The sequence below is a fragment of the Pongo abelii genome, chromosome 4 (assembly GCF_028885655.2).
Source record: "Pongo abelii isolate AG06213 chromosome 4, NHGRI_mPonAbe1-v2.0_pri, whole genome shotgun sequence".
NCBI lineage: Eukaryota > Metazoa > Chordata > Mammalia > Primates > Hominidae > Pongo > Pongo abelii.
The window spans coordinates 94,821,656-94,892,774 of record NC_071989.2 but is presented as its reverse complement, the minus strand read 5'-3'; the positions used below and the strand labels follow the sequence as shown (position 1 = coordinate 94,892,774).

The following is a 71,119-nucleotide window of genomic DNA, read 5'->3' as shown; positions in this document are numbered from 1 at the left end:
TCCTGGGCCCGCCCCTGGCTGCCCATGGACCAATCAGCATGCACTTCCCCCCTCTGAGGCCTATAAAAGCCCTGGGCTCAGTCAGCGCAGGACAGAGGACCAGATGATCAGCTGCGTAGACCAGCTATGGTCGTCAGGAGTTCGAGACCAGCCTGGCCAATATGGGGAAACCCTGCCTCTACTAAAAATATAAAAATTAGCTGGGCGTGATGGCAGGCACCTATAATCCCAGCTACTCGGGAGGCTCAGGCGTGAGAATTGAGAATCCCTTGAACCCTGGAGGTGGAGGTTGCAGTGAGCCGAGATGGGCCACTGCACTCCAGCATGGGTGAAAGAGCGAGACTCAGTCTCGGAAAAAAAAAAAGAGACGACCTACCCTCTCTGCCGTTAGAGTGGACAAGACGACCAGCTGCAGGGGAACTACCCTCTTCAGGGCCTCCTCTGAGCTGTTTTAACACTCAGTAAAGCTCCTCTTGGTCTTGTTCACCCCACTGACTGCGAACCTCATTCTTCCTGGATGCAGGACAAGAACTCAGGCAAAGGTGCCACCAACCACAGAGGTTTCTGGCAAGAAAAGTGACACCGCAAAGCTCCTGTAACAGAAGTAGTAAAAGTAAGTATTGAAAAGGGGAAGAGCCCACACTGGGGCCTGCGTGGGGGGACGGGGGGTGGCACGGGGGGTGGGGGGGGATGGCAGGAGACCATTAGGATAAATAACTAATGCATATGGGGCTTAATACCTGGGTGATGGGTTCATAGGTGGAGCCAACCGCCATGGCACACATTTACCTATGTAACAAACCTGTATGTCCTGCACATATATCCCGGAACCTAAAATAAAATAAAATTTTAAAAAGAAAATAATAATCTAATGATAATAATAAAAGAAAAGCGGAACTAAAGGGGATAATTTGTAAAAAGAAGTAGTGGAAAGGAGGGAAAAGCAAATTGAGGAAGGCCCTCAATTTGTTAAATTTGTGACAATTTGTTATATAGCAAAAGAAAATTAGCACAGCACCTATAACTTTATTATAATCTGCAATCTTTATCTTATATATTAAATATATAAGAATTTTTAGACACTGATACCCTCAATCAATTTATATATTTTTTGGCCTTAATTATCTAAGTCTTAGGTTTAATGGCCTCTGGTATGGATTCGTTGATAAATTGCATTTGGGTTATCATTTTAATTTTTTAGAATAACTTATTAGAAGATTAATTATCACTGACAGACCATAACCTTTTCCTCAATCTTAGTTAATCATATAATTCAGTTGAGAATGCTTTTGGTTACATGTTGAAAATGCAAATTGATGTTCGGATATTAATTATGAATAATCATCTTTGGTACTGCACATAAAGGTATGAAACCATGGTGTGTGTGGGCATGTGTGTGTATGTGTGTGTGTGTGTGTGTATGTGTGAGACAGAGAGATCTATAAGTTATAATTTGCATGCTTTTAAATTTCAAATGGGTATTTAATACTCTTATTTTTTCCTGAAGTGCAAATTGATGTTTGGATATTAATTATGAATAATCATTTTTGGTACTACACATAAAGGTATGAAACCATGGGGGGGTGTGTGTGTGTGTGTATGTATGTGTGAGACACCTAACTCTATAGGTTATAATTTGCATGCTTTTAAATTTCAAATCAGTATTTAATACTCTTATTTTTTCCTGAAGTTTTAGCAATAGGTTTAACAACCTTTTAAATGTTAATTTTCAGTTAATCAACATTTTAGATAATGACAAATTAATTAAGTGGTTTTTTTTGGTGGTGGGATGCATGGTGCTTTAGTTTTACTTTTGAATACAATTTTGTTGATATATGCACAGAAGTATACAAATCATAATGTACTGCTCAATTGATTTTCATAAAAGAAGTGCTCCCAAGAAATCAGCACCAGGTCAATAAATAAAACAATGACAGAATCTCAGAAACTTCTTTCCAGTTCCTACCTCACTTACCCCAATGGTAATCACTAACCTGACTTCCAACAACAGAGATTAGCTTTGCTTACTTCTGAACTTCATATAAATGGACTCATACCAAATATTCTCCTTTGTGTCTGTATTCTTTATCTCAGTACTATGTTTGTGAAATTGATTTCTGTTGTCGTAGCTCATTCATTTTATTGCTATATTGTAGTTTATTGTATAAATAAACAAGAGTCTCTTCTGCGGTAGATGTTTGGCTTGTTTCCAGTTTCTGGCTATTACAAATACTGCTGCTATAAACATTCTTACCCATGTTCTTTGTGGAACATATATATATGTTTTTGTTGGGTATTTAGTTAGGGTTAACATTTCTTGGTCTGGGTGTGGTGGCTCACACTTGTAATCCGAACACTTTGGGAAGCCAAGGCAGGAGGATTGCTTGAGCCCAAGAATTTGAGATCAGCCTGGGCAACATGACAAGACTCCATCTCTAAAAAAAAAAAAAAAAAAAAAAAAAATCTAGCCAGGTGTGGTAGCATGCACCTGTGGTCTCAGCTACTCAGGAGTCTGAGGTGGGAGAATTGCTTGAGCCCAGCAGGTCAAGGCTGCAGTGAGCCATGTTTGTGTACTGCACTCCACCCAGGGTGACAGAGTGAGACCCTGTCTCAAAAAATTTTTTTAATTAAGAAATTGCTTGAATTTATGTTATACATATTCAGCTTTACTAGATATTGCCAAATAGTTTTCTAAAGTGTTGTTTCAATTTACAGGCTCAGCAACAAACATGAGTTCCAGTTTCTCCACATCTTCTCCAGCACTTGACATTGTCTCATATTTATTTTATTAAATTTTTTTTTAGAGTTGGAGTTTTGCTGTGTTGCTCAGGCTGGTCTCAAACTCCTGGGCTCAAGCAATCCTTTTTTTTTTTTTTTTGTGGAAAATACAAGAGGTCATGAGAGTTGCCAGATCAAAGGGAAATTGTAAGACCATGGATAATTTTTGTTTAATATTCTTTAAATAGTAATCTTCTTACTGACAGCATATGTAGCCCAAGCCCAATTTAATGTTCAATTAAATAACAACTATTTTAGACATTAAAATTAACATTTTGGCTTCTTCTTTTTATCATTTTATTTTTTTATTTGTGTTTATTCAACTTTGTGAATGATTTATGTTAAGTCACCTCAAATCCTTTTTGAAAAGCAATGATGTATAAGTAAATACTGTTAAGACCATCAAGCATCTTCTATACACTACAGAAGCCAAAGTATTTAAAAAGCACGACACATTATTTTTTTTACTGTTCCTTCTGGTTCCTATAACCTTACTTTCTATGTAACATCATGACATCCATGCTGATTTTTCTTCCTAACCATTTAGTCAAACTTTAATTGGTGAATTTCTGAAATCTTATACACTGATTTCTGAGAACACTGATTGTATATTTATTTGAATCTTTTCCAATTTTATACACCATATTTAAAAGGAAGATAGGGTAAAGTTCCGAAGTATTAATTGCAAGTCCAACCATAAATTTAATAGTATAGCTATTCTAAGTGAAGTAAATTATGTTTCATGAACTAAAAATGTAAGTATAAATGATATTCTTCCTACATTCAAAATAAATTTGAGGTGAGTTTGTAGACTAATTTACTCTAAGCTTCTTTCATTTAAATGTAAAATATTGATGCAAATTATATATAATATACATTACACATGCCTTTTTCATGTATTATTAATATTTTTATTTTAGTATTTTTTATTTAAAGATGACATACTAATGTCACATGAATGTATATAAATAATACAAGATATGTGGTTATTAAAACTATCCAGAACTTAATTCTAAAATCACTAGTTTCATATTTTGCCTTACTTATAATTATCTTACCTTTACCATGTAACATATCAAAATTTCATTCATTCATTCATTCATTCCACATATATTTATTAAATGCCTACTATAGGACAGGATATCAGTTTTGTTTTTTTTTGTTTTGTTTTTTTTTGAGACGGAGTCTCACTCTGTCACCCAGGATGGAGTATGGTGGTGCAATCTCGGCTCACTGCAACCTCCGCCTCCTGGGTTCAATTGATTCTCCTGCCTCAGCCTCCCGAGTAGTTGGGATTACAGGTGTGTGCCACCATGCCCGGCTAATTTTTGTATTTTTAGTAGAGATGGGGTTTTGCCATGTTGGCCAGGCTGGTCTCGAACGTCTGACCTTGTGATCTGCCTGCCTCAGCCCCGCAAAGTGCTGGGATTACAGGCATGACCCACCACGCCAGGCACAGGATATCAGTTTTCTATTGCTGCATTGCAAATTATCACAAACTTAGCAACTTAAAACAACACAAATTTACAAACTCACAGTTCTCTAGGTCAGAATTCCAGACGCAACATGACTGGATTCTCTCCTCAGGGTCTCATCAGGCTGAAATCCAGGTGTTGGCTGGGGCTGCATTTCTCACTCTGGGCTCAGGTTTCTGTCCAGGCTCGTCCAGGTTGTTGGCAGAATTCAGTTTCTGGGATAGTAGGACTGAAGTCTCTGATGTCTTGCTGGCTGTCAGCTGGGGGCTGCTCTTAGCTTCTAGAGGCTGCCCACCATTCCCTGCCATGTGACCTTGTCCACAATATGGCAGTTCCTTTCTTCTGAACGTGTCATATGCTTCTCTCTGACTTCTGAAATCAGCAGAGAAAAACTGAGTTTTTAAAGACTCATGGGATTAGGTCAGGCCCACCAGGATGATCTCCCTTCCTTAAGGTCAATGATTTGGAACATTAATTACACCCCTAAAATCTCTTCACAGCAATTCTTAGATTAGTGTTTGAATAAGTAGGAGAATACATCAGAGGCTGGGAATCTTGGAGGGCCATCTTAGAATTCTGCCTAAAACAGCCAGATATTTAACTATGTGTCCTGTTACTTAGGACCCATTAGTGAAAAAACAGATAAAAACTCTAGTCCACGTGGAGCATACATTCTAAGAGAGTTTAAGGGGAAAAGTGTCTATACTGTTTATTTGTATTGTCTTATCACTTCAGGAGTTTTAGGAGATAGCCAGATATAAATAGTCATCAGAATAAGCAAATACACCTGTTTTACATTTTTTATCCTCAGCTAGTATTCAGTTAACTATTTTTAACAGATGGCATTTTTTCTCTGTATGTGCTTATAAATGTGTATATAATGAAAATGTCCGAATTGTGTTGAGCACTTCTTTTTTTTTATTTTGGTCTCATGGAATTTCCAAATGGGGGAAGGGACCTCAAAGATCATGCTATATTTTGTTAGCATTTAAGAGTAAGGCAGTCAAAAAGAGACTTTTCTTGTTTATATTTAACGAAATGCCAAGGTGCTATTAGATGTTTCTTGAATATGTATACTTCTTTTCAAATGATCACAGATGTGACCGTCCCTAATGAGTGCATTTCTTGAAATGGAGCAGAAACTGAAATAACAAGAATGGGCAGAATACCAAGGAAACAGACTAATCAGGCAGATGGTGACTATTTCGTAGGGAAAGTCTGAGTAAGCCAATAGCTCAACAACAGGGATCTGGAAATAAAGGAACATTAGTGAGCATAAAAAAATGTTTTTTTCATATTTTTTCATTACCTTATGAAAATCATTAGATTTACATACATATTTTTACCTATTACCACAGATTATATGATGAAACTTAGTTTTTCTTTCATTATAATGTTTTCTCTTCATATTAGCAAAAGTTTGTCAAAAAACAACTTTTTCATAATTAAGATGCAGTAATGGATTTCCTTTTTTTTGCTATACCTTCTGAGTTCTTGCAATACTTTTTGAAACCTATTGGTCTTTTAAAATTTCTTAATCATTTTGAAATGAATTGATTTTTAAATTTAATAAAATAGATTTATATTTTGTGTAAAATATAAACATCACAATAAACTGAAATACATTTGCCAAAGAACAACGTTTTTTTGTAAAAAACAGAAGTAAAAAAACATCCTAGCAGGAAACCAGGAACGGAATAAAAACACAAAAAGGTATCTCGGGCACAATGCCCTGAAGGTCAACAACCATGGCCAAGAGCATGAGGTAATGTCAGGAATAAGAAAACACCCTGGGTTGGAACCGTGACACTCTGATCCTAAGATCATTAGTGATTGTGCAAAAATGTAATGTGTGAAGTGACTTATAAAGTTGTCAGGTGAAAGTTGCTTCTCATTTCTACTTGACAAAACCCTGGTGAGGCAAAGCAGTTCTTATTCCCATTTTACAGATGAAGATATACATATAGAAAAATTAGTTTGCTGAAATTCGTAGTTGCCAGAGTGGCAGAGCAATAACTAAAACTGAGTCTTCTAATTCTGAATTCAGTGCACCTTGGGATTTAAGAATGGAATGATCAGGAGACAGAGAGGCTGTCAGTTGAAGAAACATTCCACTTAGCATCTTAATATAGATATAGCCTGTATTTGACTTTATTCTTACTATAGCATACTGCATTTAGTGTATAAAGATAATGCTTTGGGGTTAGCATTATATAAAAAAAATCCCTGTCCTTAGTTTCTTTCTAAAATTTGTGAAGGGTTTGAATTGTTTCATGGACATTTCATGGCACAAATTTGTTTCTCTTCATATGAACTGTAAGAAATCAAAAAGAGTGGCTGGATGCAGTGCTCAAGCCTGTAATCCTAGCACTTTTGGAGGCCGAGGAGAGTGTATCACTTGAGGTCAGGAGTTCAAGACCAGCCTGGCCAACATGGTGAGACCCCATCTCTACTAAAAATACAAAAAAAAATAGCTGGGTATGGTGTCGTATGCCTGTAATCCCAGCTACTCGGGTGGCCAAGGTGAGAGGATCGCTTAAACCTGGGAGGCAGAGGTTGCAGTGAGCTGAGATTGCAACACTGCACTCCAGCCTGGGTGACAGAATGAAACTGTCTCAAAAAAAAAAAAGAAAAGAAAGAAAAGAGAAAGAAAAATCAAAAAGAGCAACCACACGCACACAGACAAACACACACACACACAAAGGAAAATCTGATGGGCTGGACAGGGGTGAATCCCTCACACTGATTTCATGATGCTAAAGATACTTTCTACAAACATCCAAGGTCATTGCAGTAGGGTAGGAAAGGTGAATTTAAAAAAAGCAGTGAAGAGGAACCAGGTTTTTAGGGGCCTGCAATCTGATGAAAGCACAAACACTCTCTGGTGATGTGCTCTTCTCTTAAAAGAGAACCACTCTCTTAAGAGGCACAGTTGTTCTATATGAGTCTGCTCCCCTCCCCTATTACAAAGTAAAAATAATACCTTAAGAAGAGTAGGAGTAAATAGACTACTTCCACCTCCTCCCAACATCTATAATCCATAGTAACCTGTAGCCTTCTAGAGAGCAAAGACTGTTGTGTATACTCTTAAATTTTTCCTCGAGTATAGGCAGAAACACTAAAAATATTATTGTTTGCAAGCATGTATATATGGAAGTTTTTGGCACAGGCTAACCACTGTTTACTAGACCCTTTCCCTTTTATTCTTGGATGAACCACTAAACATTACCTTGCAGTTAGGTATGAATTCCTTGCAGTTAGATATACCCGTAAGATGAAATCCAGCCAGTGGAATATTAGAGAAAGTACTGTGTGTCATTTTTAGACCAGGCCCATGGCATCCTACATGCTCCTTCCTTTTTTCGCTTGTTGGATGTTGATGCCCAGTGTGTTCTTGGAAGATGTGTATGCAAGTCAGCAGTCTCCTTTAGTCCTGGTCCCTAGATGACTGTGGTGGACCAAAAAACAAACAAACAAACAAACAATGCTACATGAACACCTTCAGCTGCCTTGGTCTGCTTATGTATAAGAGAAATAATTTTCATTATATTTGAATCATTATTTTGGGTCAACTTCTTATAGCTGTTAGGCAGTTAGCTTACCTTAACTAATTTGTCAAATGCCCTAGACAAAGTGCCCCATGAGAGAATACACTTGTGATTTCCTTCTTTCTTTGTGACTGAGAACAGTTGCCAACTTCCTCCCTGTGGCCTTGTCTTTCGGCCTGAGAGTCTTCACTATTGCCTAACTTCTGAGCTTGTTGTATCATTTCTGGAGAAAACAATGTGTTGCCATATCATTTTGTGTTCAGAATTGCTAGCCACTCTAACCCTAATCTCAAGTGTTTCATGTCTGTTAAGTCGAAGTACCCTAGCCAGTTCAGTTGAAATTTCCATTTATTCAATATAATCCTGGATGATAAGCGGTCAAAATTTGATAATCCTTAAGTGGCACGGTTGGTCCACATTTGAACCTGAGGCACCAGAGAGGCCAGGATATCACCAACTTCCATGCTTTGCTATGACTCACCAGCACTGTGAATGTTACTCTGCTGTAGTCAAAGCAAAGCTGGACTGAAATTCTCTGTCTTTCCCGACACTAATGGATCTAAAGGGAATATTAGAAGCATAACTGGAATTGTTATGAAAGAAGTTAGATTTGTAATCTGGATGCCTGACATAGCAGAAAGTGGGTTAAACATTTACACTCTGAAGTGTATTAGTTACACTCCAAAAAGGGTAGGAGACATCCTAGTTATAAATAAATTCATTCAGATGTGGCTAATATGATACTTTAGGCATAGAACGAAGAACAGGAAGGATAGTGGCACCTATTAAGTGGACTTCACAATCTTTTTTATTTCCGGTAACAGCTTTTCATGTACATGGGAACATAATGGGACTTTATTTGCTTATTCATTTCTTTAAAAAACTTTTCATTTTGAAAAAAGTTCAAGATTAGAAGAAAGTTACTAAGTATGACACAGAATTCCTGTATTTACTTCGTCAAACTAGTCTTAGCATCTTACCACACTGCAAGTATCAAGCAGGAAATATTGAGAAAATATTAACTAATTTATAGATCTTATTCAAATTTCATTATTTATTTCCCTAATGTTTTTATCTGATCCACACATTGCATTTAGGTGTCGTGTCTCCTTGGTCTCTTCCAATCTATGAGAGTTCCTCAGTCTTTCCTTGACTTTCAGTTCCCTGTCTTCCATAACTTTGATACTTTTAAAGATAACTGGCCAGGTTCGTTTTTGTTTTTTCCTGCACTCACTGAAAGCAGATGGTCAGGTGTTTTGAAGAATGTTCCTCAGTATGTGTTTGATGTTTCCACATAATCACATTCGGGTTAGGCATTTTTTGCAAGACTAGGACAGCAGTCTTTCTGTCTTTCTCAGTGTGTCATAGTAGAAGACACATGATTGATACATCTCAGTACTGATTATGTTACCCTTGAGACACATTGATATCATCTGCCCCTTGATATTATTCACTGAGAAAAGGCACAACATGTTCAGACATGCTCTTCTCCTTTTTATTGGCTGAATGTTTTTGTTTAGAGTGACCCTGGAAGTTATCTGTGGTAGATAAAACCTCCTTCAGATTGGGTCCCTGAATGATTGTGTGGAGCAGAATCACCTCCAGCTTCACCCACTAACTTACAGTTATGTTGGTCTGTTTATGTGTAAGAAAAACAAACTTTTATTGTATTTGAGACATTGTACATTTTGGTTCTTTTCACCCGCTTCAGCTTCCCAAAGTGCTGGGATTACAGGCAAGAGCCTGTAGAAGAGTCATTTGCCTACTTCATTACATTACCTAGGATTAGTTAGATTCACTTCCCTGCTGGGGAAAGCACTTCATCCGAAAATATTTCTGTGATTTTCTTCTCCTTTATAGATAGTTGCTAACTCTGTCTCTGTAGCACACATCTCCCATCAATATTTCTATCCAGTTCGTTTCAAACTCAAGTACCCTGAAATATTTTAAGTTTAACATCCCACTCCTATCTTTAATTGTACCATATTTCAAGTCGTCGTTAAGAACCCCCAAATTCATCTTTTTTTACAGTATTTAATCAGATTTATCAACATGTTCACCAAGTATTATTTTTTACAGACATTGCTTTTTGCATTCCGCATACTTCAGCAGTTATTTTAAAGAGGGTCTGCAAGTGGTACATTCTGTCTTATTCTGAGAAATGTTTATTTCACAATACATCTTGAATGATAGTTTTGCTCTTTGAAAATAACTGTTTTCTAGTATCAAACTTGTAAAACTGAAAGTGGATTAAATTCACCTGAAAAATACAGAGATTCTCAGATTGGATTAAAAAAACTAAGTTTAGGCTATATGCTTTTTTAAAGAATCACACCCAAAATATAATAATCTCAAGAGGCTGAGCGCAGTGGCTCTTGCCTGTAATTGCAGCAGTTTGGGAGGCTGAAGCGGGTGAATAGTTTGAGCTCAATAGTTCGAGACCAGCCTGGCTAACATGGTGAAACCACATCTCTACTAAAAATACAAAAATTAGCCAAGCATGGTGGCACACACCTGTAATCCCAGCTACTCTGGAGGCTGAGGCATGAGAATCACTTGAACCCAGAGATGAAAGTTGCCGTGAGCCGAGGTTGCACCACTGCATTCTACCCAGGGCTACAAAGTGAGATTTTGTCTCATAATAATAATAATCTCAAAAGACTGAAATTATATCAGGTACTCAGATAATGTTACTTTGTTATAATGTTGATGGGAAAAATAATTAATTCGTGGTTGAGGCTAATGTCTTTGTGAAATTTGCACCTTTTCCCCATGTCTGTGTGGATTTTCTCCAGGCACTCCAGTTTCTTCCCACATCCTGAAGATGTGTATTTTAGGTGAGTGGGCATGTGTCAGCAATCTCAGTCAAGGTGAGTGTGGGTATATGTATGAGTGTGCCCTGTGATGGGATGGTGTCATGGCCAGGGTTGCTTCCCACCTTGTATCCTGAACTGCTGAATGGGATTTGGCCTCTTGTAACCTGAACTGGAGTAAGTGGGTTGCAAAATGAATGAATAAATGAATACAAATTATTATAAGGTAAAATATAAAGTATTTGATGATCATACAAAAGCAAAATAATAAGCAATGTTGTATGAAAGTGCTTAGAGAGTCTGCCTTATTGAATATTGTTTGTTTTTGAACTGTGTGTTGGTAGGAGGTACCCCTGACAATTTTCACTTAGCAAACATTTATTTCTTGATTTAACCTACCGCAAGGATGACTGCTGTCACTCACTGATTCACCAAAAATTGGGCAAATAGCTTACTTATTTTTGTTGATTTTTCTTAAATGTATGTGTAGCTTACATTTATATCAATATTTAACATTAGAAGTGTTTCAAGTCTTCACTTAGAAATTTGGTGATGTTTTTGTGATACAAATATGCCATAGGAACTAATTCTTGTTTATATTAATTAGCCTATGGTAAAACTGGTTTTGTTACATGGCATCTCAATTGAAGTTGAAGTTTCCAAGACCCTATCAACAACGTTGAGAACTTACTGTCATAGGTTGAAAAAATGTACACCAGAAACCTGACCAAAATAGATCTGACAGTAATATTGATATTAGAAAACAACCTTAAGTCTAATAATGATTTTTCTCTAAAGAGCTTGATTACTTCGTGATGGAAGGATCATGTCACCATGATGACACAGACTGTTAGTGCACATCAATATCCATTTTGTCCTCTTCTTTTTTGGCATACAACCAAAACTTACATAGGCTTTTTATAATTTTATGGTGCCTATGTAACTGAGTTTTAGCCAGTGGAATATGTCCAAGTGACATTTGCCACTTCTAGGTCTGGCACATTAACACTTGATGTATTACATTTCAGACTCTCTTATCATTCTGCAGTGTGTTTGGCAATCTGTTGTTTAAGATCTATATGCACTGGGTACTGTCGCTTGCCTTCCATTCCTACCCTTACTAATCAGATTCCTATTATAGCTACTTCTGTCCTTGATTCATTTTGTATATTAGATGTGTGTGTGTTCATGTGCATGCATGCACCCTCACATGAAGGTGTATATGGGAGTGGTGGTAAAGAAAGATAGGATGTTTCTTCAGTTCATGGGATTTTATTTCAGGAGAATTCAAACATTCATGTATTGGAGAAGATGACACATTTCTTGAATGTCTTTGGCTTTGAGCTGAATGCACTAACTAGAAGGGACTTCAGATTGTCCTCCTTAGGGGGAGGTAACTATATTCTTCATATACAGGTAAGAGTGAAATGATAGAAGAATGTTCCTCCTCTCCTTTTCTTCCTGGACAACAGATCAAATATTTCTCAGATCTTTTACAGTTGAATTGGAGTCACATGGACAGGTATGATCTTAAAATATAAAAAATTATTTTAAAATTACATGCTAAAATTTTATAAAAATAAATGCTAAAACTAACTCAAATGGAAGCATTTGATTAAAAAATTTATCCAAAAAAGTTTGAATTTTATATGAAACAGGATAGAAGATGAAAAAGCTAAAGAAACAAAATACAAAGAAATTATGGCTGGGGACAGTGGCTCACACCTGTAATCCCAGCACTTTGGGAGGCTGAGGTGGGAGGATTGATTGAGGCTACGAGTTTGAGACCTGTTATTTGGAGGCACATGGGAAGGAAAGTTTTCTTTGAGATATTCCACATTTTATAATATTCTTCAAGAGATTTACAGAGTCCCTTGAGTGAATTGTTGGTTTGTTCTTAGTACTGAATTTCCTATTCAAATTTATTTAGAAGTTCATTTCTTACAGTGATCTCATCTCCTATTAAGATATTCTTCAAGGTAGGTTCTTGGCCAGTTTCTCAATGACAGATTTTTAAAAATATTGTTAATCTTTTTATTAATATGAGAACATAATTGTTCCAGATCTGGAGGCCATCCTTTAAGCTTCTTGCAACAGTCTGGGAGCAAAGAGTCTACTCGCCACTGGGTAGTGGGCCATGGACACCCCAGTCTCCACCAGAAGTTCGGGATTGCAAAATGGGACTCTGGCAGCAAATTTCAAACTGTATGCCAGACCTGGCCCTTTGCAGGTGGGCATCGCTAAAAATTTAAATTACCAAAATTGACTCAAGAGTAAACCTATGTCTGAGGAGAAAGCCTTTGGAAAAATTGAATTAGTAAGCAAAAACCTACCCAAAATAAATAACAGTAAGTCTAGACAATTTTACACAGGTATTACCAACAAACATTCAAAGCACAGAAAAATCTCTTTAGCACAAAATGCTACAAAATACAGAAAAAGAAGAAAATTCTGTAGTTTCTCTCATGAAGTTAATATATTCTAGTTAGCTGAACTAGAAAAATAAGAGAAAGAAAAATTATAGGTTAATCTTCCTTATGAGTACATGGCTTATGAGTACATGCAAGTATCATAAGATGTTGACAAATTGAATCAAGCATTTTAAAAAATGCATTATGATCAAATATGATTTATCCTAGAAATAATGTAAGAGAGTTATAAAATTCCCATTAACATTAGGAACAAGCATTAATACTTATTATCTCCGCCAATAATCATCATTGCTCTGGAGTTCCTAACCAATGAAATAAGAAAGAAATAACCAGTTATATGGATTAGGGAAGATCAAATATTGATTATTTGAATATTCTTTTTTATAGAAAATCCAATAATTGTACAGCTGAAAAACTGGAATAGGAGAGTTAAGCAAAGTTTCTACATACAAGAGCAAAGTAGTCAAATCAATAGGTTATCTGTAGGCCAGTGCTAATTACATTGACATGGTGGCCTTAAAATTTTTACATGCAATTCATAAATCAATTTCACTGATATTACTCTACCAGATATTGATATTCTAAAGTTGTAATTATACGACTGTATTATTGTGTCAGAAATAAAATTAATAGACCAATAAAACAAAACTCAGAACAGATTCACATATTTGATAACTTGGTGTATGACAAGTGTGACATTAAATTTCAGGAGTAAAATAAAGAAATAACAAATAATGCTGGGATAATTGGTTAGTCACATGGGAAAAAGTCAGAAAGATCTCTGCCTCACTCTATTTACATGGAATATACTTCAGATGAAAGAAACTTAAATATAAAGAGCAAAACTTTAAGACTTTTAGAAAAAGATAGGAGAATTTATGGCTTCCAGTAAGGAAAGCTTTCTTAAGCTAGATGCAATGGCATAAACGATAAAATGCATTGATTTTTTTTATAACATTAAATAAAACATGTGTTCCATAAAAGACACCAAAATACAATTAAAAGATAAGTTACAGTGCCTTAGTCCATTCTGGCTGTATAAAAAAATACCATAGACTGAGTGGCTTAAACAACATTTATTTCTCATAGTTTCTGAAGGCTGAGCAGTCCTAGTCAAAGTGAGCCCACTTTCTAGTTTATAGACCACCATCTTCTCACTATGTCCTCACATGGCAGAAAAACAAGATGGCTCTCTGGAGTACTTTTAACAAGGGCACTAATCCTATTTATGAGGGATTCACCCTCATGATATAATCACTTTCCAATGGCCTCAGATCCAAATACTATCACATTGGAAGGCAGGACGGAGGTGGGAGGGTTGGATTTCAACATAGGAGTTTTTGGGGGACACAAACATTCAGTCCATAGCACACAGACTGGGAGAAAATGTCTGTAATGCATACATCTTACAAAATAATTCATATCTAGACTATAAAGAGCTCCTCAGGTAGATAAGAAATATCAAAAGAGAACAAAAACACAAACATAGTTCACAGAAGAGGAGACTCAGATGGCCATAAATATATGGAAAAAATGCTTAACCATTTATCATGAAAATGCGAATGTGAACCAGAGTTTACCTATAACATACAACAAACTTCCAAAATGACTGAAAAAAAAAACCCTTATATTAGCAAGTAAAACACATACACACACAAACACACACACTTCCACAGGAGCAGGAATTTATACAACCACTGTGGCAGTCACTATTGGTTGCCCATAACATATCTATCCACCTTTCTTCCTAAAGAGCAGAAGCACAGTTTTATAAGTATGTGATTTCTAGGTTCTCTATGTCTATGCGTCTATTTTTATGCAATATCATGCCATGTAGTTACCATAGCTTTGTTGTATATTTTGAAGTCAGGTAGTGTGATGCTGCCAGCTTTGTTTTTGTTTTTGTTTTGTTTTGTTTTTGTTTTTGCTTAGGATTGCTTTGGCTGTTTGGATTTTAGGTGTTTTTTTTTCTATTTTTGTGAAGAACGTTATTGGTATTTTGATAGGGATTGGATTGAATATGTAGATTACATCGGATGGCATGGTAATTTTAAAAATATTAATTCTTGCAATCCATAAATATAGGATGACTTTTCATTTTTTTGTGTCCTCTTAATTTTTTTTCATCAGTGTTTTGTAGTTTTCATTTTAGAGATATTTCACCCCCTTTATTAAATTTATTCCTAGACTTTTTTGGGTAGGTATAATTATAAATGGAAATGCTACTGATTTTTGTATGCTGATTTTGTATCTTGCAGCTTTACCGAATTTATCACCTCTAAGAGTTTTTTGGTAATCTTTAGCATTATCTATATATAAGATCATGTCATCTACAAACAGGGACAATTTGACTTCTTCCTTTCCAATCTGAATGGCTTTTATTTCTTTCTCTTGCCTAACTGATCTAATTAGGACTTCAATACTGTGTTGAATAAGAGTAGTGAAAGTGGGCATCCTTGTCTTATTCCAGTTTTCAAAGGAAAAGCTCCCATCTTTTCCCCATTCAGTATGTTAGCTGTGGGTTTGTCATATACGGCTTTTATTGTGTTGAGGTGCTTTCCTTCTATGCCTAATTTGTTGAAAGTTTTTATCATTAAGTGATATTGAATATTATGAAATGCTTTTTCTGCATCTATTGAAATGATCATTTTTTTAAATTCTTCGTTCTGTTGATGTGATATATCACGATTATTGACTTGCATGTTTTGAACCATCCTTGCATCCTTGGGATAAATCCCACTTGAACTTGAAGCCAGGCTCAGTGGCACATGCCTGTAGATGCAATATGTTTAGTTGCAACAATCCCCCCACTCCTGAGGTGGGAGGATTGCTTGAGCCCAGGAGTTTGAGACCAACTTAGGGAACATAATAAGAGACCAACTTGGGGAACATATTAAGACCCCATCTAAAAAAAAATGACAATAAAAATCCAACTTGATCATGTATAATCTTTTTGATATGTTGGTAGATTCAGTTTTCTAATATATTGTTGAGATTTTTTGCATCTATGTTCATCAGGGATATTAGCCTGTAGTTTTCTTTTTTGTTGTGTTTTTGTGTAGAATTATAAAAAAAGGTCTACACAATATATCTTCTAATTGGAGATTGTGGTTGAAATGTGATCTTTTTATATACAATTGTTTCAAATTAGACATTGAAGTTTTTAATACACTTATTTATAACTGGCATTTAAATTATAACCTCAAACAACAGTATTTACTTAAACTATGATTTTTGACTATTAGCCAATATGTAGCGGTTAGAATTTTGGCTGTTTCCTCAAAGAAACTTCCCCAAATATCTGTGAAAAGTATTATGAATTAAAGATATATTAATTCTACTGTTTTAAAAATATATTTTATACATACTTAAGGAAATTAAAATTTGTGCAATAACAGTCCTACTTTTTGTAAAATAGAAAACTTCAGTTTAAATGCTAAAATGGAAATGATTTAGGTTGGAGATAACTCATATCTGTTGCAGGAAGTATAATTTTTAAATTTTATCTCAATAGGTTTTGGGGGAACAGGTGGTGTTTGGTTCCATGAACAAGTTCTTTAGTGGTGATTTCTGAGATTTTGGTGCACCCATCACCTGAGCAGTGTACACTGTATCCAATGTGTAGTCTCCTCACTCGCCTGCCACTCTTTCCCCTGAGTCCCCAAATTCCATTGTATCATTCTTACACCTTTGCATAGAGTAAGTAAAATTTAAATAGATCTCTGATAAAAATATGTATAGTGCTAAATATTTTGAATTAAAGCTTATGATTAATAGCTATACTTAAAAGATAAAATTAGTGGTAGATGATACCCAGGTCATTTGATAGAACAATTTATTTCAAAATGAACAATTTATACCTAAATGCTGAATAAGAAATTAACACATACTGTGAGAGAGGGGTCTCTGCTTCAAAAAGCTTTGCACTCTATCTTCCTAGGAGGTGATTAAAATTAGTTCTCTAAATTTATATTATTTTCCCCATCTATTGGGCTATAACTATCTCCTTCGTGTAGGACATTGATGTCTCATGACTTCACCACTACTACGGAGAGAATTGTTGCCATATAGGCATTGACTGTGAAGCTTCTAGAACACTTGTCTCCAAAATGGGGATGTATACTCCCAAGAAGACATGCAAGTCAATTCTAAATATAGTTAGGTAGAGAGACAGAGATATTAAGCTTTACTTGTGTTTAATATATTAATTGATACTGACAAAATCAGGCTTCTTTGTCTGATGGTCCCATTTTATATATAATATGTAAGGTATGCCTAAGAAACGAATCTCACACAGGATTTACACCGGAAGATTTTACACTGGCACCACATTTATGTAAAATTATGTTACCGCATGTTGCAATTAAATGTACTTGGTTAAATGGATCAGATGATTATAGTACGTCCTCACTAACGTCGTCAGCAGGTTCTTGGAAACTGACTTGAACCAAAACAGTGTACAACAAAACCAATTTTATCATAGGATAATTAATATAAACCAAAGTTAAGTTTCTGTAGCATATTTCTGGTCACAAAACCCACCAAACTTTTAAATAAAGACCAAACCACTTCTAATAATAAACACTGAAATAAATGTGAGCTACACATACATTTAAAGATTAATAAAAACAAGTAAGATAATTATTTACCTGCTTATTCCAGTTCAGGGTTGCTGGTAGCTGGAGCCTTTCCTGGCAGCTCAGGGCTCTAGGCAGGAACCAGCCCTGGAGAAGACACCATCCCATTGCAGAGCACATTCACATCCACGCTCACTCAGACCAGGACAATTTAGATGTGCCAATTAACCTAATGTGCACATCACTGGGATGTGGGAAGAAACCAGAGTACCCAGAGAAAACCCACACAGACATGAGGAGAACACGCAGGCAGACTCTACACAGATAGTGACCTCAGCCAGGAATACATTTTTTTTCTCATCAACATTGTAACAAAATGACATTGAATCATATACCAGGAGGACCTGCTGTATATCTCCTATGTTACCCGAAATACTTTGTAATTTGAGGAGGTGTTACCATGAGCATATTTTATACAATAAAGGGTTCATTCTTTACCTCAGGAAAAAGTATTTCTATGAACTTGGGTTTAGAGACTGAGGGGAAGGATTATGTGTTATATCCTCATCTGTAATGCAATCCTTAGGCCCAGGATGAAGCAAAACAAGAATGTGGCAAGAAACGAGAGAGAGAGCCAATACAAAGCTGCATTAACCAGAATGCCGCTACTAGTGTCAAATACCATGGCTCAGTCTCATGTGGCCATCTTCTTAGAGGCTTTATAAATGACTTCATCTTCCCAGGAGAGTCCCTTGGGAGGAGAAATGGGGAAGTAATAATCTTCTGGCCTTCTTCTCTTGGCCAAAGCTTGTGATTATTAATTTTATGTGTCAATCTAACTGGGATACTGGATGTCCAGATATATGGTAAAACATTATTAGAGGTGTCTGTGAAGTTATTTCTAGAAGAGATTAGCATTTAAATCAGTACATCAAGTAAGGCAGATTGTTCTCCCCAATGTGGATGGGCATCATGCAGTCTGTTGAGGGCCTGAATAGAATAAAAAGGTAGAGGAAGGTTGAATTTGCTCTTTGTGTGATTGCTTGAGCTGAGGCATCAATCTTTACCCTGAGTGCTCCTGGTTCTCAGGTCTTCAGACCTACACTGAAATCGGCACCATCAGCTTTCCAGAACTACATTTCTGGCTACAATACATGGGAAAAACAAACCTAAATGTTTTTCAGACTCTCTACTAACATACTCAATACAACACTTCAGAGGCCAGATGTGTGAGGTTATCTCTCCACACACCAAGCAAGCACTCCTCCAGCAGACACAAGCTGGGTGTCCCGTAGTTCAATTCAATCCTAACACTGTCTACCTGGAGATAACATCAGACCCCACAGGTTGAGTCCTCAGTCCCCCAAGAGTGTCCTCCACTTCAGATGCCAACTGCAAGCCCCAGGTTGTGGCCTGTGCTTCCGACAGAGCAGCCATAAATTGGGGTTCCCATGACCCCCCTTCTCAGTTTCTGTTAATTTACTAGAGGTTCTCACATAACTCAGGGAGACACTTACATTTACCCACTTATTATGAAGGACATTATAAAAAATACAGATGAACAACCAGATGGAAAAGTACATAGATTAAAGTATGGAAGAAGGGACATGGAGCTTTCATGCTCTCACTGGCACATTACTTTCCAGAAACTTTCACATGTTCAGCTATCCAGAAGCTGTTCCAAACTCTGTCTTTTTGAGTTTTTATGGTGGCTTCATTGCATAGGCATGATTGATTATATCATTGGCCATTGTTAATGGCCAACTCAATCTTCAGCCCCTCTCCCTTCTCCATAGGTTAGGGCTGAAAGTCTCAACCCTCTAATTACGTCTTGGTCTTTCTGGCAAGCAGCTCCCATCCTGAAGCTATCTAGGGTTCCACACCTACTGGTTATCTCATTAATATACAAAAGATAATCCATCATTTCTGAAATTCTAAGGGTTTTAGTATCTGTATGCCAGGAAACAGGGAAGAAGACCAGATATATATTTCACAATACCACAATGGCTTTCCTGGGTCTCCAGGTAAATGGCAGAACATAGGACATCTTAGCATAATCTCATGAGCTAATTTCTTAATAATTTTTTATAATACATCTCTCTTTATGTGTACACACACACACACACACACACACCCCTATTATAGGTTGGTGCAAAAGTAATTGTGGTTTTACCACTAAAAGTAATGGCAAAAACCGCAATTACTTTTGCACCAACCTAATAGTCCTGTTTCTCTGGAAAACCCTAACTAATACAAAGTTTGACCCCATGGAGCTTTGATTCTCCCACATTTTGGACTTGTACATATGTGACTGCCAAGGAATCATGTGGTGGCATCTTATGCCTTAGCATCAAAAGAGAATCCCAGGATGGGAGGACAGGTGCTGGTAGTTTGTACCTTGTGAAGTCACACAGGTCACACATACCTGTATGCTGCTGCAATGGCTGCTGGAATAAGTACACAGAGTCCCCAAAGACTAGTGAGGCCAGGATGTGTGAGTCATTTTCCATTACACACAAAAAACCCAATTGTTCTAAGTATGTATTTTACCAAGCAGCTTTATAGAAAGAAAAACAAACAAACAAACCAAACAACAACAACAACAAAAAAACCTTGGCCAGGCACAGTGGCTTACACCTGTAATCCCAGCATTTCGGGAGATTCAGGCGGGTGGATCCTTTGAGCTTGGGAGTTTGAGATCAGCCTGGGCAATGTGGCGAAACCTCATCTCTACCAAAAATATAAAAACTAGCCGGGTGTGGTGGTGCACACCTGTAGTCCCAGCTACTTAGGAAACTGAGGTGGGAGGACTGCCTGAGCCCAAGAAGTAGAGGTTTCAGTGAGCCAAGATTGTATCACTGCACAACTGTTGCCTGGGCAACAGAGCCAGATCCTGTCTCAAACAACAAAAACAGTCCTTATATTTAATCTCTTACAGATTAAAAAAAATAGTATTTTAGCAATTATTAAAAAGTATCTTGTTTTTGAAAGAAATTTGTGTTATGAAAAGGGCATTTTGAATATAAACTGAAAAATTTTCCATTTTTAAGTGATACAGCTAAAAATTATTACAGCTTCTATAAAATCCTCTTATCAACATGCCTAACAAGATTTTTCTAATTTATTCTAAATCTTTCACATAAAGAATTCAGTGAGTTTTAAATTCATTTATTACATAAGAATATTATAACTTTTTATTAGTTTATAGAAAAATTTAGTGACATCAGGATAAATTGATATTTATTATATAAAAGTTATGAAAACTTTTGTATAGTTGCTAAGTAGGATTAAAAAATGAGTATCAGAATTTGGTAAACATAGCCAGAGATATATTTCATTTGGACACAAATGTTTTTGTGCGGTTTCTTTTTCAGTTAGGAAGATCATTAAAATCATGTACTGATATAAACTAAACTTAGTACCAGACTTTCAAATCACTTGATTCCAAAGTTTAAATCAAGGTTTTTAAAAATAAAGTATTTTCAATTATAAAATGATTAATAATTTGCTAGTGAGAGTAAAGATGTTTGTATTATTAATAAATAAAATGAAATATTAGGCTTAGTTTAGTTGATGTATATATTTAATCCTATAAAATTTCTTTTGTAATAACTGTGTCTGCAGAGTAGCATATTTATGATTTATAAATATTATATGCTCAGAATCCTTGATTGATAAGAGCATATGATTAAAAAATGAAAACACTTATTGTAGAGTTATTCATAGTTACATACGTATGTAACATATGTATGTAACTATGACTATATATGATATATGTAATATAAATATATATAAAATATATATTTATATATAAATATGTATTATATATAAATATATATAAAATATATATTTATATATAAATATGTATTATATATAAATATATATAAAATATATATTTATATATAAATATGTATTATATATAAATATATATAAAATATATATTTATATATAAATATGTATTATATATAAATATATATAAAATATATATTTATATATAAATATGTATTATATATAAATATATATAAAATATATATTTATATATAAATATGTATTATATATAAATATATATCATATATTATATATAAATATAAACAAATATATATATATATATAAAAAGAACCATGCTACATTGTCTTTAGGACAATGTCCTTCAATCTTAGCTGATCAAGTACTCTGTGTTTTCCTATCCGGTTTTACTACCCATGACTTCTTGGCAGTAATTCCTATCTACCTTCCTAATCATTTCTCTTCATTCACTTAACACTTCAACTACTGACTCACTGCCTTCCTGTACATCTTCATTCCTGTCATTGTTCTTAGTGATTCCAAGAACCACGTAGAAGAAACACTCTGAACTTTAGCTCCTCTATTCCTTGACCTCTCCTCTTTCAATGTTTTCCTCTACCCCACCTTTGCCACCTATCACAAGACCACTGGAACTTATCACCACTAATGAAACCACCTGCTAATTCTTTATTTGAAACATCCTACTTTATGACCATCACCTCCTGTTCTTCTAATTCATTTACCTGAGTCTTCCATTGCTGCAGTTCTTTAGCCCTATTGTAATCTCCAAACTACTGTTTTCCTTGTTTGAACTTCAGTAGCTTAACATTGGTAGAAAACACTAGGGTGACTGATAACACTTGAAATTCATCACAAAAACTTCAACTAGCCATTCAATACTGCCTACCATCCTTGTATGTTTTTCTAGCAAATTTGCTTTTGACTTTCTCAGATGACAGTTGAAAACCTGCACTTCACCCTTCACACACCTTCGCTGCTTAACTGAGAAAATAGAAGGTATCTGCTGGGCACAGTGGCTCAAGCCTGGGTTCCCAGCACTTTGGGAGGCTAAAGTGGGAAGACTGCTTGAGCCTAGGAGTTCCAGACCTGACTGGTCAACACAGCATGATCATGTCCCTATTAAAAAAAAAAAAAATTAGCCAGGCATGGTGAAGCATGCCTGTAGTCCCAGCTACTCTGGAGGCTGAGGCAGGAGGATTGCCTGAACCCAGGAGTTCAAATGACTAGGTTTATGAAGGCTGCAGTGAGCCATGACTGAACCACTGTACTTCAGCCTGTGCAGCAAAGTGATACCTTGTCTCAAAAAAAAAAAAAAAAAAAAAAAAAAGAAGAAGAAGAAGAAAAAAAAGAAAGAAAAGGGAAAAGAAAATAGAAAACATTGAAGGTAAACTCCCTCATCTTCCCACACGAAATCTAACCAAACGGAAACTTTGCCCTCTTTGTTACGGTGAAGGAAATATCCCTGCCATTATCAAATGCAAATCTTCCTACTTTTCTCTGGATTTAATCCCCTCTTGCTTGTCATGGACTAGGAGTATTTGCTCCTCTGCTCCTCTATCTAGCAGCATCACTCTCACCCTTTCTGTTAGATCATACCTATTAACATATCTGACATGCCCCATGTTAAAAAAAAAAAAAGTAAACACACTTCTGTTGATTCCATCTTATTTTCTAGATACTGCCCTGTTACTTTTAATTCTTCTATTTAACATCTTAAACATGTTATCAATGTTCACTATCACCACTTTCTTTCTTGCAATTAATTATTCACCCCATTCTAATCTAGCTTCTGTTTCCACCTCTGCAGTGAAACTGCCTTTGTCAAGGTCTCCCACAGTCTCTGCATTGCCAAACCCAACTCCTCTCTTCTTACCTCATTTGATGCCTTGGCAGCATTAGACCCAGCAAAACACTCTCCTTAAAGCCTTTCTTTCCTTGGCTCTGTGACATCATCGTCCTGGTTTTCCTCTTACCTCACTGTTACTCCTTCTCTCTTTGCCAAGGCTCATAGCTAGTCTCTTTTCAATTCTATCAGAGCTTTCTCTCTAAGTGATCTTATTTAGTCTCATGGATTTAAGTAAGTTGTACTGTATACACTCATGATTTTCAAAATTAATTTCTAGCCCAATGACCCAAACTGAGCTTTTGACTTTCTTCACAAACCTAGTTATTTGCAACTCTCTCTCATCTCAGTATATGGCACCATTATTCATCCATTTTCTAAAATAACACTCAGGTATCAGCTTTAATTTTTCTCTTTCTGCAATTCCCTACATCCAATTCATCATCTAGTTCATTTTTTTCTACCACCAAAAAATATCTCAGGTTTTACCACTTCCCTCTATCTACGTACCACCATTCAAAATTAAGTCACGACAATCTCTTTCTGTACTATGTGAAATAGATTTCTTTGCTTCTTCTCTTGCCCTTCTCCAAAAAAAATTTGTCTTCACATAGCAATCAGTAATCACTTAGAAACATGAATCAGGAATCATTTTTTTCTTAGATTAATTCAGTGGTTTCTCATTGTCCTTAGAATATGTCCATTCTTCTTATAATGGCCTGTCTGGATGATGTGGCTCCTGTATACCTATACAATGTTACCTTCTACCCTTTATATTCTCCCTTAATTATTTTATGGCAATCCAATTGGCCTCTCTTCTGTTTTTCAAATTCCCAAGGTGCTTTCTGATGCCAAGGCATTTGCTCTTCCTGTTCTCTTTGTCTGCAAAGCTCTTACCTCAGCATTTTTGCATAGCTAGCTCATTTTCATCCTTCAGGTCTCAGCCTAAATGCTATCTCCTCAGAGTTCTTAATTGACTGCTCAAGACACACCTGCCCTGAATATAATTATTCTTTATTTCGTCTTCCTTCTTTCGTCTTACTTTATACCACTTCTCATGATCTATATTTGGCTTTTCTATTATTTCTTGTTTGTGACATGCCAAAAATGTAAGTTCTATGCAGGTAGAGATTGTATCATGTTCATTATCCTAACCTTGGGATCTAGTATAATGTCTGGTACAAGATAAATTTTCAATAATATTTATGAACAAACAAAAGGTGGCTTCTTTTTCCTTGTCTTACTTTATGCTCTCACTATTTACATTTTTTCAGTTTACTCTCTGGTAACCATCTGTATTAGGCAGTCAGAATGCAAAAACAAAATACCACAGGCTGGGTGGCTTAAACAACATAAATTAATTTTCTCTCAGTCCGGAGGCTGGAAATTCCAAGATGAAGGTTCTGGCCAATTTGGTGTCTGGGGAGGTCTCCCTTCCTGGCTACATTCTCCATATACCCTCATGGCCTTTTTTCTTGGTGTGTGTACCTTGCAGCGAGGGAAGGGGAAGGAGGGTTTCTGGTGTCTCTTCTTATGAAGACACTAATCTTAGAAGATTATGACTCCATACTCCTTACTTTATCTAACTTTAATTACTTCCTTGGAGGCCCATCTCCAGATACAGCCATATTGGGAATTAAGGCCTCAGCATATGAATTTTGGGGGGACACATCATCATCTTTTCATTACTGATTTCACTCACACAGACAAAGTGTGCATGGAGGAGCCTCTGTCTACTGAACTCTTAGCTAGTTCTTATTTAAGCACACTCACAGTTTTTTGTTATTTTTATATAGACATATGCCTTGATTTGCATTTTAGTATACATTTCCTTTCCTTCCTCCACACAGAGCTCTTTAAGTAGTGGTTCCATATATATTTACTGATTGACTAAATCTACATCCATATTTCCATTTACAAACATTCACCCAACATCCAATTCTTTATCACCAACTGCTGATTATGTTTACACTTGGATTATCCATTTTTGTCTCAAATTTGTTGTGTCCCAAACTTATTTGCTCAACCACCAGCAAGCTTTCTCTTTGTCACTGCATTACATTCTCCTGACAATAGAGGCCTAAAACTTTGGCATAATCTATGACTCATTCATTAGTTTTCATCTGCTTTATCTAATTAATCGCTAACCCAGTTATTATTTCCTTTAACATCTTGCATAAAATGTTTTTTCCTCTAGAATCTTTCTGTCATTTTAAAAATAGACTTTTTTATTTAAGGGATTTATATTTACAGAAAATTGCAAAGAGAATAGAGAAATCTCTTTTATCCTTCATGCAGTTTTTCCTATTATTAGCATCTTAACATTAGTATGGTATATCTGGCAGAACTAATCAAACAACACTGATGCATTATTATTAACTAAAGTTCATACTTCATTCATACCTCCTTGGTTTTTACCTAATTTCTTTTCTATTTCATAATCTTACCCAGGATATTGCATTGCATTTAGTTGTAATGTCTTCTTAAGCTTCTTTTGGCTGTGATATTTTCCCAGATTTTCTTTGTTATAGATGACCTTTAGAGTTTTAAGGAGTACTGGTTAGGTATTTTTTAGAATGTCTCTCAGTGGGTTTGTATGTAGTTTTTCTTATGACTATACTGGGGTTATAAGTTTTGGGGAGAAAGACTACAAAGTGCCATTCTCATCATATATCAGGAGTGCATGCTGTCAACATGATTATTGTTGCTAATGTTAACCTTGATCACCTGACTGAGGTGGTGTTTGTTAGATTTCTTCATTGTAAAGTTATTCTCTTTCTCCCTTTCTGTACTGTATTCTTTGGAAGGAAGCTATTATATGCAGCCCACACTTAAGAAGTGGGTAGTTATGCTCCCCTCTTTGAGAACAGAGTTTCTTTAGGAATTACTTGAATTTCTACACAGAAATTGGTCTATTCTTGCCTATTTATTCAATTATTTATTTATATCAGTGTGAACTCAGGGATATTTATATTATACTTTGAGTTATAATACAATGCTGTTATTTACTTCATTCCTCAAATTGTTCCAGCTCTAGCCATTGGAAGCTCTTTCACTCAGCTCCTATGTTCCTTTGACATACCTCATTTTTTTTTTCTTTTTAACATTTCCTTACATCCTGGCACTATAAGATGCTCTAGGGTCATCTTGTATATTTCTTGTCTGTATTGGTTTCCTATTGTTATTGTAACAAGTTACCATAAACTTAGTAGATTAAAACAACACAAATTCATTATCTTGTTATTCTCATGGTAAGAATTCCAAAATGGGTCTCACTGGGCTAAAATTGAGGTGTACGAAGGGCTGCATTCTTTCTGAAGGCTGAAAGGGAAATTTTGTTTTTCACCTTTTCCATCTTCTAGAGCCTTCTAACATCCTTGGATCATGGTCCCATTCCTCCATTTTCCTTTATTTCTCCTTTCCTTTCTTTTTTTTTTTTCCCCCCCCCCAGAGTCTTGCTCTGTCACCCAGGCTGGAGTGCAGTGGTGCAATCTCGGCCCACTGCAGCCGTGACTTCCTGGGCTCAAACTATCCTCCCCCCTCAGCCTCCCGAGTAGCTGGGAATACAGGCGTGTGCCACCATGCCTAGCTAGTTTTTTGTTTTGTTTTGTTTTGTTTTGTTTGATTTCACCATGTTGCCTAGATTGTTCTTGAACTCCTGGGCTCAAGCAATCCTCCCACTTTGGCTTCCCAAAGTGCTGGGATTACAGGTGTGAGCCACCGAACATGGCCTCCATTCTTCCATTTTCAAAGCCAGCAAGATCAAGTTGATTCTTTCTCATGCTGCCATCTCTCTGGTTCTCCTTTTCTGCCTCCCTCTTCTACACTTAAGGACTCTTGTGATTATATGGACCCACCTAAAAAAATCCACAATAATTTCCCTCTATTAGAGCTAGCCGATTAGCAATTTACAATCCATCTGCTAGAGCTGGGTGTGTTGGCTCACACCTGTAATCCTAACACTTTGGGAGGCCAAGGCAGGAGGATTATATGAAGCCAGGAATTTGAGACAAGCCTGAGCATCAAAGTGAGACCCTTTCTCTAAATAAATAAATAAATAAATAAATAAATAATAATAATCTATCTGCTATCTTAATTCCTCTTTGCCATTTAACATGACATATTCAGAGTTTCTGAGGATTAGAATGTGGACCTCTTGAGGAGGAAGGACATTATTCTACCATATTGCCACAGTTTTGACTCAATTATTTCTCCAAGGATTGCTGTTTCCTTTTATTGGAGAACTGTCTCTGCAATCAAGATTTGGGCACTGGGTGTGCCCACTGGTATTGGGGTATAGTTTCTTTTAGGCCCTCTCAACTGAAAAAGGAAATATATATATATGTACACTATTCCATGGATACATACAGAAATCCCTATTTCTACATGTACCCATTTGTATTTATATTAAGCTAAATATGAGTTCATATTGATATCTTCACCTCTAATATAGTATCTGTCATTAAAAAAAAATGTAGGGTGGGTGAAGTGGCTCACGCCTGTAATCCCAGGACTTTGGGAGGCTGAGGCAGGTGGATCACCTGAGGTCAGGAGTTCGACACCAGCCTGGCCAACATGGTGAAACCCTGTCTCTACTAAAAATACAAAAAATTAACCAGGCGTGGTGGCATGTGCCTGTAATCCCAGCTACTCGGGAGGCTGAGAGAGGAGAATCATGTGAGCCTGGGTGGCAGAGGTTGCAGTGAGCTGAGATCATGCCACTGCACTCCAGCCTGGGTGGCAAGCGAGACTCCGTCTAAAAAAAAAAAATCTAGCCCTAGGCACTGTAAGCATAAGTTACCCTAAAGCATCCTGACTAAGTGGTCACCTTAGTTCATTCCTTTATTTATTGTACATAGTACCACAAGATCAATTTTTCTTAAAGACTGCTTTTTTATCAGGTAACCATGTTTAAAAACACCCAACAGTATTCTATTCAATAACAATTTGTCCATAGTTTAAGCAAAAATCTTTGCCTTATAAAGCTTTCTATAATCAGTGTCCATGCTAACCATCTAACTTTACTTTCCAGAATTTCCTAGGATAGCCACTGACTTCTCATAGCTCCTCATGGCCTCTCATGTTAATCAGGTTAGCTTTATGGTCCTTTGAAAATGCACCATTTTAGGTTTTAAATGGTATCTTTGCTTTTGTAAATATTTCTTCGCTAAAATTTCATTTGTGTTCAATTCCACTTACCATTGAAAATCCACTTATTCCAACTATCATTAATGTATTCCAGCCAACATTAATTTTTCGCTCTTTTAGATCCTATAGCACTTGAATAAAGAATCTATATCTTATACTGAAACATTTAATAATCATTGTAAGGAGTGTTCAGTGTTCAGTATACATCACTGAACAAGTTAACTTATTTAACTATTTCTTAACTTTCCCAGCTTTGTAGGTCTTCCAAACAGAAGCCTATCTCATCCCTCTTTTTTTTTTTTTTTTGCCTACATTATAAAGGTAAGAAATTTATCTTTCCTTTAAAATATCTTCAATTTGTTTTTTAAACCCCTCAAGACCAGTTGCTTTCCAATGTTACAGTACAAAAGATTCACCTGGGAAATTGATAAGAAGGCACATTCCTTGATCTTATATTCAGAGACTTTGATTTGCTGCATATTTTTAGTTTCTTATTGCTGTTTTAATGAATTACCACAAACTTAGTGGCTTAAATAACACAAATTTATTACCTTACATTTCTGTAGTTAGAAGTTCGAACGGGTCTCATTGGGTTAAAATCACGCTGTCAGGAATGCTGTGTTCCTTTCTGAAGGCTCTAGAGGAGAACCGCTTTTCTTGCTTCCAGAGGGCACCCACATTCTTTGACTCATGGGTCTCGTTCTCCTTGAAAGCCACCACATGGCATCTCTGTGCCTTTCTTCTGTAGCCACACTTTCCGCTGACTGTTTCTCCTCTTCTGCCTCCTATTCTACTTTAAGGACCCTTCTGATTACATTGGATCCATCTGGATAACCTAGGTGAATCTCCTTAATTTATTTAGTTATTTTTTTAGAGGGGTCTCACAATGTTGCCCATGCTGGTCTCTAACTCCTAGGCTCCAGTGATCTTCCTGCCTCGGCCTCCCAAAGTGTTGGGATTACAGGTGTGAGCCACTGTGCCCAGCTTTAATCTTCCTGTTTTAAGGCCAGCTGATTAGCAACCTTTATTCCATCCACAACTTTAATTCTCCTTTGCCAGGTAACACAACATAGGCTGTGGTTTTGGGGATTAGGATGTGGACATATTTGAGGGTCATTATTCTATTACAGTAGCACTGGGGTGGTGGAGCCCAGGAAATTACCCTTTTAACAGTCATTCCAGCTGATTCTGATGAAAACAATCAGGACAACACAATTTGAGAAACACTCCTTTGGTTATTTATGCATAACAGCTATATTTATTCAACTTTGGAATTCAAACAAACACAGAGGTGATTTAAAACTTAATTTAAACAGAAGATTTAGTGCAAAGAGAAAAGTAAAATCAGACTCTGATAAACATGGTTATCTAGAAAGAGCTGTTTACACAGAAAGAAAAGACACTGGCCGGTTTCTTGATCTTTCCGTGTTTTATTCTGAGGTGTTGCGGAGTGGTAACATAGTTTTACAATGTAAAGAAACATTTTACAGCCTGAAAACCAAATATTAGGAACAACACCTATAATATAACTTAAGTTATGACATTAAATTTTACTTGGTTTTAAGAGTATACTTGGCTAAAGATTCTTTATTGCTTGGTCCATTTTATACACACACACACACACACACACACACACGGTCCATTTTATACACATACACACACACACACTATATATATGTATGTATATAACATTCAAACAACATCCTAATCCTAAAGCACTCCTTTCTTTTTCCTTTTTTTTTTTTTTTTTGAGATGGAGTCTCGCCCTGTCCCAGGCTGTAGTGCAGTGGCTTGATCTCGGCTCACTGCAACCTCCACCTCCTGGGTTCAAGCTATTCTCCTGCCTCAGCCTCCTAAGTGGCTGGGATTACAGGTACCTGCTACCACACCCAGCTAATTTTTGTATTTTTAGTAGAGATGGGGTTTCACCATGTTGGCCAGGCTGGTCTCAAACTCCTGACCTCATGATCCACCCGCGTCAGCCTCCCAAAGTTCTGGGATTACAGGTGTGAGCCACCCTGCCCGGCCTAAAGCACTCTTTTCTATCTCTCCAAACCAGCAACTAAGCTGAACTATGCTAGGAATAGTCTATAGTTCCTTTACTTATCTTATTGAAAAGATTCAGTTTGATGAGATTTATATTATATATAAGAATAAATTCAGCTATTTTATTAAGTACTTTAGTCTAGCTTAATAGTATTTTGAAACATCATCTACTTTTGCATAGCCTTTTTATTGGTTTATTGCTCATAAATCATATTTTCTCAAAGCTCAAGAAAAATTACTTTAAAAAATCTGGATGCTGGGCATGGTGGCTCATGCCTATAATCCCAGCACTTTGGGAGGCCGAGGCTGGCAGATCACTTGAGGTCAGGAGTTCGAGAGCAGCTTGGCCAACATGGTGAAACTTCGTCTCTTCTAAAAATACAACAATTAGGCCAGGCGCGGTGGCTCACACCTATAATCCCAGCACTTTGGGAGGCCGAGGTCGGTGGATCATGAGGTCAGGAGTTTGAGACCAGCCTGGCCAAGATGGTGAAACCCCATCTCTACTAAAAATACAAAAATTATCCAGGCGCGATGGCGGGCACCTGTAACCCCACCTACAGGGAGAATGAGGCAGGAGAATCACTTGAACCCGGGAGGCAGAGGTTGCAGTGAGCCGAGATCATGCCACTGCATTCTAGCCTGAACGACAGAGCAAGACTCTGTCTCAAAAAAACAAAAACAAAAAAACACAAATTTAGCCAGGCATTGTGGTGGGTACCTGTAATCCCAGCTACTCGGGAGGCTGAGGCAAGAGAATCGCTTGAACCCGGGAGGTGAAGGTTGCAGTGAGCCGAGATTGCGCCACTGCACTCCAACCTGGGTGACAGGGCAAGACTCCGTCTCAAAAAAAAAAATTGAAAAATGGGTTTCATCTGTTTAGTTCCTCTTGTTCTTTAAATCATAAAATATTTAAACCTAATTATATGCTTTATTTTTTAAAAGTACTTTTTAGAGCTCAAGTTCAGCAGAGCTGTTTACAGTATTATTGTGAGAGAATAGAGAAGAAAGAACTTTAGAGAATGATTAAAATTTTAATCAACGAACAAGTGAATTAAACCAATATTTAGTCAAATCCAACTAAACTGAAATGTTAACTCAATTGAACTCTCATAACAATGCATAAATAAAGTATAATTATCCCTTATTTCTTAGAGAGGAAACAGGCTATGTTGAGTGATTTCACCCAGCCTTCATAGCTGTTAAACAGTGAAGTAACTATTCAAACTTGAGTCTCTGACTCAAAGGTAAATGCTCTTCATAGTATAATCAGGCTTCTATATGCTTAACTTATTTGGCTTATTATTATTTTTTTCTTGGTAGGGAGACACTCACTAACCCACAAGGGTAGAAGGCAGACATGAGGTGGGGAAAGGTTGGCCAGTGTTGGCCCTGGAGGTAGAAGGCGATGTCTTCCAGGGTTGGCTTGATTACATGTTGAACCAAAGAGCTGATTTCTGGAATTTAGTAATCAGTCAAGGGTTAGTATTAGAGTGTGTCTTTGTTTTGTGTTACTATAACATAATACTGGAAACAATAATTTACAAAGAATAGAGATTTAATTCTCACTGTTCTAGAGGCTAGGAAGTTCATGATTAAGGCACTGGTATCTAGTGAAGGTCTTCTTTCTGTATCTTGACATCGTAGAAGGCTTAAGGGCACAAGAAGGATGAATTTCCACCATCAAACCCCTTTATAATGGCATTCATCCATTCATAACGGTGAAACCCTTATGACATAAATACTTCCCCCAAAGCCCCACCTCCTAATACTGCTAGATCGGGGATTAAGTTTCCAACATGAATTTAGAGGGATATATTCAGACCATAGCAGGGTGTCTAGTCCATAATTTCAAATAATTCAGTATCCTTCAAGTCACTGAAATAAAATGTCCTCTATATGTAGTAATTATTTTTCCATATGAAATTATTTTGGGTTATCAGATATTTCAGTTGTTGAGATAGATTTTTATTCTGTCTCATCACTGAACAGCTTTCACTACTCTCAGCTGTACCGTACAACATGGAGCCAAGCAGAGGCCAGAGCCTGAGAGCACAGAGTGTGAATATTTTTCTCTACCAGATCATAGCCTGGTCAGTAATCATCACCCCACCACAATGAGACCCCTGGACATGGGCCACCCATGCTAGATGCTTTGAAAGACAAAAATCAATTAATATAAGATCTAACTCCTAACAAAAGATATGGATAATCACAAGTCAGATGGCTTTGATTCCTAAATTCATCTCGGGTTGTAATTAAAAGACTTTTAAATTAGCACTAAATTATTCAAATCAAGTAATTAATCTGGTTTTTTAGACTTGAAATGTAATCAGCATTTCCTATGAAATTTAAAATTAAAAACTTTTTTTTTTTGAGGTGGAGTCTCGCTCTGTCACCCAGTTGGAGTGCAGTGGCGTGATCTCGGCTCACTGCATGCTCAGCCTCCTGGGTTCACGCCATTCTCCTGCCTCAGCCTCCCAAGTAGCTGGGACTACAAGGTGCCCGCCACCATGCCCGGCTAATTTTTTTTTTTTGTATTTTTAATAGAGACAGGGTTTCACCGTGTTAGCCAAGATGGTCTTGATCTCCTGACTTCGTGATCCGCCTGCCTGGGCCTCCCAAAGTGCTGGGATTACATGCATGAGCCACTGTGCCCGGCCAAAAACATTTTTAATAGATATTTAAATATAACTACCAGTAAAATGTTGTATGACTCAGTTTACTACTCCATGTGATACCACTGAGCAGTGTTTCCAGAAATGTATCACCACTGGCAATACCTGAGATAACATTAGGAAGCATGAGACATGATTTCATGTTCATGGATATGGCATTAATTAGCATTGAATCACATAACGACAAAGTTATTTCCTCCTAAACAACATTTAATCTTTGTGATTATCTCAAGGAGGACATCTCAGTTTGGTGTTGTCTCTAAATTTCTCTAATTTTTCATTTTGCCAAGGTAGAGCAGACCCCTGTAAAAAGTTTTCATCAGGTAATATACTAGCTAGAATATATTACCATCTTTTATTATTTTTACTCTGTTGTGTTTATATTCACTGTTACTTTCCATTCATGGCAAATAATTTGGTTTTTCTATTTGCGATAGCGATATAAAATTTTTCTTGAGGTGTCTGGAAAGATGGCTGAATAGGAACAGCTCCGCTCTGCAGCTCCCAGCGAGATCAACGCAGAAGGAGATAATTTCTGCATTTCCAACTAAGGTACCCAGCTCATCTCATTGGGACTGGTTAGACAGTGGGTGCAGCCCACAGAAGGCAAGCAGAAGCAGGGTGGGGTGTCACCTCACCCGGGAAGCACAAGGGGTCAGAGAACTCCCTCCCCTAGCCAAGGGAAGCCGTGAGGGACTGTGCCGTGAGGAACGGGGCATTCCGGCACAGATACTATGCTTTCCCCATGGTCTTTGCAACCCACAGACCAGGAGATTCCCTTGGGTGCCTACACCACCAGGGCCCTGGGTTTTAAGCAAAAAACTGGGCTGCCATTTGGGTAGACACTGAGCTAGCAGCAGGAGTTTTTTTCATACCCTAGTAGCCCCTAGAATGCCAGCGAGACAGAACTGTTCACTCCCCTGGAAAGGGGCACTGAAGCCAGGAAGCCAAGTGTTCTAGCTCAGTAGATCCCACCCCTACGGAGCCCAGCAAGCTGAGACCCACTGGGTTGAAATTCTCGCTGCCAGCACAGCAGTCTGATGTCCACCTGGAATGCTTGAGCTTGGTGCAGGGAGGGGCGTCTGCCATTACTGAGGCTTGATTAGGCAGTTTCCCCCTCACAGTGTAAACAAAGCTATTGGGAAGTTTGAACTGGGTGGAGCCCACTGCAGCTCAGCAAAGTTGCTGTAGCAAGAGTGTCTCTCTAGATTCCTCCTCTCTGAGCAGGACATCTCTGAAACAAAGACAGCAGCCCCAGTCAGGGACTTATAGATAAAACTCCCATCTCCCTGGGACAGAGCACCTGAGGGAAGGGGCAGCTGTGGGCACAGCTTCAGGACACTTAAACGTTCCTGCCTGCTGGCTCTGAAGAAAGCAGCAGATCTCCCAGCACAGTGATCGAGTTCTGCTAAGGGACAGACTGCCTCCACAAGTGGGTCCCTGACCCCTGTGCCTCCGGAGTGGGAGAGACCTTCCAGCAGGGGTCGACAGACATCTGGTTGGTGCCCCTCTGAGATGAAGCTTCCAGAGGAAGGAACAGGCAGCAATCTGTGCTGTTCTGTGGCCTGCGCTGGTGATACCCAGGTAAACAGGATCTGGAGTGGATCTCCAGCAAACTCCAGCAGACCTGCAGCAGAGGGGCCTGACTGTTAGAAGGAAAACTAACACACAGAAAGGAATAGCATCAACATCAACAAAAAGGACATCCACACAAAAACCCCATCTGAAGGTCACCAGCATCAAAGACCAAAGGTGGATAAATCCACGAAGATGAGGAAAAACCAGCGCAAAAAGGCTGAAAATTCCAAAAACCAGAACACCTTTTCTCCTGCAAAGGATCACAACTCCTTGCCAGCAGGAGAACAAAACCAGATGGAGAATGAGTTTGACGAATTTACAGAAGGAGGCTTCAGAAGGTGGGTAATAACAAACTCCTCTGAGCTAAAGGAGCATGTTCTAGCCCAATGCAAGGAAGCTAAAAATGAAAAAAGGCTGTAGGAATTGCTAACTAGAATAACCACTTTAGAGAAGAACATAAATGATCTGATGGAGCTGAAAAACACAGCACGAGAACTTCGTGAAGCATACAGAAGTATCAATAGCTGAATCGATCAAGCAGAAGAAAGGATATCAGAGATTGAAGATCAACTTAATGACATAAAGTGTGAAGTCAAGATTAGAGAAAAAAAGAATGAAAAGGAACGAACAAAGCCTCCAAGAAAATGGGACTATGTGAAAAGACCAAACCTATGTTTAATTGGTGTACCTGAAAGTGCTGGGGAGAATAGAACCAAGTTTGAAAACACTCTTAGGATATTACCCAGGAGAACTTCCCCAACCTAGCAAGACAGGCCAATATTCAAATCAGTAAATACAGAGAACACCACAAAGATACTCCTTGAGAAGAGCAACCCCAAGACACATAATCATCAGATTCACCAAGGATGAAATGAAGAAAAAAATGTTAAGAGCAGCCAGAGAGAAAGGTCGGCTTACTCACAAAGGGAAGCCCATCAAACTAATAGCAGATTTCTCTGCTGAAACCCTACAAGCCAGAATAGAGTGGGGGCCAATATTTAACATTCTTAAAGAAAAGAATTTTCAGCCCAGAATTTCATATCCAGCCAAACTAAGCTTCATAAGCAAAGGAGAAATAAAATCCTGAGAGACAAGCAAATGCTGAGCGATTTTGTCACCACCAGGCCTGCCTTGCAAGAGCTCCAGAAGGCAGCACTAAACACATAAAGGAAAAACCAGTACCAGCCACTGCAAAAACATAACAAACTGTAAAGACCACTGACACTATGAAGAAACTGCATCAACTAACAGGCAAAATAACCAACTAGCATCATAATGACAGGATCAGATTAACACATAACAATATTAACCTTAAATGTAAATGGGCTAAATGCCACAATTAAAAGATAGAGACTGGCAAATTGGATAAAGAGTCAAAACCCATCATTGTGCTGTATTCAGGAGACCCATCTCACGCGTAAAGACACACATAGGCTCAAAATAAAGGGATGGAGGAATATTTACCAAGCAAATGGAAAAGAAAGAAAAAAAGCAGGGGTTGCAGTCCCAGTCTCTTATAAAACAGACTTTAAACCAACAAAGATAAAAAAAAGACAAAGAAGGGCATTATATAATGGTAAAGGGATGAATGCAACAAGAAGAGCTAACTATTCTACATATATATGCACCCAATACAGGAGCACCCAGATTCATAAAGCAAGTTCTTAGAGACCTACAAAGAGACTTAGAGTCTCACACAATAATAATGGGAGACTTTGACACTCCACTGTCAATATTAGACAGAACAATGAGACAGAAAATTAACAAGGATATTCAGGACTTAAACTCAGCTCTGGACCAAGCAGACCTACAGAACTCAGAACTTGAACTCAGCTCTGGACCAAGCAGACATCTACACAACTCTCCACCTCAAATCAACAGAATATACATTCTTAGCAGCACCACATCGCACTTATTCTAAAATTGACCACATAACTGGAAGTAAAACACTCCACACCAAATGCAAAAGAACGGAAATCACAACAGTCTCTCAGACTACAGTGCAATCAAATTAGAACTCAGGATTAAGAAACTTACTCAAAACCGCACAACTACATGGGAACTGAACAACCTGCTCCTGAATGACTACTGGGTAAATAACGAAATTAAGGCAGAAATTAATAAGTTCTTTGAAACCAATGAGAACAAAGACACAATGTACCAGAATCTCTGGGACACAGCTAAAGCAATGTTTGGAGAGAAATGTATAGCACTAAATGCCCACAGGAGAAAGCAGGAAAGATCTAAAGTCAATACCCTAACATCACAATTAAAATAACTAGAGAAGCAAGAGCAAACAAATTCAAAAGCTAGCAGAAGACAAGAAATAACTAAGATCAGAGCAGAACTGAAGGAGATAGAGACATGAAAAACCCTTCAAAAAAATCAATGAATCCAGGACCTGGTTTTTTGAAGAAATTAACAAAATAGATAGATCACTAGACAGAATAATAAAAAAGAAAAGAGAGAAGAATCAAATAGACACAATAAAAAACGATAAAGAGGATATCACCATTGATCCCACAGAAAAACAACCTACCATCAGAGAATACTATAAACATCTCTATGCAAATAAACTAGAAAATCTAGAAGAAATGGATAAATTCCTGGACACATACACCCTTCCAAGGCTAAACCAGGAAGAAGTCGAATCCCTGACTAGAACAATAATAAGTTCTGAAATTGAGGCACAAAAAAATAAAATTTCAGGCCAATATCCCTAATGAAGATCAATGCAAAAATTTCATTAAAATACTGGCAAACAGAAGCCAGCAGCACATCAAAAAGCTTATCCACCACGATCAAGTTGACTTCATCCCTGGGATGCAAGGCTGGTTCAACATATGCAAAATAATAAACATAATCCATCACATAAACAGAACCAATGACAAAATCCACATGATTGATTATCTCAAGAGATGCAGAAAAGGCCTTCGATAAAATTCAACACTTCTTCATGCTAAAAACTCTCAATAAACTGGTGTTGATGGAACATATCTCAAAATAATAAGAGCTATTTATGACAAACCCACAGCCAATATCATATGGAATGGGCAAAAACTGGAAGCATTCTCTTTGAAAACCGGCACAAGACAAGGATGCCCTCTCTCACCACTCCTATTCAACATAGTATTGGACGTTCTGGCCAGGGCAATCAGGCAAGAGAAAGAAAGAAAGAGTATTCAAATAGGAAGAGAGGAAGTCCAGTTGTCCCTGTTTGCAGATGACATGATTGTATATTTAGAAAACTCCATTGTCTCAGCCCAAAATCTCCTTAAGCTGATAAGCAACTTCAGCAAAGTCTCAGGATACAAAATCAATGTGCAAAAACCACAAGCATTGCTATACACCAAGAATAGACAAGCAGGGAGCCAAATCATGAGTGAACTCCCATTCACAATTGCTACAAAGATAATAAAATACCCAGGAATACAACTCACAAGGGATGTGAAGAACTACAAACAACTGTTCAAAGAAATAAGAGAGGACACAAACAAATGGAAAAACATTCCATGCTCATGGATAGGAAAAATCAATATCATGAAAATGGCCATACTGCCCAAAGTTATTTATAGATTCAATGCTATCTCCATCAAGCCATGATTGACATTCCTCACAGAATTAGAAAAAACTACTTTAAATTTCATATGGAACCAAAAAAGAGTCCAAATAGCCAAGACAATCCTAAGCAAAAAGAACAAAACTGGAGGCATCACGCTACCTGACTTCAAACTATACTACAAGGCTACAGTAACCAAAACAGCATGGTACTGGTACCAAAACAGATACATAGACCAATGGAACAGAACAGAGGCCTCAGAAATAACGCTGCACATCCACAACCATCTGATCTTTGATAAATCTGATGAAAACAAGAAATGGGGAAAGGATTCCCTATTTAATAAATGGTGTTGGGAAAACTGGCTAGCCATATACAGAAAACTGAAACTGGACCCCTTCCTTACAACTTATACAAAAATTAACTCAAGATGGACTAAAGACTTAAATTTAAGACCTAAAAGTATAAAAACCCTAGAAGAAAACCTAGGCAATGCCATTCAGGACATAGGCATGGGCAAAGACTTCATGTAGTCATGAAGCAATGCCAAAAGCAATGGCAACAAAAGCCAGTATTGACAAATGGGATCTAATTAAACTAAAGAGCTTCTGCACAGCAAAAGAAACTATCATCACAGTGAACAGAAAACCTACAGAATGGAAGAAAATTTTCTATCCAGCTGACAAAGGGCTAATTTCCAGAATCTACAAGGAACTTAAACACATTTACAAGAAGAAAAACAACCCCATCAAAACGTGAGTGAAGGATATGAATAGACACTTCTCAAAAGAAGACATTTATGTGGCCAACAAATATATGAAAAAACACCTTATCAACACTGGTTATTAGAGAAATGCAAATCAAAAACCACAATGAGATACCATCTCACACCAGTTAGATGGCAATCATTAAAAAGTCAGGAAACAACAGATGCTGGAGAGGATGTGGAGAAACAGGAATGCTTTTACTCTGTTGGTGGGAGTGTAAATTAGTTCAACCATTGTGGAAGAAAGTGTGGCGATTCCTCAAAGATCTAGAACCAGAAGTACCATTTGGCCCAGCAATCCCATTACTGGGTACATACCCAAAGGATTGTAAATAATTCTACTATAAAGACACATGCACATGTATGTTTATTGCAGCACTATTTGCAATAACAAAGACTTGAAACCAACCAGTTTATCAATGATAAACTGGATAAAGAAAATGTGGCACATATATACCATGGAATACTATGCAGCCATAAAAAAGGATGAGTTCTTGTCCTTTGCAGGGACATGGATGAAGTTGGAAACCATCACTCTCAGCAAACTAACACAGGAACAGAAAACCAAACACTGCATGTTCTCACTCATAAGTGGGAGTTGAACAATGAGAACACATGGACATAGGGAGGGGAAGATCACACACCAGGGCCTGTTGCTGGGTGGGGGCAAAGGGAGGGATAGCATTCGGAGAAATACCTAATGTAGATGGTTGACAGGTGCAGCAAAACACCATGGCACATGTATACCTATGTAACAAACCTGCATGCGTTCTGCACATGTATCCCAGAACTTCAAGTATAATAAAAATTATTTTTCTTTATGTAAATGTATTAAGTAAAAACTGAATCAATTTCAGAAAAAAATGATAGTATTGGTGATACTAAGATGAGGCAAAAAGTGAAGAGGAGACAGAAATGACTGAGGATTGGCAAACATTGGCATAGAATAATAAGAAACTTGACCTAGTTGTCTGAAGGAGATTCTGGCAACTAACTTATTAGCTAACCTTGGGCCCATCACTAAATGATTCTGGTTTCAGTTTTCATATCCTCTAATTGAACAGTTTGAGCTAGATAATCTCTAAGATATTTTTTAGGAATAAACTCCAGAATATAATTATAATGTTAATAAAGATGAAGGTGAGGGTAAGATTAAGATAAATTTTATTGGCTGGGAATATGTCTTCAGGCCAATTAGATTTTGTGCCTTTGATTTTCGGGTGAGTCTCTCCAGAGGCACAGTGATCAAATCAGCTAAATTTATTATTTGTGTATTCCCTCTCTCTTTTATGACTTTTCCTTCTCCTTGGTCTCTTCTAAGTAGCCAATTTCTGCTTGATTCTCCAGTCTACCAAGAGAACCCTGAGGCCCCAACAGTTAGCCCAATCTGAGGTTTCTAGGGTGGGTCTAACTTCTGTCTTTCTTACTGTTCTTTCTAATCAGAGTGCACCTATATTGGTGAACTAGCACTATTGGGACTATTTCTGCCCCCATACCTCCATGTTTTTTTGTTTAGTTTAGTTTTGTTTTTAAAGGAATCCTCTATGTTCCAAGGCTAATCCTGATGCAGTCCCATCACAGCCTCCAGGTATGGGATGGCAAAATATTTGCCAGAAATTCCGCCTGATACTTTTGGCATTCAGTCAGGCTGTGCCTCTGAAAGACTCACTATACAATATAAAGTAAGCCCATTTTCCATTCACATATTTAACTGTACTTTTCTCTTCTACATTTTTAGTCAAAGATTGATTTTTGGTACAGGTATTCATACAAATTCAGTCCACTTTCGACTGAGATCAGTGTGGGTTTCCAGAACCACATTTTTTTTTTCATCTAGCTATGCTATATGTGATTTTGTTTCTACCACATTAGAGAGTTTTTATTTCTTCTGGGTTGGCTGGCTTCCCAGTAGATCCAGATATTGAAAAACAGGTTAGATTAGTTTAGTCCATGTCTGTCAAGCTCAAGTTCTTTAGGTGGAGGAAATGATTTAAATAAATCTCACTCATTTTGAAACAGCTCTATCAAAGGCTGCTTACAGAATAAGGCCTGCGATTTCAAAATTACTATCATAAATGAATACCATGGCAGTCTGCTGCCAAATTTTAAAATTTCCTTTAGGTGTCTGTTTGCTAAATCTAAATGCCAACCTTTCATCACCATTTAATTAAAAAAATCTAGAATATGAAAATTCAGTGAGAACTATTTCTGCTTATTTGTCTATATGAGTGCTTTTATTTATATTTAAGAAAAATATTGCAAATATAAATCACCCAAAATACACAATTTGTATGAGGATCACCTCCAAAAGGCACTGGCTGTAGAAAAAGTAGTCTCTTTCCCTTTTATATATTATGTGATGCTAACATTAATTGTTCTTCAATTATAGCTGGACTAGCAAAGCAAGTGTACTAAGGTAGGTATGAGGAAAAGTGGAATTTGGGAGACTGTTGCTATACTCAGTTACAGTGGGTTTAAATCTGGTTTATAGTTGTTATTATAATTATTGTCTTTTTTTTAAATTTTAGCCGATTTGTCATAGAAAAGGATTATCTGGGATTGTTTGGCTAACTCAGAGAATTCAAGAAAAGGTTAGGAAGGTTATTTTCCTCCAAGTACATTAATAATAAAATAACAATGACTAAGGGCTTAGTTATGATTATCTGTGCTTTCAGTCTCATTCCTCTTTTGGATGAATGTGAAGCAAAGTTAAAGTAGAAAGCCAAGAAAAGAGCTAACCTCTATCTAGCTCAGATCCTAATCTTTTTTTTAAATTCAAGTCATTTATTTGCTCCAGTTAGCTGAATTATATACTGTGCTACAGACCTTATACTCTGACTTCTGGGCTTGATTCTGTGAGCCTGGGAGACTGAATAGAGATCAGTAAGTTTGGCATTTTTGGGGACAATTGATACAGAGATTCAGAATGCACATCCTAAATACTGTCTTGGTCAGGTCACTTCAACTCCCTTAGTCTCAGTTTTCTCATCAGTAAAATAGGAAAGTAATACTTCCTTGTAGGGTGCTTAGTGTAAAAATTAAAGTTGATTTATATGAAATGCATGATGCTTGGCAATGTCAATGTTTAAAAAATGTTCATTGTAATAATTCATATTAAGTAAGAGTAAGCTATAAGTTTAGCCTGTATTGTTTGTAAATGTTGGCTATAATAATTATCATTGTTCAAATCAAAGCCAATTCCTAGTTCTTAGCCTTATGGTAGGACATTTTTCTCTGCTACTGTAATAGTGTCGGAACCATAAACCTTTCTTTTAATTATATGTTATGCAAGTGGAACAATTAGTAATGGCTTTATAAAGATTACAAATCTACTTATAAAATAAATCAACCACATAGGAATACCTTCATTATCCATTTTCTTACGCTGGGACCTAATTACTTTTAAGGCTCCTAATATAATTTCAGCTCTATGAAAACCAACTAACAACTTCTAATAATGCATGTGATTCACAGTTTTTGATTTGCATTACCATGAATAGTTAATAAATAGAACAGAAAGCTTTCTCTTCTTAGGACTTATTAGTCTCCTTGATTCATAATTATTAACGGTCCATAGAGTACAATATATAGTTTAATTGCAAGATGTCATAATCACAGTCCTAAGATCTTATGATAAAGATAATAAAGGAAACTGCAAGACTGATTCCACGGAATTGCATAATGCTACCATGAAAGCTCCACAAAGGTAGGGATCTCTGTTTTGTTAACTTCTGTACTCCCAGGGCTTAAAACAATTTCTGGCATGGAATAAGCATTGAATAAATATTTGTTGAATAACTGAGCTAGACTAATTATGATATCAAGAAGCAGGGTTTTTTTAAATAAATATTTTATGTTTAAGTTTTGTGTCTGAAAGCCACACCAGCTAATACATAAATTTGATATTATCACTTAAAGAATCATTGAATAAAAATGCACCTTTGTGACTAACTCAAAAAACTCCTAGATCTGATGAATGAATTCGGTAAAGTCTCAGGATAGAAAATCAATGTGCACAAATCAGTAGCACTGCTTTACACCAACAATGACCAAGCTGAGATTCAAATAAAAAACTCAATCCCTTTTACAACAGCTGCAAAAACATAAAATAAAATACCTAGGAATATACTTAACTAAGGAGGTGAAATATCTCTCTACAAGGAAAACTACAAAACACTGCTGAAAGAAATCATAGATGACCCAAACAAAAGGAAACACATATCCTGCTCATCAACGGGAAGAATCAATACTGTGAAAATGACCATGCTGCCCCAAAGTAATCTATACATTCAGTGCAATTCCCATCAAAATACCATCATCATTCTTCACAGAACCAGAAAAACAATTCTAAAATTTATATGGAACCCAAAAAGAGCCCACATAACCAAAGCAATACCAAGCAAAAAGAACAAATCTGGAGGCATCACATTACCCAACTTCAAATTATACTACAAGTTACCAAAACAGCCTGGTACTGGCATGAAAATAGGCATGTAGACCATTGGAACAGAATAGCGAACCCAGAAATAAAGCCATATATGTACAGCCAACTGATCTTCAACAAACCATAAAAAACATAAATTGGGGAAAGGACATCCTATTCAATAAATGGTGCTGGAAAAACCAGCAAGCCACATGCAGAAGAATGAAACTGGATCCCCATCTCTCACCTTATACAAAAATCAACTCAAAATGGATCAAAGACTAAAATCTAAGTCCTGAAACCGTAAAAATTCTAGAGGATGACATTGAAAAAACTCTTCTAGACATTGGCTTAGGCAAAGAATTCATGACTAAGACGCCAAAAGAAAATGCAACAAAAACAAAAATAAATAAATGGAATCTAATTAAACTAAAAAACTTCTGAACAGCAAAAGAAATAATCAGCAGAGTAAAAAAAAACAACCTACAGAGTGGGAGTATATATTCACAAACTATGCAACTGACAAAGGGCTAATATCCAGAATCTACAAGGAACTCAAACAAATCAGCAAGAAAAAAAATAATCCCACCAGAAAGTAAGCAGAGGATATGAACAGATGATTCTCAAAAGAAGATATACAAATGGCCAACAAGTATATGGAAAAATGCTCAACACTAGGGAAATGCAACTTAAAACACAATGTGATACCAACTTACTGCTGCAAGAATGGTCATAATTTAAAAAGCAAAAGACAATAGATGTTGGCATGGATGTGGTGAAAAGGGAACAGTTTTACATTGCTGGTGGGAATGTAAATTAGTACAACCACCATAGAAAAAATATGGAGATTCCTTAAAGAACTAAATGTAGAACTACCATTGGATCCAGCAATCCCATTACTGTGTATCTACCTAAGGAAAAGAAGTCATTATATGAAAAAGATGCACATGCATATTTATAGCAGCACAATAGGCAATTGCAAAGTTATGAAACCAACATAAGTGCCCATCAACCAATGAGTGGATAAAGAAAATGTGGTATATATACACCATGGAATACTTCAGCCCTATAAAGGAATAAAATGGATGGAGCTGTATGCCATTATTCTAAGTGAAGTAATTCAGGAATGGAAACCCAAATATCGTATATTGTCACTTATAAGTGGGAGCTAAGCAATGAGGATGCAAAGGCATAGGAATGATACAATAGGCTTTGGGGATTTGAAGGGGTGGACCTTGGGAGGGAGGTGAGGGACAAAAGACTACCTATTGGGTACATTGTATACGGCTCAGGTGACAGGTGCCCTAAAATCTCAGAAATCACTACTAAAGAGCTTATCCATCCATCACTTCACAGCCTTTTAGCTGAGATCAAGTGTAGAATTTATCCATCTAACTAAAAACTACCTGTACCCCAAAAACTATTGAAATGAAAATAAAAAGTAAAAAAAAAAAATGCACCATTGTGAACCATTGTGATAAAAAAGCATTTTTTATAAGTATGACTTTATCTACCTGAAATAAATTATAGCAGCATAGACTTTCTCAAGAGAAATAATAAAATATAAGTAATTTTAAAGTATTCAATTTAAATTTATTTTGGCATATGCTCTCTCTCTCTCTCTCTATATATATATATATAATATACATGTATAAGTAGTATGTATTTGTGTAATGTGTATATGGAGAATATACAATATATGATATGTATCTACATACAGATATGTATATGTATGTATGTATGTCTGTTCTTATATACACATACATATTAAATAGCTATGCATATTAGCCAGCTACTTCACAGTGTGAAGATACTCTAAATACGCATTTATTTGAAGTAATTTATCATTGTGCCTGGCATGTGGTAGGTGCTCAATGAATATTTATTGACTAAATGTATCTGACTTAATAAAATATTCTCCTATATGTGTGTATGCATCCTGTTCTTAATACATCTATTTATAATACATATGAATGTTGTAGTGTATTTGGAATACAGAGTAAATCAAATAATTTTACAAGTAAAACTGAATATTCTGAAACACAGGATATATTATATTAACCAAATTATTTAAATCACTAGATTTTTTAGCCTCTAGGACCTAGAGCGTGAATTCATAAGTTTATTTTTAAGGATAAAATGTATAAATAAAAAACATATTAATTGTGTTAATTTTAAAAGCCGGTAAGAATCTCTTCATTTTAAACCACTGAACATAACTTAAGAGCAGAATTTAATTGCTCATACATTTTATTTTGTTTTATTATTTATTTTATTGTTTTATTATTTATTATTATTTATTTTTATTTTCACTCCCTTATGAGTGAAAATACTCCTATTATTTTATTCCAACATTAGGGAACAAATTTAGGTTCTTTTTATCTGAATATTTTCTTACAGCAATAGCATTCTAGAGTCCTTGAAAGCTTAGGTAGAGCAAGTAAAGACATTTAAGCTGTTTTTAATGTGTCTAGTTGGATTAAAGCAAATGACAGAATTAATTATTATCTTTTCTTTTTGGGGATGGGGCCCTGCAACTCTAAATGTTATACATTTTAGATCTAAATAAGACTATGCTTTTGATGTTCTTTGTAACTCTAGGTTAAGGAAATTGTTCTCTAATGTAGCATTGCTCAGATTGTCAGCTGCTGAAGCGAGAGAACTGCAGTTTTCTTAAACCTACAGTAAGAGTAAAAAATTATGGAAAACAGAGGAAGATTATATTATAATCAGTTCTCTTTATCTTGCTGTCTCTCCCTTTCATAGAATTAAAAAAAGCCAGGTGTGGTGGCTCACACCTGTAATCCCTGGACTTTGGGAGGCTGAGGCCGGGGAATTACTTGAGGTCAAGGGTTTGAAACCAGCCTGGCCAATGTGACGAAAACCCATCTCTATTAAAATAGAAAAATTAGCCAGGAGTGATGGTGGGCACCTGTAATCCCAGCTACTTAGGAGGCTGATGGAGGAGAATCACCTAAACCCAGGAGGTGGAGGTTGCAGTGGGCCAAGATTGCACCACTGCACTCCTGTCTGGGCAACAGAGTGAGACTGTCAAAAAAAAAAAAAAAAATTAGCTACTACTCTGGAGGAAAAAAAAATCTATTTTTTTCAAATTTGGCAAGGGTTTTGTGTGTGTGTGTGTGTCTTCTATGTATCATGTATGCACACATATAAGAAGTTGGGGGTTATGTTTCTCCACACTACCCAAACCACAAAATAACTGTCATGGGCACTGACAATATTTCTCAGCGTTTACATTAGAAAATGGTGGGACTGTTCTAATCTACACAGCACTGTCTTGGAATTTGGATTTATTGATAGTCTATTGTAGTCAACTCTTTCAGGATAGGAAGTCAGTTTTTTAAAACTGTGATGTCACCTGATAGTCTATCATTATCCTGAGTGAAAAAAATCTGTTTGGCAGAAATTAATATGATAAGCTCCCAATTTAACCACAGGTTACAGTTCAAAAGTTTATGTGTGAGTTTGCTATCTGAACACGGAACAAACATCTTTCTCAGAGAGACAAGTTTTCTAATATCAAGACTGATAATAGAAGTGGTATGAAATTGGAGGTCTTTAGGGACAGATAGTTTAAGCACTTAAGATAACAGCATTAGGCCAGGTGTGGTGGCTCACGCCTGTAATCGCAGCACTTATGGAGGCCGAGGTGGGCAGATCACAAGGTCAAGAGATCGAGACCATCCTGGCCAACATGGTGAAACCCTGTCTCTACTAAAAATACAAAAATTAGATGGGTGTGGTGGCACACGCCTGTAGTCCCAACTACTTGGGAGGCTGAGGCAGGAGAATTGCTTGAACCCAGGAGGCAGAGGTTGCAGTGAGCCGCGATCGTGCCACTGCACTCCAGCCTAGTAACAGAGTGAGACTCTGTCTCAAAAAAATAAAATAAAATAAAAATAACAGCATTAAATATTGGGCTGTCTTATAGATGATTGTGTGGTCATAAAACCTGAGCAAAGATTGGAGTGTTGAATTCATGGTCACACCTCCAGCAAGGTCAAGTTTTACAAAGACTTTCCTCACAGAAAGATTAAAAAGTAGTTGACTGTCTATAATGGCTGAATTTCATTGCAGTGTAGGAATCTTGTTCAGAGGAGAGGCTGGCAAGATGGACAAGTAGGAACAGCTCTGGTCTTCAGCTCCCAGCGAGATCACTGCAGAAGGCAGGTAATTTCTGCATTTCCAACTGAGGATCACAACTCCTCACCAGCAAGGGAACAAAGCGATGGAGAATGAGTTTGATGAATTGACAGAAGTAGGCTTCAGAAGCTGGGTAATAACAAACTCCTCTGAGCTAAAGGAGCATGTTCTAACCCAATGCAAGGAAGCTAAGAACCTTGAAAAATGGTTAGAGGAATTGCTAACTAGGATAACCAGTTTAGAGAAGAACATTAATGACCTGATAGAGCTGAAAACCACAGCACAAGAACTTTGTGAAGCATACACAAGTATCATAGCTGAATCGATCAAGCAGAAGAAAGGCTATCAGAGACTGAACATCAACCTAATGAAATAAATCGAGAAGAAAAGATTAGAGAGAAAAGAATGAAAAGGAATGAACAAAGCCTCCAAGAAATATGGGACTACATGAAAAGACCAGATCTATGTTTGATTGGTGTACCTGAAACTGATGGGGAGAATGGAACCAAGTTGGAAAACACCCTTCAGGATATTATCCAGAAGAACTTCCCCAACCTAGCAAGACAGGCCAACATTCAAATTCAGGAAATACAGAGAATGCCACAAAGATACGCCTTGAGAAGAACAACTCCAAGACACATAATTGTCAGATTCACCAAGGTTGACATGAAGGAAAAAATGTTAAGGGCAGCCAGAGAGAAAGGTCGGCTTACTCACAAAGGGAAGCTTTTCAGACAAACAGTGGATCTCTCTGCAGAAACCCTACAAGCCAGAAGAGAGTAGGGGCCAATATTCAACATTTTTAAAGAAAATAATTTTCAACCTAGAATTTCATATCCAGCCAAATTAAGCTTCATGAGCGAAGAAGAAATAAAAGCCTTTACAGACAAGCAAACGCTGAGAGATTTTGTCCCCACCAGGCCTGTGTTACAAGAGCTCCTGAAGGAAGCACTAAACATGGAAAGGAAAAACTGGTACGAGCCACTGCAAAAACATACCATATTGTAAAGACCATCAACACTATGAAGAAACTGCATCAACTAACAGACAAAATAACCAGCTAGCATCATAATGACAGGATTAAATTCACACATAACGATATTAACCTTAAATGTAAATGGACTAAATGCCCCAATTCAAAGACACAGACTGGCAAATTGGATAAAGAGTCAAGACCTATCAGTGTGCTGTATTCAGGAGACACATCTCATGTGCAAAGACACACATAGGCTCAAAATAAAGGGATGGAGGAATATTTACCAAGCAAATGGAAAGCAAAAAAAAAGCAGGGGTTGCAATCCTAGTCTCTGATAAATCAGACTTTAAACCAACAAAAATCAAAAGAGACAAAGAAGGGCATTATATAATGGTAAAGGGATCAATGCAACAAGAGCTAACTATCTTAAATGTATAGGCATCCAATACAAGAGCACCCAGATTCATAAAGCAAGTTCTTAGAGACCTACAAAGAGAATTAGACTCCCACACAATAATAATGGGAGACTTTAACACCCCACTGTCAATATTAGACAGATCAATGAGACAGAAAATTAAGAAGGATAGTCAGGATTTGAACTCAGCTCTGGACCAAGTGGACCTAATAGACATCTACAGAACTCTCCACCCAAAATCAACAGAATATACATTCCTAGCAGCACCACATCACACTTATTCTAAAATTGACCATATAATTGGAAGTAAAACACTCCTCACCAAATGCAAAAAACGGAAATAACAGTCTCTCAGATTACAGTGAAATCAAACTAGAACTCAGGATTAAGAAACTCACTCAAAACCTCACAACTACATGGAAACTGAACAACCTGCTCCTGAATGACTACTGGGTAAATAATGAAATTAAGGCAGAAATAAATAAGCTCTTTGAAACCAATGAGAACAAAAACACAATGTAACAGAATCTCTGGGACACATTTAAAGCAGTGTTTAGAGAGAAATTTATAGCACTAAATGCCCACAAGAGAAAGCAGGAAAGATCTAAAATCAACAGAAAACCAATCACTGCATGTTCTCAGTCCTAAGTGGGAATTGAACAATGAGAATACATGGACACAGGGAGGGGAACATCACACACCATGGCCTGTCATGTAGTGGGGGGCTAGTGGTGGGATAGCATTAGGAGAAATACCTAATGTAGATGACAGTTTGATGGGTGCAGCAAACCACCAAGGCACGTGTATACCTATTTAACAAAACTGCACATTCTGCACATGTACCACAGAACTTAAAGAAGAATAAAAACAAAAAGAATCTTGTTTATAATCCATGTGTGGTCTCTACATTTCACCTTACTATTTAGCTCTCCTTTTAGTAGTATCACAAAAGATGTTTTTTACTAGGATATGAGTTTGTTTCCTTTAACTATTCTTCCTTAATGTTTTTTTTTCATATAGTAATAGGAATATTTCTGGATTTGTAAGCTCTCCGTTCCTCAGAGGATGTATTGAAAAATCTATTGGAAGGTCAGGCATGGTGGCTATGCCTGTAATCTCAGCACTTTGGGAGGCCAAGATGGAAGGTTGGCTTGAAGCCAGGAGTTCGAGGAAAATATATTGAAAACTACTAAAATTGCAACCTTTTAACAGTTTGCGTGCTTTGGTTACAGATTATTTCCAAATAGTTTTTGTATTATCCCCTTTTGATGATCACTAGAAGATGCTAGAACTAAATGTCTTCGTTTACATTCATGACTTTATTTATTTATTTATTTATTTTTTGAGATGGAATCTTGCTCTGTCTTGCCCAGGCTGGAGTGCAGTGGCATGATCTCAGTTCACTGCATCCTCCACCTCCCGGGTTCAAGCAATTCTGCTGCCTCAGTCTCCCAAGTAGCTGGGATTACAGGTGCACACCACCATGCCCAGCTAATGTTTTGTAGTTTTAGTAGAGATGGGGTTTTACCATATTGGCCAGGCTGGTCTCAATCTCCCGACCCCAGGTGATCACCCACCTTGGCCTCTCCAAAGTGCTGGGATTACAGGCGTGAGCCACCATGCCCGGCCGCAACTTTATTTATTAAGACTGTGTTCACTATAAACTTTAAGGGAGCTTGAGGACTTTAGGAAAAATACAGTTGGTCTTATGAGAAATGCTGAGGAATGCTTTGTGAATTTGTGTTCTATTTTGAGCAGTATGTTTTCTCAGAAGGATCCTTCCAACAGAGCATGTACTCCATGTTCTCCATATGGTGCACTGAAATTGTAGGGAATGTATATCTATCTATATATTCTGGATGTACATTTCCTTTATTCTTCAGTCCTTCTGGCAAAATCTTTGTCTCAATATGCTTCGGATGACATTTAGAGAAGTTTATACTTTCAAGTTTGTAATGAATAGAAGAGAAGATTCTAAGTATAGTTTTTCTCAGGGCATCGTAATTGACCAAACTACTAAAGTTATAGAACACCACTGAAGTATTCCATTAATAAGTTTATATGCAAGGTGACAGTGTGATATGTCACCTAGAATTCAAGATTTCAGTGTGAAGAAGGTAGCACATATTCCTCAAAAAGCTGAGACAACAAAACTGTTTTTGAGAATCTATGTAATATTCACAAAAATTATATACCATGCCAGAGATGAAGCCTCCAAATGTTCTAAATATTAATATAAGACAGACTATGCTCTGTTACCATAGTACAGGGTAATTAGAAACCAATAACAAATGAAGATTTTTAAAAACTCTACATAGCTTCACTATAAGCAATATTTTCTCTAAGGTGCAAATTCTGTTTAAGAAATTTAAGTCTGTAAAAAATAAAAGGTTGGAACTGCATATATTATGAAAACCAAAACCAAATGACACTTAATAAGCATGTCCTTTAATAACACAGCAAGTTTATCAATAATCTAACAGTTGAGGTAGTAGGTAGTAGTCTTTTTTTTTTTTTTTTTGAGACAGGGTCTCGCTCTATCGCCTACACTGGAGTGCAGTGCCACAATCATGGCTCACTGTAGCTTTGAACTCCCGGGCTCAGGCGATCCTTCAGCCTTAGCCAACTTAGCAGCTGGGACCACAGGTGTGTGCCACCATGCCTGGCTAATTTTTTTATGGAGACTAGGGTCTTGCCATGTTGTTTAGTCTGGTCTTGAACTCCTGGGCTCAAGCAGTCCTCCCACCTTGACCTCTCAAAGTGCTGGGATTATAAGTGTGAGCCACCTCACCCAGCCTAGATAATCTTATTAAGACAAATGCTTAGGACTACAAACAGGATTGTTCTGTTATATTTCTGGGGCAGTATTTGGTGGGACCAATGAATTAGCTGATTTTTCATTTTTTCTTGTGTATTTTAGAATGTTTTAATAATTGGCAGATATTACTCTTAAGTGAAAAAGATAAAATCTCAAGGAAAGGCTGGGTGCAGTGGCTCATGTCTGTAATCCCCGCACTTTGGGAGGCCAAGGGGGGCATATCACTTGAGGTCAGGAGTTTGAGATCAGCCTGGCCAACATGCTTAAACTCCGTCTCCAATAAAAATACAAAAATTAGCTGGGCATGGTGGCACGCACCTGTAATCCTAGCTACTCGAGAGGCTGAGGCAGGAAAATCGCTTGTACCCAGGAGGCGGAGGTTGCAGTGAGCCAGGATAGCACCACAGCACTCCAGCCTGGGCGACAGAGTAAGACTCTGTTGTGACACCACTACCAACAAAAAGACTCCCAAAAAACCTCAAGGAAAATAAAGAGTACACTCCTGGCAAGTAGCATTTTCTAAAGCTACTCTCGAAGAGTGGTCTATATTAGGAAAATCTAATTTCCTCAAGAAAGCAAAATCTTTTCTTAACTGAGTATTTCACAGAAAACAAAAACCTGTGTGTGTGTGTGTATTTTATATGTATATGTATATATAGTTTAATAAGGAAAATATACTAAAAAAACCTCCTCAGATTCCTTAGAAAAGAAGGAATTCAGTACTTTCTCAGAATTTACATTTTGTTAAAAGTAGCAACTAGGTTTATTTAAACTAAATTTAGTTAGTTTAAATAAACTCAATAGTCAGTGTGTAAGGCCTTGTAGCCAGCATCCTTGCTGCTTTCCTATAGCCTCCTGGTCCACCCTGAAGGTCGGCTGTGGCTGGGGTGGGCAGTTGCAGTACTTGCCAACAGCTTTCTGCCTCAAGGACCTGCGTCTTTGCCTCAGGGTCTTCTCTGGATACTTGGAGAAATGCTTGGCCTGAGTATAGGACAGGCCAGAAGTGATTTGTATTAATCCTCTCAGGAGCAACCTTCAAACAAGGAGAGCAGAATTGAGGGATTTATGGCCCAGCTTCCTCATCTCAGAAGGACAATCTGAGGCACGTCCGCCATAGTTTCTCAGTGGGTCCTCAGCAGTACTGGGCCCAATTGTCCATAGCGGAAGCCTGCTTCTGATTAATGTACCCTTTTAAACTTTCCTTCCTTTACTATGTCACTTCCTCACTCCTCACTTCCCAAACACTTATATCCAAATCCTGTGTCACAGTCTGCTTTCTGACAGGGGAATACAACTTAAGGTTGCCTGCTAGAGACAGCTTCTTGAAACAAAAGCTTTTTCGTGTTTACTCTGGAATTCCTGATACTTAACATGCCCTCAGCACATATAAAAATCAGATATTTTCCTAGGCCTCAATTAGATCTGAATACAGCAGAGAAGCCAGTCAAGTGTTCTACAGAATGAGGTATACTGGATTAATTTCTATAAGAGATGCAACAAAAGTGCTATAGCATGTAGTCACTAATTATAAATTAGGAGATCGGCAAAGGCTTTAAGGAGGAGGTGGTAGTAAATCAGGCATTTGAAGGATGCACAAGATTTTGTCAAGTGGAGAAGAAGGATTAAAGTGACATTCCAGGCAAATGAAAGAGCAACTTCAAAGTCTCAGAAGTGTTAGGGTACATGGACTACTGAAAGAAAATAATAGCGCTCCTGGGCTGAACTTCAGAATACATGAAATAAGAGGGCAGAAAGCAAAATGAAGCTAAGTAGTCCATGGCAGCCTACACATTCGAGGCAGCTCTGAATCGATAGGGAGAGAATGTTTCAGAACTGCACATATAGAGCTATTTTTTTGGTGTGACTTCTAAAAAAAAAGCCTCACCCACGCATTGACGGTCACTTCCTTTGCTAACATTATTTTGAAAGTCTGACTCATTAATAGAGCATTTTTCCTGAAACTCAAGACATTTAGAATTTGGATATATTTTTCTTTTGTTTCTTAAAGAGGACAAGAAAAAGAGAAAAGAGTTTCTCTTCTTGTCTGGGATTTCAACAAATGTTTGTATCTCACATTGTCTAATTTATTAGAATTCATTTCTTTAAGCTTTCCACTTTGAAGCTATCACTTTTTCTGAAGGGGACCATGATGTGCTCATTCTCCTTATATAAATTAGTTTGTGAACAGAAAGATTTGGGAGACCAATGCAATGATCATGTAGTATGACAGGTGGGATAAGCATTGGTCTGGAAACAAGGAAATCTGGGCTCTAACTCTGGATCTTCCTCACCCTGGCTTTTTGGCCTTTAGGGAATCATTAAAACTTTCACTCTCTGTTCAGTGAGGTGTTGGACTAGACGATGTCTAAGATTTCTTCTAGCCCCAACCTCTTGTCCACTTGACAAAATCTTGTGCAACCATGGAGGACATGCCTCAGATTGTCCTGACATGATTAAATCAAGGTCAGAGGAGGAAACTGAGTCTCTTATGAATGTCACTAAAAAAAGGTTATTTGAAAATTGATGACTTTATAACTTTTTGAAAAAATATAATGCAAACATCATTTTCACTAGTTCCTATAAAAGAGCTATTCTTTTTCTGATGATTTAATGTAAGCTCCATCAATTAAAATAGGCATAACTGTGCTCACATAAAACAGTAATTTTCTAAAGTGCATCTGATGGCACCAGGCCTTGAGGCATATTTCATTAGTTGTTGAAAAAATAATAGGATTTAATTAAGGAACGAATCACAATGAACAAACTAGATTCTGAATGTATTTCCCACTGAAATATAGACATTATTGATAGATGATAGATGATAGTCTGTTTTAAGGGCTAGCATTCTTGAAGATGTTTTAGCACAAAACAAGGTTAAAAAAATCTTATCTCCTTATAGTCTGAATAAAGTAGTAGCCAGAGAAGCAATCTTCATAATTTACTTCTACTTTATCATGAACCTTCTAAATCGAGTTTTTTCATATTGGAAAGTACTTTAGCTTATTCTGTCAGTGATTTTTCCCCCACGTGGTAATGATGGAAAGGTCTTAACTTAGAGAGAAATAAATATGGGAACAATACCTGTTTAAGCAGCAAGCACAGGGGCAGGTGAGAGAGTCTGGGAGGAAGTCCTTTTGCCTCAAGGTCGCTGTCATGCGAGAGTGCTGAACACAGCAGCATCCTCTACTAACTTTAAAATTTAGAAATCTCAAGTAGATTTCCAGTATTACCCAGGGAATCGGAAAAGAAAAACCACTGTGCTCAATAAATATATTTTTTTAACGTCATATTGGAGCCGGGCACGGTGGCTCATGCTTGTAATCCCAGCACTTTGGGAGGCTGAGGTGGGTGGATCACGAGGTCAGGAGTTCAAGACCAGCCTGGCAACATGGTGAAACTCCGTCTCTACTAAAAATACAAAAATTAGTTGGGCATGGTGTTGTGGGCCTGTAATCCCAGCTACTTAGGAGGCTGAGGCAGGAGAATTGCTTGAACTGGGACTAGGGAGGCGGAGGTAGCAGCGAGTGAGATCACGCCACTGCACTCCAGCCTGGGCTACAGAACGAGACTCTGTCAAAAAAAAAAAAAAAAAAAGTCATGTTGGACTTGAGAACTCTCTAGCCTGATTATTTACTTTTTACACCGCAAACAGTTCAAGAGAATACAAAACAAACTATACTTTGAACCTAATAGTACAATGACAAAATAATTATTTTTTTCCAAAACATTTGAAAATATGTCCAGTGCACTTGTTAAGACAAAATTCTAGATCCACAAATACTAAAATCACAAAAATGGTTTTGTGAGAAGTGGCGAGGAGACCAGGCAGGAAAGGTGAAGAAAGAGAATTAGCATTCACAGCATACTTTCCTGCCAGCTAGCCTGATATACACTTTATTTATGCTAATTTATATAATCTTCACAAACAACGCTATAAGGTAGGTGTTATCTTTATTTTACAGTGGCTAGAACTGAGGTTCATTAAAGTTAATTAACTTGCTCATCATAGTGTGGTTGTTAATGTCAGAGACCTCATTTGCTTTCAAGAGCTGTGCTTTTTAACACCATGCTGTGTTCTGCTTCAGATAATGCATCTCTGCAGGAATTAAAAGCATATACTGTATATTTATTTTTCAAGAATCAAATCACTATCATTTGATTTTAACATAAGCGTAGCAAAAGTACCAGTACATAAACTTATCATTGTGAAACTACAGCAGATTTGGGTATCACAGGGTACACGTGGCAGGCTGGAGGGACCTCAGTTTAGTCTGACAGAGAGTTTGATGCACTTGATGGGAGCAAGGAGGACTGAACCATCAGAGGCTGGTGACTGGCCACCAGGAATCACTTGGAGCCAGTTACTTATTGGCAAAGTCGGAATAGGGTGAAGTGAGTAAGGCCTTTGCTCCAAGTGTAAAATTTAAGGGGGTACCCAAAACTCAGTAATTAAAATAAAAAACATTCTAATGCAATTTCTTGAAAAAATCCAAATCAGCTAATTACCTGTTTTTGTAAATAACACCAGGACTCTGAGTTCTAAGCCACATCAAATAGTGAATTTCTTTATCTCTCAGAGGTCTAAGGAAGAAGAAAGATCTCACTGGGTGAAATCAGAATGATTTTTACTGGATTCAGGCACTCTGTTTTGGGGGGAATAGGAGCAGTACATTCTCTGGTCCTATGCTAGCAAGAGTCTCCTACTTTCTTAGAGTAGGAGCTAGACTTGGCGTGACTAAGTGTCTTGATTTGCCCAGACTATGCAGGTTTTAGCACTGAAAGGACTGCTCCCCCAAAACCCCTCAGTTTTGGAAAAACTGCAATGATTGGTCATCCTAGCAGAGGGGATGTACTTAGAGTTATATTACTAAAAAAACGAAGAGAAGAGAGAATATGTGGATATTCTGTTTGGGGCCAGCTCTTAGAGTTTAACATAGGTAGAAGAAGAATATTTGAGTATATATTTGACTATTAAAATTAGAGTCATGCCAACCAGGGTGAAGTTACAGGTGATATAATTTATGTGTTCCCAGGCTACACCAGCCTGGGAAAGGGGTATGGGGAATCATAGTCTTGGTGATTTCTCTAGAAGATATCACCACCTGCTTTCTTGGGCTTTCCAACTCCTTTAAATCCTGTTCTACTTATTCCTTGAGTCCCTGGGAGGTCTTGCACCTGCCATATTGAGCAAGTCCTCTTATCTTCTAGTGTTTGACATAGACATTGATGACCATCACCGTGGTTGTGATTGAGGGTTTGGGTTTTCCAAAGCCACCAGAGCAGTCAATTGTCACCACTTCATGCAGGGATGCACTCTGCTGTATTCAGTCAAATTCACTGAAATAAGATTTGCTTCCAAAGTCTTTTTTTTTTTCTCAGTGAGTTCCCTGCACCTTCACTCCACCTCTGACCTAATTTAGAATCTAAACAAAGGTCTAATGAACTGCTCCCTCCAAACAAAGGCAAAATTACTGTAATGATGGAGAAATAGAAGTTTCAGGGGCCTGTGAGTGAATTTGAACTAATCTTCCATTCTTTTTTTTTAAAGAAGACCCCTGGATCCATGTTGTGGACTGAACTGCATCCCCCTCCAATTCACATATTGAAGCTCTAACCCCTAATATGTTTGGAGATAGGGCTTTTAGGAGATAATTAAGGTTAAGTAAGGACATAGGATGAGGTCCTAATCTGACAGGACTGATGATCTTACAAGAAGAGTAAGGAGATCCCCCTGTCCTCCTTCCCTGCTTTTACTCTCTCTTTCCCCTCCCCGTACTTCTTCCCCTCTTTCTCTCTCCATGTGATTACATAGTCAGAAGGCAGCCTTCTGCAAGCTAGGAAGAGAGCCCTCTCCAGAGACGAGTCATGGTGGCATCCTGCTCTCAGGCGTATAGCCTCTGGGGCTGTTAAGAACAATAAATGTGTGTAGTTTAAACCACTCATTCTATGGTATTTTATTATGGCAGCCTTAGCAGACTAAGACAATTCATTTTGTCCATGAACTTGTATTTGACCAATAAGAATGCAAATTGAAATCCTCATCTCTGCCTTTATTAACTTTGTGTTACAGTGATAATCTATGGCCCAGAGAGGGAAAATCAACACAGAGACAGGAATATTTTTTGGCCTGGAGCATTGACAGCAATTTAGCTACTGGGAAGCTGTTGTTGTGAACATCAGAGGTGATTACAATAGTGAAAGCCAGAAAGAGAAAGTTCCTTTTGTTTGAGCAACTCAAGTGAAACAGATTTGGTGGCATGACAGTGGAGGCCATTTCTGAGTGGGAGACAGCATCGCACAGTGGCTAAAAGCATGGACTTTGGACTCAATACCTGCATCCACTATTTATAATCTGTGTAAAAGTGGACATGTTGCTTAATCTTTCTTTGCATCAGTTCCTTGTCTATAAGATAGTACCTATATCACAGAGTTTCTATAAAGAACAAACTTCATAAAATGTGTGTAGCTTTTAGAACAGTACTTATTGCATAGAAAATGTTCAGAATATATTACCTATTTCATTTATAAGAAAACATCTTTAATGTTTCCTAAACAAATAGCATTCTCATTTGTCCAGCTATACAAACTCTTGACTACACTTTGCCTGGTATTCATATCCAGTCTATTCCTATGTCCTATCAATGTTATCTTCCAAATATTCAATTAATCCACATCCCTTCATCTCCACTACAGAGGACAAGTTTCTCTGGGAAAGAAAGTATTTTTCCTGGCTTCCAGAGAGGGAAGGGTGGCTAAAAGTCTTTACAATGTACTTAGATTTTTGCCATTTACCACAATAGTCTAATTCTTCTAGCTTTGCCTCCCCCACCCCCACTATTTGTTCTCCACACCTTGAGAAGAGTCCTTAAGGCTTTTTCTGAGCCTTCCCTACTATTACTTGGTTAACAGTTGATTCATCATAAGTCAGCTCAAGTGTCCTTTCATGGGGACACTTGTCTTGATTGCAGTTCTCCCCCTTTTTCAAATCTAGGTAAGTTTTCTTTGTTATTTGCCAGATTTCTCTCCTTCATAAAAGATTTAGTCTACTCTTGCTCACCATCATACCTCTCGTGCCTGGGAGAGTGCTTGGCTCATATATGATAATCAGTATTTCTTGAATGAATGAACTAATAAAGAAATGACCTGTCGGCTAGGGTTTCATCTGTTTTGCTGTTGAACGTTGTCCATACTATTACTTGACGAATTGTTTTAATTGTTCCCTCAGGCCAATATGGCCTGAGCAATGTGGGTTATGAGTGCTATCATTTTTAAAAATTATATTAAATTATTCACTTGCATTGAAATATTCAAACCTACAGTTACCTAACTTTATCTGAATCCCTGAATACAAAGAAATATTTCCTAACAGCCTTCTTAGGGCATAAAACTTAGTTGCACTCTTTCTACAGTGAGTCTTACATTCATTAGAGGTCTTAATTAAGACTTAGTTTTACTTGCAGGATTCCTAGAAATCACTGACAACAATCTTTGAAGAGTTCAGAAAATAAAGTTTGCAACTGGAGGTAGTTTTTGCTTCATACGTACCATTTTTTTTTTTTTCTGCGGCTCTGAGAAAAAGGAAAGGTGTAGTTTATTGAGCAGCACTTAGAAAAACATTTATTGCTGGAGGAGCAGATCACTGCTTTTTAGGACTATGTGCAGTCCATGGATGTGGCTGCTTTCAACAAGGTCTAAAATCCATCCTGGATCATGGCATTTAAATAAAAGCTTGAAAGATTAAAAAAAAAAAAAGAACATTTATTGAACAGAAAATATATTATTTTACTCTGCAAGGCATTATCATATTTCAAAGCTAATTTTCATACATAGAAATGGAGACCGAAAAGATTATTTTGATCAGATTGTCTCAGCTGGTAATAATAAAAGTGAATTTCAAAATCCCAGAACTTTTGAGTTCCAAGTATATGCTCCTGGTGAGCCATGCTGCCTCTGCCTTTAGGGTTGGCAAGGGCTTGTCTGTTGCCCTCCTGGCCAGGAGGTAGCCAACACCCTGTAAGTGGGTTGCATAGGGTATTATACAACCTCTGGATTCCTTCCTTCTTTCCATCTTTCTTCTTTCCTAGAGGAAATGCTTGAGTTGTTTAAGGTGAATTTTCTCTCTCTTGTCTATCACTTAGCTGTTTCTCCTTCCTGTATGTTTTTTGGTATGTTATCCAGAGTTACATGACATTAATAAATACTCAGGAATTAAGTGGTTTTAATCTTCATGCTTTTAAAAAAAACTCCACGAGTATTCAAATTCTTCAATATTCAAATCATTTTCTGCATCATTCTACCACAAACCTTAAATAAAAGTTGCATGTGCAGGCACTTCAATCCTTCACACATGAACCCTTCCAGTTAGTTATTTATTTAATTCCACTCCTGGAATAAGATAGGAATGCATTACAGTTTGGGTAAATAATGATTGCATTGTTCTCTTCTCATGTAATTTACTGGGGATTGTCACATCCTAGAGTAAATTGCAAAGACCGGATTTGGATTGAAGTGGAGTGCAGCTGTTATATGCCTGTGTACAAACAGCTTCCAAATAACGATCTAAAATAGTCTTCCAACAGTGTCTGGTGATCTTGCCAGCAATTTTTCTCATTGCCCTCGGATGTCATTCAGCTGAGCTAGGATGCATAAACTTAACAGATTGTCTTTTTAAAACAGCTTAGTCAAAATTATTTTTAAAATACAGAAATGGCCTGAAGCTTGGTGTATGTGTGTGTATATGCACTCACGCACACGTGCGCGCGCACACACACACATGCATATTGCTGACACTGATTTTGTAAACTCTGTAATTTTTATTCCACATTGTGTCAGTCCCACACTTCTCCTGGGATCCATCTGATATGGAATCTGTTGGTTTTCCACCAGTGATAATTTCATGTAAAATCTTAAATCTGACCTGAAATGTTTTTTTGTCTTACTATCTTTACATCAATATTAATCGTTGTGATATACCAAGATATAATTCAGTTGGTTCATAACTGTGCCAGTAGCTCTATCTTTATGTACAAATAGACATACCTAAATCTAGTTCATTTAAAAAAATTTAACTACACTACAAAATAGGTTTAATTATTCTCATTTTGTTTATGGATATGTTGGCAGTGGGAAGTGGAGAGTAACAACTATGATATTATTGATCATTATGGATTGCATGACTGATACAGATAATATAAGATTTCATTAATTTAATAAATGTTAACTGAGAGCTAGTGGGCCCCCGTGGTTATATTAGGCTCTGGGGTTACAGAGATGAAGATTCTATGTCCCATTGTCAAAGCAGTCAGTTTCTTAAGGAGATAACCATGCAAACAGAGAGAATACGGTATGATACTCTTTTATTATAAACAGTACCATTGACTTCCAATCAATTAGTTTCGATAATATCGGAAAGAGATATTTCTATAGCTGCTATAATAAATGTATGTACAAAAAATAGAGAAACAGGAAAAGGATTATCTAACCCTACCTGCAAGAGTGAGAGAAGGTTTTATGAGGAAGATAATGACTGAGCTGGCAATGAAAGGTGTTTGAGGTATTTTGACAAAGGGGAAAGAGTCGGAGGAGAACACTGCCATAGAGGGAGTAGTGTATAACAAAGGTGCAAACATATAGAACCTGAATCATTCATGATGCTACAAATGGTTCAGTATTTCAGGGGAGTAAAGTCTGAGCAAGGAAGTGGCAAGAGATAACCCTGAATAAATAGGCCAAAATCAGAGTGAGAAGAACTTTTCATGCCATGCAAATGGGATTCGATTTTTATGCCCTAAAGTAGTTGAGAACTTTTGAGAGTCTTAAACTTGAGAGTGTCATAGTCATCTTTTTGCATTAAAAATATCATTCTGACAGTACTATGGAGAATGGACTGAATGAAGACAATACCAAGGCTTGGGAAATCTGTAGGGAGGTTTTCACAGTAATCTCAGTGAGAAATGATAACTGCCTGAACCAGGGAAGACTCAAGGAAATGGAAGGGAGAGTTATGAGATGTCTTGAAATGTAGAATTGACCATCTTGGTAATTGATTTGATGTGGGATGTTGGGGCTGGATAGGAAAGAGAGAGAGAAACCTAAGATATCTTTGAGATTTGTCTTATGTAACTACATGGATGATGGTATATTTTCCTGAGATAATAAATTTTGAAGGTAGAGTAGGTGTGGGGGTGTTGAGTTCAATTTTGATGAATGATAACTGCAAGGTGCATGAGTGACTTTTCAGCTGCTGTGGAGAGTGTGCTACTGGGCATTAGGGCCCTGGAGCTTAGCAGGGATGTGGGTATGTGTTTATAGATGAGTTTATAGATGGTAGTTACATGTTTTCAGATAAAACTGCCTAGGCAGTGTGGACAAGAAGAAAAGGCAAAGGGTAGAGCCTTGAGGTACACCAACATTCATGGAGGGCACACTAGAGAATCCTACAAATAGAATTGAATAGAGGCCCAGTAGAGAAGTAAGAGAAGGGCCAAGGAAGCCTGGTGCCACTGAAACCAAGGCACTCCTCTTTGTATTGCAGCTGCCCTGAAGAGAAGAGCATATAGCATTTTGAAAAGTTTCAGGTATTGCTCAGACATTCCCTTTGTTTTCTTCTTTTTTTTTTTTCTAGAATGCTTCCCTAATCTCTACATAAACTATCACTCTCCTGTGAAGCCCTCCTGGCTACTGTATCTGTAATGTACAATGAACAATTACCACCAAATCACTGGTGGCATTAATCAGAAATTAACTTTGTAATTATATATGGCCATTTTGTTTAGCCAAACAAGAGACAAGGTATTTATCATGCCTTGCCTGTGGTAGATGTCTCAGGCCAGTCCACTAGAAGCAGAGCTTGAGAGGAGGACCCAGGTGCACATGATTCATGAGGGAGTGCTTGTTACAAAAAACCTACAAGTGAGTGGAGGAAAAAGGATATGATCTTGGGTTGCCTAGTCCTGGCCTGGTCCACAGCAGCCAGGGAGAATAATTGCATCTTAAAGTTATCCTTGCTTGAGGTAAGGGTGTTTGGTTTTGTACTCCTGAGTCAGCCAAGGGCAAATCTGTGGAGAAAGTCACAGGTGTCAGTCACTAGTCTTGCCCTGGCAGCAGACAGGGGAGGGGTTTGATGACCTATACAAAGGCATCAACAGTGTCTATTGCAGCAGGCAGGCATTCGAGGATGTAGTGATTGCTTTGTATTTCCTGGACGTTGGCTCTTTGGGTGTTTGGCTTGGGAGCTATGGTGAAGAAAAATGGTTTCTCTCTTCATCGCTCTCTCTCCCTCCCCACTTCACCTCCAATCCTTTTTGTTTAAAATGAAACTTCATTTTTTGTATTTCTTCTATTGAGGAAAATAAAAAGTTTAAAAAAGAAAATAAGTATTGTCCGAAATTCTAGCATCTTAAGATAATTACTGTTAACATTTCAGCATATTTTCTTCAAATCTTTATAAAAGCATTTTAGTCAAGATCATTCTGTAAATTAAACAAAAATAGTCATTTTACTTCATGTGCATAACCTTATTAAATCTACAACTAGATACAATTTTATTGTGTGATTGAACTATACTTTATTATGACCATTCCCTTAATTTGGGGCTTTTAAGTTTTCCCATATTTTCACTTTTATAAAAAATACTTTCAGCAATGTATTTTGCCATAAGAACTATTCTTTACATTTTAGATTATTTCTTAAGATTAAATTCCTAAAAATGGAATTACTGAGATAAAAGTCATAAAAATTATAAGGCTCTTGGTAGATATTGCAAATTGCTTTTTTCTTTTTTAACAGGCCATACAATTTAGACTTTCACCAGCAATTGATGAGAATGCCTTTTGCTATACTATGTCAGGGTAATAGGCTGCTCCCTTTAAAATGAATCCCTCAGTTCTCTTAAGTGGAAACAACCATTGAAACATAGTTCCTGTATTCTCTTCCAGAGATACACTGTATGTATTTATGATTTTTTTATGTATGAAAGTTTTGTAGTTTTACAAAGACAAACTCATTACATAGTCAAATTTGCTAATATTTCTCATGATTGTGGTCTACTTTTGATTTTCCTCTATCCTTTGTCATTGACTGGTTAATATAATTATTTTGGTCAAAGAAGAGCCATATTGATCTTGAAAACTGGCACAAGACAATTTTGTAAGAGTGTGTTTGCTCAATCCATTTCACTCTTTTCGGGGGAGCCCATGGGATGACACACACAGTGTAAGCCTTGGATTTTCCAAGCAAGCAAAGTAGAAAAAATAGGCTTCATCTTGTCTGAGGGAAGGGCTCAGAAACAATGTCTGTCTACTGCTCAGAGATTTGTAAAGTGATGACGATTCTATCCATTGTTGTTAGAGAATACAGCATTTGCTCTAAAGGAAGATTGCTTGTGTGTTTAGGGTCAGAATGGAGGTGAGGCATAAATCAGAATGAAGCAAACTGGTGGCAGAGTCTGGTAAGAATAGATAACAACACTTTTTCAGAATTTATTGGGAAAGTATGCAAGCTCTCTCAAATGCCCTCCTTTTGCTAAATTCCACAGCAACATGCTTTTTTTTATTATATACAAGATTGCATACAGAGGAACCTGCCATACTGGACGGATGTTGTTTTCTCTATGTTCATTCTTCTTAAAACATTTTAAAGTTATTTTGACATTTACCTACTTAGAAGTAGAAGCCTGAACAAGATAATTTAATTCTAGATCTGTATGATGTTAGGATTTGGATAAAGCGAACGAAAAAGTTATTACTCAAATGTGCTATAAAATAGTATAATAATGTATTCCAGAAGGTGTTAGAAAACAATTATAACTGTTCAAAAATCTTGTTCTAAAGATCAGATATTCTGAATTTTTCTTTTTTAAAATCTTGACACAAACAGTTTATATTTTATTAAATTTCTTCACAAAGATCTAAACCCTTTCTAGTATAAACCTGGCAACATGCTAAATAGCACTGTCTGATAAATATAAATTTAAACCACTGAAGCAGAGTCTGAACTGAGGAAGAAAATGTAGGAGAACACAGTTCCTCTTCTGTCTTAGAGAGTAGTGTTGTAAGATTTCCTTTCTTGTTAGGATAACAGAAGGGAGTAGGAATGAATGGAAATTGGGGTTACAATACATCACGATTTCTTGTGATGAAAGAAAAGCAGTGAACATCTTTGGGTCTCCATTTCTTTAACTTTAACATGGGGAGATGGGCTCAATTTGTAAATTATATGATCTGTAACTCGGGTTCATCATGTTCTCCCCTTGTAGTGCAATAGGAATAGGGACCCACTGAGTTTTCTCTCTTGCTAATGGTTGTTTTCTTTGGGGCAGCTGCATGAAGGACATAAAGGGAAAGAGAGGGTTTTCTTGTGAACTGACAATTTAGAGAGACTTTGATGGAGAGGAAGGATAAAAATCCAGCTTTTAACACAAATTCGTGGCTAAGAGGTGCTCCTGCTTTTGAAAGCCAATTATAGTGATAAAAGAGGGAAAGGGATGAAGGTGAATAGTGAAAGGGCAGGATACCAAGTGTGTTATTCTACCAATGAGGTATGACACCTGAGAAATGGTCAAGTATTCATTGAAGCAATTCTAGGCAATGGAAAAAAAATGGAAGGCTTCTTGCTTTTCAAATATACAGAACAAAGAGGTTTACCCTTGAAATTTTTGGTAAGAGTCATAGATTTTAGGTAGGATGTTATTTCTGACCTCCTCTCCTGATAATCTCTGACTTACTCATCTCAACACAAGCACCCTTTTGTTATTCTCAAACATGCCAGGAAAGCTTCACCCTGGGGCTTTGGGCCTGTTTTTTTCCTTTCAGGGACTGCTCTTCCCCAGATATTCTTGTGAGCAATTCCCTCACCTTTCAAGTCTTTGCTCAAAAGTCATTTTCCCATTGAGACTTTCTCATTAGATGATGCAGCCAGTCTCCTCCTTCCACTCCAGCTGATGATCCCTTCCCCCAAACCCTCCTCATCCCCTTTACTTTGATGTGCTCCTTTTTTTCCTGTAGCACTTATGATCTTCTAATACATGGCACATTTCAGTTATTTTCATTATTTATTATTTATGATCTCTTGCTTCCTTCCATCACCCTCATTCTATTCCCAGAAGGAAAGCTAAGCTTAAAAAGGGCAAGGATTTTTTTTTCCTTATGTGCCCAAAATAACTAGTACAGTGTCTGACATGTGAAAGGTACAAAGGGTACTCAACTAGCATTTGTTAAATGAATAAATGAAGGCTTATGCAATCCATATGTGCGAGAAGTACACATCAGCTAAGGAATGCAATAGAGAGATTTATATACGTCTTCTTTTCCTGCAGCTAGTAGGTACAGATACAGGTAGCAATATAGATTAAAGGTTTGTTTCGTTTCCTGGGAGAGAAACTACCTAGAAACGAATCCTTTTACTACCAAGTGCACTGTGTTTTCTTAGATTAATAATAATTTGGTTTTGGGTGATGCTTCAAAGTTTTTTTCAGAGCCCTGTGTTATATGTTAGCTCATTTTAATCCCTATTTTACAATAAGAAAACCAAAGCTCAGAGAGGCAAAAACTTCTGTGCAACAAATGTGACCTCACAGAAGGGTACTCAGGCTTTCTGATTCCACAGCTTTCCCATAACACAGAGAAGATATAAGGACTTCGCCACTTAAAGGACAAAAGACAAGAAGATGGTGTGTGTGTGTGTGTGTGTAAAATGGATGCAGAGTGTGATGTCTGCTCATAGACCAAGAGCAGAGCACAAGAACAGAGACAAATTGTTAGAGACAAAGGAGAGCACTGCCATTTACAGTGACCTACATTTATTGTTCAATATTCAAAACATGTTTTAAAAGCTTAAAATATCTAAAATATTTTCATACTGTTCATTTATGCCACAAAATTTATACTCTCTAAGGGGGTTTATTATTATTTTCTCTGTTTCTTGTAACTATAACACATTTGAAACATTAACAACACTCAAATCTTATCATTATTTTCCAATAGTTTTCAGCTCTGTAGCCATGAATTTTCAATATCAGACTGCAGTTTTTGCTCTTTGTTAACATGTATTTATCACATATTTTATTTCTGGGATACACAGCTGTTCACTGTAAAACTATTCTTTTTAAGTGTCAGCCTTCAATCATTTAGCCATTTCATTTCTATTTTTTCCCCTAGCAGCTGTTCTATTGATTTTCTAGAAATTGTTCGTTCTATGTTTAAAATTATAACAGGAAGTGCAAAATTAAAAGGTTACATGTAAAAAAAGGATGCTGGAGTCATAAGAACACAAGTGCAGCTGTGCGCTTCCAAGAAACTGATATATATATATCAGTTTGTGTGGAATATATATATATATATTACACACACACACACACACCATACACACACATACACACACACCATACACACACACACAAACACACACACACATCGGAAATGCATATGTACAGACATTAATATTGACTTTATTGAAATAATTCAGGAAAAATATCAAGTATATTAAGTGAATCCCACATGCTAGTTATTTTGCTGAATGCTGAGGCACTGTTTCAGGAAGTTGGTATAATACTTATTATCCTTATTTTGGCTGCACTGTGGTTCATGCCTGTAATGCCAGCACTTTGGGAGGCCGAGGTGAGTGGATCACATGAGGTCAGGAGTTTGAGACTAGCCTGGCCAACATGGTGAAACTCTGTCTCTACTAAAAATACAAAAATTAGTTGGGCGTGGTGGTGGACACCTGTAATCCCAACTACTTGGGAGGCTGAGGCATGAGAATTGCTTGAACCCGGGAGGCAGAGGTTGCAGTGAGCCGAGATCATGCCACTGCACTCCAGCCTGGGTGACAGAGTGAGACTCCATCTCAGAAAAAAAATATATATATACTATTGTCCTTATTTTATGGATGAGGAAACTGAAGTTCAGGGAAGCTAAGTAATCTGTTCAAGTTTCCGCAGTGAGTATGTTGCAGAGATGAAGTTGGAATTAAGTTTTGTCCTGATTTCAAAAGATTTGTTTCTCCTCCCCTTAATCTCTTTTTTCCTGAGCTATTTCAGACATATAAGAACTATACAGAGAAAATGAAAATGAAAATGTATGTACTTATCATTTAGCTTAAGAAACAGAGCGTGGTAAACATAATTGGACCCCTAATTATATCTCCCAATCCCATTCCCTTGCTTTTCCTTCTGAATCCTGAATTTGTATTTATCATTCCCATTTACATTTTTATGTTTACTACATATATATGTGTCTCAAAGCAATATTTAGTGTTGCCATGTTTTGAAATTTTATATACTGTTGTGAAAATTTACATTTTCACTCAACATTATTTTCATTGCTTTATTTCAGTTTTTTGTTTGAATATAACACAATGTTTTGATTCATCTTATGTTTATAGATGTTTAGGTTGTCTCTAACTTTTTTTTGCCCAGGCTGTTACTCAGGCTGTTGCCCAGGCTGGAGTGCAGTGACGCGATCGTGGTTCACTGCAACCTCCATCTCCCGGGTTCAAGCGATTTTTCTGCCTCAGCCTCCCGAGTAGCTGGGACCACAGGCGCGTACCACCACGCCCGGCTAATTTTTGTAGTTTTTAGTAGAAACAGGATTTCACCATGTTGGCCAGGCTGATCTTCAACTCCTGACCTCGTGATCCACCCGCCTCGGCCTCCCAAAGTGCTGGGATTACAGGCGTGAGCCACCACGCCCAGCTAGTTGTCTCTAACTTTTAGCAATGACTTTACATTTTTGACAAGTTGATGGATACAAAACAGGGTATTATTGTTTTTTAATCGGCGCTTTCCTGATTGGTACTGAAATGGAATTTTTTTCACATATTTATTGGCAATTAATGTTGCCAGTTCAAGTATTTTGCCCCTTTCTTCTAGTGAGTTGTTCATCCTTTCTTATTAATTTTAGGGTGACTGCAGATGATAATCTCTGTAGATATCTTCCTGAATTTATTTTTCTATTTATCATGTCTTTTGATGTACAGGAATTTTTCATATGTTTAAAGGTTTATTAGTACATTTTCACACTACTATAAAGAAACTACTGGAGACTGGGTAATTTATAAAGAAAAAAGTTTTTCTTTTATTTATTTTTATTTATTTATTTCTTTTAGAGATAGCATCTCGCTATGTTGTTGGCCAGGCTGGTCTTGAACTTTTGGGTGCAAACAATCCTCCTGCTTTGGCCTCCCAAAGTGCTGGGATTACAGGCGTGAGCCACCATGCTCAGCCAAGAAAAAAAGTTTTAATTGACTCACAGTTCCACATGGCTGGGGAGGACTTGGGAAACTTACAATCATGGCTGAAGGTGAAGGAGAAGCAAGGCATAACTTACATGGCAGCAGCAGAGAGAGAAAGTAATACAGAGGGTAAGCACCAAACACTTTTAAACCACCAGATCTGCTGAGAACTCACTCACTATCACAAGAATAGCGTGGGGGAAACCACTCCCATGATCCAATCACCTACCACCAGGTCCCTCTCTCAATACGTAGGGATTACAATTCAAGATGAGATTTGGGTGGGGACACAGAGCCAAACCATATCAAAAGGAAATTTTTATTTCTTTTTCTGTGAATTGTCTATTGATATCTTTTGCCAATTTGCAAAGGATATTTTTCTATTGGAGTTTTTTTGTCTCTTCCTCAACTTTTTTTTAAATCGTAAGAGCTATTAACTATTTTTATTTTTTCATTTATTTTCTTCCTTTTTCTGTCTTCCTTCCTTCCTTCCTTCCTTTCTCTCTCTCTCTCTCTCTCTCTCCCTCCCTCCCTCCCTCCCTCCCTCAGTCTCACTGTGTTGCCCATGCTGGAGTGCACTGGCATGATCATAGCTCACTGTAGCCTTAAACTCCTAAGCTCAAGCAATCCTTGTCTCAGCCTCCCGGGTAACTAGGACTGCAGACACCATGCCCAGCTAATTATTTTTTCTTTGGCAGAGCTGGGGGTCTCGCTATGTTGCTTAGATTGGTCTCAAATTCCTGGGCTCAAGTGATCCTCCCACCTTGGCCTCCCAAAGTGCTATGATTACAGGCTAGAGCCACCACACCTGGACTCTTCTTGTATTTTTGTAACCTTACTTTTTACATTTAAATCGTACATCCTTTGAGAATTTATCTTAGTGTGATCCACCCTTATCTGGGCTATTCAGTTTTTCCAACAGCATTTATTTAAAAGCCCATCTTTATCTCACTGATTTCAGATGCCACTGAATTGTTGTGTACATTTGAGTCTATTTCTGGACTTTCCATTTTGCTCCATTGGTTTTTCTATTTATGTAACATTACTATTTTAATGATCAAGTCTTTATAATATAATTTAATATGTGATAAGGTTAGTTGCTCCTTATTGCCCTTCTTTTTAAAAGTTTTCCTAGCCACTCCTTATTTATAACTTTTCTGTATGAACTTTGATATCAGTTTGGCCACCTCTTTTACAAATTTTTTTTGGAATTTTATTGAGATTTGTTGAATTTATGAATCAAGTTAGGTAGAATTAATATCTTAATGATGTGTTTTCCCATCTACAAACATGGAATGACATTTCACTTATTCAAATCTACTTTTAGGTCCTTTAAAAGTACTTAAATTTTTGCAAAAATAAATTATGGATTTTAAAAAAGTTATGTATCAAGTTATTTTAGGAATAACTGTTTATTCCTAATTGTTTTATCTTTTTTTTGTTGCTGTTTTGCATTAGGTCTTTTCTTCTATTTTATCCTCTATCAGGTTATTGCTTGTAAAAATGGACTATTGATACATATATATTAATTTGATACCCTACTACTTCACTGAATTTCCTATTGTTTCTAGTTTATGGGAAATTCTCTCTGAGTTTTCAGTTATACAATATACCATCTACAAATAGTGATAGTTTTACTTTCTTCATTAAAATATTTCTGTGTATAGACTCTTCTTTGCTTGGGAAAGCAACAAAATAAAAAATACTTCTATGCGTAATTCTTTTTTCATTATCATGTTGGCTAATATTTCAAGTATAATATTAAATAGCAGTGATGACAAAACACATCCTTACCTTTTTCCTGAGTTAAGTGAAAATAATGCCAGTGTTTTGCCTTTCACCATGATGCTGATTTTTTCTAATATATATAGACACATATAAATATATACATACATATATTTACGTATGTATATGTACATACAGGTTTATAAATATAAATACCTATATGTATGCATATGTATATATGTTTATAAACAGATATATGTGTATACATATTATATATATCTGTGCATAAATATGCTGAGATATGTTTGTATATGTATGTAT

General features: G+C 37.1%; 1 long non-coding RNA gene across 1 annotated transcript; it reads left to right on the top strand.

Moving 5' to 3' along the window:
* The first annotated feature begins 12,457 nt into the window (after nt 1-12,457).
* On the top strand, nt 12,458-36,198 carry LOC112133436 (uncharacterized). Its single transcript, XR_008525078.1, has 3 exons — nt 12,458-12,593; nt 12,678-12,844; nt 33,604-36,198. It is a non-coding gene; the product is annotated as an uncharacterized LOC112133436 (long non-coding RNA).
* The last annotated feature ends 34,921 nt before the right edge of the window (nt 36,199-71,119 follow it).